This window comes from Humulus lupulus, chromosome 8, assembly GCF_963169125.1.
Source record: "Humulus lupulus chromosome 8, drHumLupu1.1, whole genome shotgun sequence".
In the NCBI taxonomy this organism is placed as follows: domain Eukaryota; kingdom Viridiplantae; phylum Streptophyta; class Magnoliopsida; order Rosales; family Cannabaceae; genus Humulus; species Humulus lupulus.
In genome coordinates, this window is record NC_084800.1 from 47,455,162 (window position 1) to 47,527,250 (window position 72,089).

Here is a 72,089-nt window from a genome sequence, read left to right on the forward strand (position 1 = left end):
ATTCACATTACATACCATATAAGTACTCTTGAGTTCATAGGTTAAAGTAATATCCGACCTTGATAAGTAACGAGGTCGGAAGCGGATAATTCGAATAAACTATGCATGAATGCATCGAATTTCGAGCCTAAATCCAAACTATACTTGTATGAATTAAATAAACATAACCGGCTCATCAATATAAAAATATGCAAAATATTTCGAGCCAAGAAATGTAAGGCATATAAAAGAATGGTAAAAGAAATTGTATCAGCCCCGTGGGCATATATTAAAATAACTACAGAAATAAGGGGACGCAGCCCCGATAACTGATCTCCCCAAGGTCAGGTTCAAGGAAGAGGAGTCTCCTTGGCCTTCTCAACATTAGTGGCACCGGACCCCCTAGGACGAATAGCATGACTATCCTCCTGAGCTCCCTCCGAAACGGTGTCCGGAGCAGCCTTCTCCTTCTCGAGCTGTTCAGCCTCTTCCATCTCGAGCCGAGCATTCCATCGTTCAAGAAGCGACGCCTCGTGGGGACCTAAGAAGCTGGTGTCCAGATCTTCATTATAAGCCCACATCCGGTACATGGTTGAGTCGACCGCCTTTTCCTTCTTTTCTTTGTACTCGGCAAGAAGGCGAGTTTTGGCATCCTCTATGATGTCGAAGGTGGCGGCCTTGTCCTCTTCGAGCTTCTTATTGGTCTCCCGAAGCTGGCTATTATCTTTCTTTTGCTCCTCAAGTTCAGCTCTCAGCTTTCCGAGCTCCTTGACCATGTCCTCACGCTCCTTAACCACTGCCTCGAGCTTAGCATTCGCCGCCTTTAAATCGTCATTCGCTCTTAGGTGGAGGTCCTTCGCCTCTTGAGCATGAGTCCTGCTCGAATGGATCTCGTTGTTCAGCTCGTAATTGAGCTGGGCAGTGAAGGCAAGAGCCTAAAAAAAGGAAGAAACCGCCATTAGCCTCAGGTCAGTATGAATGTAAGCAAAAGGAATATAGAAGGATACTTACCGCAGCAGTGTGCTCGATACTCTTTTCGTAAAGGACAGTGCGGTCTCGGGTGCCAGTTAGGCACTGCCACTGAGGAGCTTCGAAACTGCCATAGCTCTGGCCGATCCGGGACATAACATCCGAGATCAGCGTAGATCCGTGAGGTCCAGCAGCATTATCTACCACATACGAGTCCATATGGGTGGAGATTGTTAGCTTCTGAACTCGAGAAGCAGAAGGCCTTCTGGAAAGCTGAGCTGAAGACGTTTCGCCCACCACAGGAGGTTGGGACTCAATGGCAGGGGCACCAACCAGCGAAGTCGGTGCAACCGCGGTGACGATGGCCTGCGAGGATGGCATTGTCCTGGAGGCGCTAGCCTGGATAGTCGACGCAGCAATAGAGCTCGAAACCGGCGGGGCAAGGGGAGGTGTCTTTTTGGACCTCTTGGAGCCTTTGCCCGGCTGACCGGTCTTCAGTGACCCCGCCCTAGGGCGTTTGCTCCTCTTGGCGCCTGCATTGTCGATAAGGGCGTCAAGGTTGGAGTCCATCTCGCCTGCACAAGTCACAACACAGTGAGTCAGTAAAAGAGAAATGTACATCAAGTAATTTCGGTATCAGACATATAGAGTGATGATAGAAGAAACCTAACTGGAACTCTCCCCCGAGCTCGAGCTTGGGGACCATGAAATTCCCCCGTCTTCAGAGGAGGCGGGGGGAGTGCCTTCCCTATAAGTAGGTGATAACCTCAAGAGGTCCCTATAATCATTGGTCCCGTACTACACAGCTATCCCATTCCACACCTCGTCCGTGGTGTACATGGTATCATATTTCTCGAGCCCACTATCGAACCTATGGACACAGTCATCTACCCAACTCCATATGTAGAAGTGGTATCTATCCTGTGGGCACGAGACTAACCTATTGGGCCTATGTTCTAGTAGTGTGGGGCACCATATCCTCGAGGTAGGGAGGACTTTACCTTCATCTGAGTCCGAGATTGAGGCTTCATCATTGGCCTCATTCCCGGACCGCGGACTCCTTATATGAACTGGGAGTGATGGCCTCCTTTCTCTCCTCGGAGGAAGGGCGCCTGTGGGCAGTGGCACCTCCTCCCAGCGTTCATATTTTTTGCTAGACCAGTCAGAGGTTGACTAGCCCTCTCCCAACAACCCGCAAGCTCGGAGCTTGTCCTCGTGTAATAGATACGAGAGAGACCTCCTGCCATAAGGAATTGGAGCAAGGACTCTCTGTGCCTCATCATTGCTTCATTGGGGGTGGGACGCTTAAAATTAGCTGAAAAGCGAAACACATTTCGTCTAAATATGGATTTAAGAACTAAAGTCTCGAGCTCAAGAATAAAAGTAACGAGAATACTTACGAATCCGCCTGAACGAGTAATGTCGAGACGGGGACAGATCATCTGTCCAGAAGAAGGCCTTCTTGAAATCAGGCGGGTGATTAGGGAGATCCCCAAAAACCTTCGTCTCTTTGGGATAGCTCGAGAGATAGTAAAAACCATCCCCTCCCCGAGCTCGGGAGGGGTTACTTTTCAAACAAAAGAGATATAAAATCTCTTGAGGTGAAGGTCCTTCCCACCTCAGCTCGTGGTACAAGGACCTCAGGGCAGACAGCACCCTGTACGAATTGGTGTTGAGTTGGAATGGTGCTAACCCAACGAAATCAGTAAAGACTTTGAAAAAAGACTTCAAGGGCAGCAAAGCTCCTGCCCTCATGTGCTCCTGGCTCCATGCCGCGTATCTCACTGTGGCGTCGCGGCCGCCAGGAGCGAAACAGCTCCATTCATGGCTGGTCGGAACTCGACACTTAAAGGCGTCTGACGAGCTAAGGCCATGGAAGGTCAGGATTTCAGATATTTGGCTGGTTGTGGTAACCGTGCTCCAGTAGAGCTCGGCCTCGAACATCTCCTTCCTCGGCTGCGAGGATGAAGTTTCCCCCATTAATGAAAACTGGAGTTCCCCTGGATGATACACAACAGTGACTTTTAGCGCAGGGTCGAGGGGAATGGGCCTAGGTCCTGAATTGGGCTCCGGATAGAGGGCCTCCCGAAGAACTCTTCTCTTCTTTTCAATGACCTCGTCTATCTGGCAGCGATAGTGAGCTCGAATGTCTTCTTGCTCGCGTGCAAGATCGTATTCTCTTATCCGACGTTGGTTCCGGGCGAAGAGCGATTCTGGGCTCGGAGATTTCGGCTCGTAAGGGATTGCCAGCAATGACCCCCACCGTCTTTCCAGATTCTGTGACATCTAACGAGAAAGAAAAAATGATGAGGGCCATGCATGCAAGAATCACGAGCTCGATGGGTTGAGCTCGGAAATTTAGGAACGAGACTAAATACTAAGACCCTTATTGAAGAGTCAGGGGCGTGTATTCCACGAAAAAGGAAAGGAGCGTGGATGATTTTTTGAAAATCCCGAAATTCAAGGGAAAGAAGAGTGGCGGTTAACCAGGAAAGGCGTCTTTGGGTTTCGTGCATTTATCAAGACCCACGTTTTTATCCGAAAGCTTAGAGCACAAGAAACGTTGCCTAAAAATTTCAAAACCCAGAAAATGGGAACCACATTCAAACGTCAAAACTGGGTATAAACCAGAGACGAAAATCCAGAATGAAAGTCTAAAAGGCATGAAAGCCTATCGTGTTAAAACTTCCTATCATGGATGCAAACCAGTATAAACAGATACACAGCAAGAACAGTTTAAATAAAAAAAATGGCATACTTACACAGTAATGGCGATTGCAGAGAGATCGTCGATTTAAGAAGAGGTTGCAGAAAAGAGCTCACTGACTCGAACAGACCAAGATTCCTTTGCTTCTTTGGTCGAGAAAACATGCACAGAATAGGAATTTTGCAGAGAGGTCTCTGAGTTTGTTTTTCTTTTTTTGCTTATGGCGAATGAATGTAAAAGTGAAGAAGAAGATGAAGAGTGGGGTCTTGTATATATAAGTGGGGAAAAGGAATTAATCAGGAGCGTCGAGTGAAATCCTCACTAGATCGAACGGATGGGGATCAATGACAAGAAGGCGCCGAAAAGTTGTCAGACGGACGATCGTGGGTGTGTTTCCAAGGCACTCGAGTACCAAAAGTGAGCAATACCCAGCTGACGCGTGTCCATTTTCAAAGGTGTGACGATACAGTTCTCAAGGAAAGTAGTTCAAAAGTTTCCTTCTCTTAGGATTCGAACAAATACTTTTGAGGGGGCACAATGTTATACCCAGATTTCGAGCCATGTTAATTATGACCTCGAAAGTTGGATTCGCAAATAAGTGGACTCATAAGGTTGGAAGCAAGCTCCAGGATCATATGCCGAGCTTGCAGGATATGGACGATCTCGAGTATGGTGACCTCGAAGAGTTCATGATCTCGAAAGATAGCCCCGGGAACACATTCATCTTCGGAGACAACTTCGGATCAGGGTTCCCCGAGCTCGACGCGCATACGATCTTGAACAGGTTGAGTGACCTCAGAAGATGTCTCCAGCTCGAAAGGTGACAGGAAACCTGGGAGACTAAAGCCTTGGAGATATGCAATAATCACTTTGAATATTTACAAGTATTATAAATATGAGATATAATCCTCATTTATTAATATAAATCCCCTAGAATCGTGGGATATTATTTGATCAGTTATGCGTTTCCTAGTCTTCAGGGACGTTTCCTTTTATATCTGATTATAGGCATTTAAAGCCATTTATTTAATTTACACAAAAAGAGTAACTACCCAAAATATGTGGGATAGTATTCTGCATCCTTCTCTATAAATAGAGAAGCCATGCACCATTGTAAAGGACCGAAATTCTGATCCTGGAGAGAAAACTCTGAAGAATTCATGCTTAAGAATTTTCAGAGATAATCTTGAGATTAATAACAGAGACTCGTGGACTAGGCAGATTTAACTGCTGAACCACGTAAAAATCGCGTGTTTGATTTGTTTTATTGTATTTGGCCATTATTTATTATTGTTTTTGTGCTCTTCTTTCACTGTTTGACGAAAAACGACGTCAACAATAAGAATTAAACCATTGTATTTATTTATTCACAAAAAAAACAAATGTCTTTCCATGCTTTTAGGACACACTCCTAACAATCTCCCACTTGTACTTAAAGTAAGTGAGACATTTTTCTCAATCCCATATTACGTACATGACCCTCGAATTGCTTTGTTGGAAGCGTCTTCGTGAACGGGTCTGCGAGGTTGTGTTCTGATACGACTTCAGAATGGACACATCTCCTCTATGTACGATTTCTTTAACTAACTGGTATTTGCGCTCTATATGCGTTCCCCTCTTGTGGCTTCTTGGTTCTTTAGAATTGGCCACTGCTCCACTGTTGTCACAGTAAAGAACAAGTGGTTTCTCCAATTCTGGAACAACTTTCAGATCGGAGTAGAACCTTTTGAGTCATAGAGCTTCCATAGCTGCTTCACAAGCCGCTATATACTCGGCTTCCATGGTGGAGTCTGCAATGTTGGTTTGCTTAATGCTTCTCCAGACTAATGCTCCTTCTCCAACAATAAACACTGATTCAGAAGTCAATTTCTGACTATCTCTTTCTGATTGAAAATCAGAATCAGTGTAACCAGTGGGGTTCAGGTCTTCACCTGAATATACAAGCATATAATCTCTAGTATTTCTAAGATACTTGAGAATATTCTTCACTGCAATCCAATGACTCAATCCAGGATTGGATTGATAACGGCTGATTATCCCTACTGCATAACAAATGTCAGGTCTTGTACACTACATGGCGTACATTAGACTGCCTACTGCTGAGGCATAGGGATATTGTCTCATGTCTTCCTTTTCCTGAGGTGTCTTGGGACACTGCTCCTTGGAAAGGAATACTCCAGAATGGGTTGGCATATCACCATTTTTGGAGTTTTGCTTATTAAAGCGTTCTAGCACCTTATCAAAATAAGTTGCTTGAGACAGTGCCAAAGTTTTGTTCTGTTTATCTCTAAGAATCTTAATTCCCAGAACATACTTGGCTTCTCCCAAATCTTACATTTGGAATTGTTCAACTAACCAGTTCTTTACATTTGATAATGTCTCTACATCATTCCCAATGAGTAGGATATCATCAACATAAAGAACGAGGAATACTACTATACCATCTTTGATTTGTTTATTGACACAAGGATCATCAACATTTTTGTTCAACAACCAAAAGTTTTTCTTGTGTCATCAAATCTAAGATTCCAAGATCTAGAAGCTTGTTTGAGTCCATGAATGGACCCAATAAGCTTGCAAACCTTTTGCTCTTGATCTTTTAATTCAAACCCTTCTGGTTGAGACATGTAAATGGTTTTGTCAAGGCAGCCATTCAGAAAAGGTGCTTTGACATCCATTTGCCAGATCTCTTAATCCATGCACGCAGCTATGGACAAGAGTATACAAATGGATTTTAGCATGGCTAATGGAGAAAAGGTTTCTTCATAGTCAACCCCTCTTACAGGAGAAAAGGTTTCTTCATAGTCAACCCCTTCTTTCTGTGTGTAACCTTTTGGCTACAAGCCTTGCTTTGAAAGTCTCTACTTTCCCATTCGCTCCTCTTTTCTTCTTGAATATCTACTTGCAACCAATGGGTTTGATATTCTCAGGTGGATTTTCAAGAACCCAGACAGAATTGGAATACATCGATTCCATTTCTTGGTTCATGGCTTCTTGCCATTTTTCCTTGTCAGAATGATTCATTGTATTTTCAAATGCCAATGGATCGTCTTTGTTAGTGTCAAACACAAGCATTTGAACTTCGTGTTCACAGTACGTGGGTTACTTACTAACCCTCCCACTACAATGAAGTTCTCTACTATTCTAACTAGAACTAGTAGTTTCCTCTTGCCATTTTTCATTGGTTATTGCTGGTGACTTTGCGACTTTATTTGAGACCATCTCCTCCAGTACAATCTTACTGCGAGGTTTGTGGTTATTAACATAGCCATATACAAGAAAAATTGCATTTGTCAATACAAATGTTTTATTTTCTTTGGACTATAGAAAACTCCACCACTAGTCTCTTTGGAATATCCCACAAACATACACACTTCATAGCGTGTTTCCAACTTCCCGGTCTTTCCTTTAAGCACGTGTGCACGACACCCCCAAATTCTAAAATGGTGTAAACTAAGTTTACAACCATTCTATAATTCTATGGATGTCTTTTGGATAGACTTAGGTGGAACATCATTCAATGTGTTACACATTGAATTGTATAGCCCCTGAATGACAGTGGTAATGATGAGAAACTCATCATTCATCTAACCATATCTAGTAACGTTCTATTCCAACTTTCTGAAACATCATTTTACTGTGTTGTTTTAGGTGTAGTGAGTTGGAATTGAATGCCATGCTCACGTTGATTGTTCTTGAATTCACAGTTCAAGTACTCTCTTCCTCGATCAGATCGAAGTGCTTTTTAGTGATTTACCTAATTGCTTTTTAGCCTTTGCTTGAAATTCTTTGGACTTTCCAAAAGTCTCAGATTTTCTTTGCATAAGTATAGGTAACCATATCTCGAATAATCGTCAATGAAAGTGACGAAATATTCACAACCTCCTCTTGCTTGTACATTAAGTGGATTGCAAAATCTATATGTATTAGCTGAAGTGGTCCTGTGGCTCTTGAACCTTTAGCTGAGAAAGGTCTCTTGGTCATTTTGCCTTCTAGACAGGATTTATAAATAGGGAGAGATCCAATAGATGGTTCTCTTAAAGTTTATCTTTTACAAGCCTATTTATTCTGTCTAGACCAATATGGTCCAATCTCAAGTGTCACAGATATGTTTCACTATCAGAATCAGTTTAATAGATCTAGGATTAGTTGTTTTTAAATAATTCAAAATTATAAAAATTTGTCATTCATTATAAGTATGTAAACTTTGTTTATCCCAAAGCATTTGCATTACAAATAAATAGATAATTTCTTTAAATAATAACTACTTTATTAATAAAAGAAATAAATGTTATGCAAAAATATAAATAAGTCTCCAAACATTAATAATCAAAATTATTAACAATAAACTAAATTTCTAGACTGTAGTTTTCTTTGTTTAAAGAAATCTAAAATTTCTAAAACAAAATAAAGAAATTTAAATTGTTCAACTAACAATAAAATTACTAAATAAAACTACTGCTCTCCAACTTCTCCAGCTCCTTACTCGCTACCAAAATCCTCATCAGTCTCTTCCTCCTTTTCAGGGTTCTGATTCTGCAAAAGGAAAGACAAAAGAAAAATAGTTTAGTGACATATATTTTTGAATCTACTATCCAAAAATTTGAATATGATATTCATTGTATTTGAATCTATTATTCAAAGTTGAAAAATATATGTAAATCTTATTTACCTTTTTCGTTTGATATAAACGACGACTCTCAGCATAGACTTCCTCTGTCATTGCTCGCCACATCCCATGGGCTGAGTTATAGTGTATATATTTTTCCTTTGTTTCTTGATCCAGATGGTATCCGGAAAGGTGATCCAGGATAGTCGCCCAAGAGATGTATGGTCAGCTGGGATTACGGTCGGAGTGGATGCAAAGACGATCCCGGAGCCTGGTAAATGGTCCGGGCCCCTGGTAAACGAAGAGGGACCGAGGTAAACGAACCCGGGCCATGCCCTCCAGGTTGGCAGGAAAAGGGATCCGTGACCCTGAAGCCGCCCCATGACGTGTGGGGGGTTGTCACTTTTCACCTACTGACAAGTCCGCCTCGGGGTCGTGCGCCGCCATTTCAGACCTGTGCTGTCACTACTCCGACTGGTCTTGTCCTCTGGGTCTGCCTCGTAACTCGAAATGCGTAGACCGAAACCCCCAATTTGTCGAGTGATAGATAGGCTTTGGGCTGCCCCCGTGGGCTCTGGTTAATATTCGTCTTTTATGTTTTTACCCTTGGTATTGGGCTTCCTATAGAGAGGCCAATAATATTTGTATCTTTATTGGGCCCTGGTCAGCCCGACCCAAGCCCAGTGTTCCTGTGAGCCTATGAATACATGTGATAGAGCACTGTGGGGGGGGGGGATCTTTGGCTTGAACATAGTTTTTCTGCAAAAACTGTCAGAAAATTCCATTGTAAAAAGCTCTCTAAGCTCTAATACAACTGACTCGTGGACTAAGGCTCATTAACGCCCCAACCACGTAAAAATCATGTTTGCATTTTCAAAATCCTTTCTTTTTAAGCTTTCTTATATTTCATAATTATCGTTGCCGAAAAACTCGGTAAACAGTTAGAAATAATATAGTGGAGAAGAATGAAATATATATATTAATATATTTGATTGAAGAACAGAAATGCAAAAATACAATAGAAATAATAAACCAAAGTCGAGGCACGCGAAACATGCTTTCCTTAAAGCAGATTTTCCCCCTTACCTGAACGGTGCTAGATGATTCGTGAGCAACCACTTCCCAGGATACAACAGCTATCAAGCAGAACGAAAGCACAATTGTGTCTGCTTAGGCGAACTCGAAACAAACATTCCCTCTATCACTAGAAAATACTACAGAGACAGAAGAGAGAAAGAAACTAAGTCTATTGCGTGTGATACTTTGTATCTGTGTGTCCTAGAATGAGAGGAAAAGTCTCTTTCATAGGCTTCATAGAGAATTGAAAATGTGTGTGATCAAGTGCATTAATGCCAAAATATCCAACAAATATGGAATCTTAATTTATGAAAATCAATCTGAATTAATCACACTTATTCTGGTAATATCAGTAGTTACCCAAAGTGATTTTCTGAAAATCAATCATAATAATTCACACTTATTCTGGTAATATCAATTGTTACTCAAAGTGATTTTCTGACAATCAATCATAATTAATCACACAATATGTTTTGATATCTCAATTTTGACCAAAGTGATTTGCCAAAATCAATAAGAATAAATCAAACAATATTAAGATAATCTCATTTTTAATCAAAGTGATTTGCTGAATCATTACCATTTTAAGCATCAATTTCACATTCACTCAATTTTTTCAACAGTTAGTGGCTCATAGACTACTATAATCTACCTTTTTTACTTTACGCATTCATTGCTCACACATTCTCTCTAAGTTTTATTCGCAAAAATTCTTGCTACTTTAATTAATTAGTTGTTCAAAAATTGAGTCAACATATAAAAATGGTGTAATAATGATGATTAAAATAGTACTATTAGTGGGATTGGATTAAAAAATAATAATAGATAAAAATGAGTGAGTTTTTATTTTATTTTTTTAGAAAAAAAATGAGTGATTTATTATTTGTAAAATATGTTGGATATTTTGAATGAGAAAAACAATTGAGGTTTGTCCCACATTTTTTGTGAGTGGTTATGCCTTTCAAGCATAGCCTATATATAGAGATCTTAGGCCTTAGTTTTATTTACACCAAAAACTTATACTTATATATATTTGTCTTCCTTTGAAGATTGTGATATATATATTTTCAATATTGTTTTTTCATTTCTACTCTTTAGAGTTCTTAGATCTGTTCTAGTGTGATAGAGTTCGGGCATATTTGGTTCGGCGGCGAAGTAATTGAGTTACTTGTTGTTCACCTTTGTATCCTGGGAGATAGACGTCGAAACCTCGTAGAGGCGGCGAATCTGTTTTAAGGAAACTGTGTGTTACACAAGCCTCGGCTTTTAATTTTGTTCTTTATAATTATTGTGTAAATTAATTATAATTGCTATTTATGTTATATTATTTATAATTATAATATTGTTATATATATTATAAGTTATTTATATTATATTATTTATAATTATAATATTGTTATATATATATATATTATAAGTTATTTATATTATATTATTTATAATTATAATATTATATTGTTATATATATTATAAGTTATTTATATTGTATTATTTATAATTATAATATTTATGTATCTTTAATTTAGTAGATATAAATATTGTATTTATCATATTGCGTTTATTCAAGTATTATATAAGTTATGTTTTTCTTACAATCTTAAAAAAGATTATTGTTTAAATATAATATTTGAATATATCTACTAGTGATATTTCTATATCTATATATTGAAAGATATTGTTATTGCGAAAAGTTCGTTTGAACTTAAATCTCACTAGAGAAGTTCTGGGAACTGAATATTTTCAAAGAAACTAGACTGCTGAGGCAGGGGCTAGACCCTTCTTCTAGTATTCTTTGGAAATTATCTAGTAGAGATATTTGAGGCTGGATAAATACTTAATAGAAATATTCTACGAGAGGCTAGACCACGAATGGTTGGGTTTTTTACCCTTCCAGGCTAACCTAAGAATTTTCTTTAAGTTTGATCTAATAAATCTATCAGCCATGGTGTCTAAGATAAACCTAGTCAATTCCAACCCAATGGAGTGGTGAATTGATACTGGTGCCACTCGGCATGTATGCTCAGACAAGAGTCTGTTCAAAACTTTTGAACAGGTAGATAATGGCGAGAAGATTTTCATGGGAAATTCTGCCACATCTAAAATTGCGGGTCAAGGAAGTGTGATCCTAAAAATGACTTCTGGAAAGGAGCTGACTCTGAACAACGTACTGTACGTACCAGAGATCCGGAAAAACCTAGTGTCTGGTTCACTGTTGAACAGACACGGATTCCGAATTGTATTTGAGTCAGAAAAAGTTGTTCTGTCCAAAAGTGGAATGTATGTGGGAAGGGATTATGTAACTGATGGGTTGTTTAAACTCAGTGTAATGGTTGTTAAACCAATTATCATTAAAGTTAATAACTCTTCTACTTACTTGCTTGAGTCTTCCAATGTTTGGCATGGTAGACTAGGACATGTTAATTATGATACTCTACGGAGATTAATTAACTTGAATCACATACCAAAATTCCACATTTATTCAAATCATAAGTGTGAAACCTGTGTTGAGGCAAAACTAACAAGGTCTTCCTTCAAAACGATTGAAAGGAATAATGAACCCCTAAATTTAATCCATAGCGATGTATGTGATTTAAAATTTGTTCAAACAAGGGGAGGCAATAAGTATTTTATTACTTTTGTCGATGATAGCACGAAATATTGCTATGTGTATTTGCTAAAAAGCAAAGACGAGGCTATAGAGAAATTTGTTCTCTATAAGACCGAAGTTGAGAATCAACTTAACAAAAAGATTAAGGTGTTGAGAAGTGATCGAGGTGGTGAATATGAATCACCATTTCGTGAATTCTGTGCAAAAAATGGAATCATCCATGAAACCACTGCACCTTATTCACCTCAGCAAAATGGTATTGCTGAACGGAAAAATCGTACATTGAAAGAGATGATGAATGCGATGTTGATTAGTTCTGGATTGCCGCAGAACATGTGGGGAGAAGCTATCTTATCAGCTAATTATCTTTTAAATAAGATACCCAAAAATAAAGAAGATAAGACCCCTTACGAGTTATGGAAAGGAACGAAACCTTCCTTCAAATACTTAAGAGAATGGGGGTGTCTTGCCAAAGTGGCTGTACCTTTACCAAAAATGGTAAAAATAGGTCCAAAAAATATTGATTGCATTTTCATTGGTTATGCACATAATAGTAGTGCGTATCGGTTTTTGGTGTATGAGTCTAAAATATCTGACATACACAAAAACACGATAATAGAATCCAGAAATGCGTCGTTCTTTGAACACGTATTTCCTCTTAGATCAAAAGAGGATTCAAGTTCGTTGAAACGAACATATGAGACTATTGCTGAAAATAGTCAGGATCAAAGTCAAGAATGTGAGGATGAACCTAGACGTAGCAAAAGAATTAGAACAGAAAAATCTTTTGGTCCAGATTTTCTGACCTATTTGCTAGAAGGTGAACCTCAAAGCTTTGATGAAGCTGTGAACTCCACTCAAGGCTCTTTATGGAAAGATGCTATTAATAGTGAGATTGAATCCATACTTCAAAATCACACCTGGGAGTTAGTAGATCTTCCTCCAGGATGTAAGCCTTTAGGGGCCAAATGGATTTTCAAAAGGAAAATGAAATATGATGGTTCAATTGATAAGTACAAGGCACGGCTTGTAATTAAAGGTTATAAGCAGCGTGAAGGCCTTAATTACTTTGACACTTATTCTCCTGTGACGAGAATAAATTCCATTAGGATGATACTTGCTATTGCTGCGTTACGCAATCTTGAAGTACATCAAATGGATGTGAAAACTGCTTTTCTAAATGAGAATTTAAATGAAGAAATTTATATGGAACAACCCGATGGGTTTTCCTCCCCAGGTCAAGAAAGAAAAGTATGTAAATTGGTGAAATCTTTATATGGTTTAAAGCAAGCACAAAAACAATGGCATGAGAAATTTGACCAAACTATGTTGGCAAATGGCTTCAAAATCAATGAATGCGATAAATGTATTTATGTTAAAGAAACAGATAATGACTATGTCATTTTGTGTCTTTACGTAGATGACATGCTCATTGTTGGAAGCAGTGATAAGATGATCAAATCTATCAAGAGTATGTTGAACTCGAAATTTGACATGAAAGATATGGGTCTTGCAGATGTCATTTTGGGGATTCATATCTCAAGGACATCTGATAAGATCATTCTAAGTCAGTCACATTATGTGGACAAAATTCTTGAGAAATTCAACAAAGAAGATTCTGGTGTATCCAGAACCCCTATAGATTCGAGTCTACATTGCTTCATGAACAAAGGGGAGAGTGTCTCTCAGGTAGAGTACTCTAGAATTATTGGAAGTCTAATGTACTTAATGAGTTGTACAAGACCTGATATAGCCTACGCAGTTAGTAAACTGAGTAGATACACGAGTAATCCAGGGTCTGACCACTGGAAAGGAATAACAAGAGTACTTAGGTACTTACGATTTACTCGTAGCTATGGGCTGCACTATACTAAATATCCAGCAGTACTTGAAGGGTATTGTGATGCTAATTGGATATCTGATATGAAAAACTCAAAGTCTACAAGTGGATATGTGTTTACACTCGGTGGTGCAATTGTATCATGGAAATCTTCTAAACAAACGGTAATAGCTAGATCCACGATGGAATCTGAGTTTATTGCCTTAGACAAGTGTGGCAAAGAAGCTGAATGGCTTCGTCAATTTTTAGAAGATATTCCAAAATGGCCTAAACCAGTGCCAGCTATTAGCATACATTGCGATAGTCAATCTGCAATTGGTAGGGCGCATAATAATATGTATAATGGTAAGTCTAGACATATACGTCGTAGACACAATACCATTAGACAACTACTCTCAACTGGAGTTATCTCTATTGACTATGTGAAGTCAAAGGATAATATTGCGGATCCACTAACCAAAGAGTTAAATAGAGAGTTGGTTGAAAAATCATCGAGGGGAATGGGTCTAAAGCCCATGAATGAATAAGGTCAATACAGTAGACACCCCACCTAGTTGACTGGAGATCCCAAGATCTAGGTTCAAAGTGACAACTAAAACTGTAAAGACTATGTTGGATCACTGTGGTGGTTATCCTCATTGTCCATTCCTATGATGAAACAGTGATAACCGTAAGGAAAAGGTTAAGCTATGCTTTTAATGATTTCTTATGCGTCAAAATGTCGAGCAGAGTAATACGGGTTACTCTTAATTAAGAAAATCACCTATGTGAGAGAGAAGATGGGCCGCTTCTATAGGGATTGAATAAGGGCTCAATTCCTAGAATATCTCTTGCAGAACCAGGGAAATGTTCAGGGCCAAAACGAACATAATCTTGAGAACCAATATATGTTAGGAAGATTCCTGTGTGTGGTATATCATCGTTTACACAAACGGCAGAATAGTTCAAAGACATCGCGTCTACTGATCAGCCAGTAAAGTAAATATACTTACACAAGGGAAGGTTCAAAGGGTAACACCTACCTATCCTATGCGGGTTTCTAACGTTGAACTCTATCACCTAGGTCTAAACCATCTGTTGGTTTTTCTTGAGTCAGGTTTTTCATTCATGTGGGGGATTGTTGGATATTTTGAATGAGAAAAACAATTGAGGTTTGTCCCACATTTTTTGTGAGTGGTTAATGCCTCTCAAGAATAGCCTATATATAGAGATCTTATGCCTTAGTTTTATTTACACCAAAAACTTATACTTATATATATTTGTCTTCCTTTGAAGATTGTGATATATATATATTTTCAATATTGTTTTTTCATTTCTACTCTTTAGAGTTCTTAGATCTGTTCTAGTGTGATAGAGTTCGGGCATATTTGGTTCGGCGGCGAAGTAATTGAGTTACTTTTCGTTCACCGTTGTATCTTGGGAGATAAACGTCGAAACCTCGTAGAGGCGGCGAATCTGTTTTAAGGAAACTGTTTGTTACACAGGCCTCGGCTTTTAATTTTGTTCTTTATAATTATTGTGTAAATTAATTATAATTGCTATTTATATTATATTATTTATAATTATAATATTGTTATATATATTATAAGTTATTTATATTATATTATTTATAATTATAATATTTATGTATCTTTAATTTAGTAGATATAAATATTTTATTTATCATATTGCGTTTATTCAAGTATTATATAAGTTATGTTTTTCTTACAAAATAATCTTTGTATTATTACCAATTATATATATAAATTAATATTTAATAGTTATATCAATATTAATTACTTATGAATATCTAATAGTTAATTATATTAGTATTACTTATATGAATGATATTTAACATGGAGACGTAATCATGATATATATATGGATGGATTGAATATGATAATGTTATCTTAAATTTCTTAATGATATGCCGTGGTAAATTAATTAAGTAGATTGTTTGATTAATTATTTTTATAATTACATAAGTAAATGACATGACAAAATTTATTCAATCATCTTTTATTTTCCAAACATGACTAATTATATAACAACATAATTTAAAAACAAATATTTAATCCAAAAATATGGTCCCCATTACATTAATTACTTTCGTTTCCTCATTCTCTTGGATTACTATACTTTTTTTTTTTTTTTAAATAATATACTATCAAGTATATTACATTTTTCTCTTCCTTCCTTTTCTTTCCGCATTCTCTCATTTGTGAGCATTTTTCTCAATTTTCCAACTTTACTTGCTCTGTCATTTTTCTCACTTGTCACTCTCTCTTCTCCCTTATTACACTTCCTTCACTATCTTTCTATTTACTTTCTTTCTCACAAGGCCATAACTCACGTTATTTTTATCTCCTCATTCTCATTTCAATTTTTCTCCCCTATCTTCTTTCTTTAGTTATAAAGTACAAATAATTAATTCACTCCATTATTTGATTGAATTTGTTGTATCAATTTCTTGTCGTATTTGTTGTCTCATACCATAGCTAATTAATGCCTTTTTTTTTTCTTTCCCTGAATTGTTAAATGGAGTAACATCTTGAGTTAAGATATGTAGCACATATGATGGTCCATTCTCTTTAAGACCTTTTTTTTTAATGAAGATTTTGGGGCATATATAATTGGAAAGTAAATTCATTGTAACGATATCCATAAACATGCAATATTATTATATATATTCATACAAATGAGAGAAAATGCACTAATTAAGCTGCATATCAATTAGTTATATATGTGGCCCTAGCTAGCTCTTGCGTGTGGCCAACCAAAAGGTGTGCTCAATCACAATTCACAAACCTTGAGGATTACCACAACTGAACATCCAACTATTGTATGACAGATGGCTTTAGGTTCCATCAGCTTTAAATTTTCCTTTTCCTCTCACTGATTAATCATACATGTTTCAACTTCTAGAAGCAATAATATTAGCTTTAGCTACGAACTTTTACATAAACATAATCGGTATCAGTGGTGCTCAGTGTCATATTATAAGGTGTCATATTATAAGGAGTATTATAAGGAGGTGTCGTATCGATATTGATACAATTTAATATCGAGTCATCAATATCGAATTACATATATTTAAATTTAATAAGTATTTTAAGGTATTGTTAATAAATTATAAGGTATCAAATCATATAATATTGAACATCTTAAAGTATCAAATACCAACACTCTTACATATACGTTGAAATCTTTAAACTAGAAAAGTTATTTCATCCCAATAGATCCAATATTCACGGCAAGATTTCTTTTTTTTTTTAAATTATATTTTCTAATAGAGAAAAGATTTTAGTTACAATAGTGTACATGAATCATCCTCTCCAAACAAGCCACATGCATTGCCAGCTTAAAAGCCTATAAGAACTGAAACTTCTAGAACCAATTATACTATAAATACACATAGTACCACAAACAGTACTTTTTTTTCCTTAAAAAAAAGTTGTTTTGTACAAATAAAATGCATATATATATTTATACTCACCAATGGCCTACAAGAGTAGGTTATTGCCTCCAATCATTTTCACTAATAATATTGCATGAAATGGCGGAAAGGAGTGAGAAATAATAATAATAATGCAGAAGTGTCTATAATGGTTTTTCTCTTTTGTGTTTCCCCCTTTTTCAAGTCTCTGCATGCATGCGGAAACCACGTGCTATGATTTCTCTTAGTACATGGACATGTAAACATAGCACCTAACTCCCAATAACATTTCTGTATGTATATTAGTATAATTATATATTGTTTATTAGTTTATATATATACATAATAAACCCAACAATGTATCATAAAATTAATAACTCTTAAAAGAGAATAAAAATTGTTAGCGTTTATGGGGCAAGATCAGGGCGAAACAATTGAGTTTTCAGAGCAGTACTAGTACTAGACAGTACGTAATTGATTCTGCAAGAATCTTTTATTACCAGTTGCTTTGTGCTTTCTAATGATTAGGGCAAACTCCTATAGCCTTAGTTACGAAGATATTGACCCATTCTTAGAAAAAGTTTTGTTTGCTTCATACAATAATTAATAAATATTATAATTTCAGGTGGCCTTAGCTGCTAGCTAACGTTCAACTTTGACTCAAATGTTCCTTCCGGCCTTAATTAAAGCACCAATATAGTTAGCCTCATAGAGATTTTATTTATTAATTACAGCACATATATATTTATATGTACTTTATATAAGAAAAAGAAGAAAAAAATATCTACAGGTGCATAATATATATGAACACATGAATTTATTCGTATATTTATGTATATCACGGAGAAGAAAAATTTCGAATTAAATTGTAGTTAAATTAAAAAGGCTGCTATAGGGGCCGAACCACACATGGATGGTGGCTGGCTTGGCTTGTATTTATGCACTTAATCTCAATGTAACCAAAAAAAAAAAAAAAACACGAGACGTAACGTTTGGATCTTAATATCGAAGAAGAGCGGCGAGAGATGCAACTTGACCTATAGTAGACTGCCACGTGTCCATAAAGTAGGTGCTGTTATTCATTCCTGTCAACCTTGTCACGCTGGCTACGTCCACTCTCATTAATCTCTTTCTCTTTCTCTTTCTGTCCAAACCCTAGGGCTTGTGATTAAAGCATGCCTTTCGCACGGTTATAATCATAGTTTTCATACTTAGTTTGTATGGTAGTAAACTGTGTTTATAAGTACTGACCATCTCAAATCATATCATTAAATTTGCTATAAATTGTTATATATCTTTTCATTTCAATTACAACATTAAAAATTAAAAAAAAAATCTTTATTATAAAATTATTCTCTTAATAAAATATAATATTCTTTTTATTATTATATTATTTTACTAAAATCATCATATAATTATTATATCAAATTAATTATTTTAATAAAAATAAAGTTATTAATTAATTACAAGACAATAATACTATAGAGCTCAAGATAAAGACCGATCATCTCACAATTAAAGAGATTATTTTTCAAATTATTATCTTAATTTATCTCACTTCTTTCAGATTTATGTTATTGTTTTGATTTGATGTTTAGTGTGTTTGAATTTTACTTTTAATATATGTATAAGTTTCTAATTTTTTATTGTAATGTTTTAAGTTTGTAATAATGTTCTATTGTATTTTGTTAGATGTTTCTTCAATTAATTTTAATGTTAATTTTTATTTTCTTATAAGTATAAATATTAACTAAAAAGTTAAAAAATTATACAAAAATTTAATTAAATTCTAATTAAGAATCATTTAATAACACTTTTATACACAATTTAACCCACTCAAAATAAACCCACATAAAATAAACCAATTTCTAAACTTTATTAACATATAAATAATAATATATATTTAAAATTAATATAGTACTACATAAAGTTAATTTATTCCATTATAAGTTTATAGACGGATATTAATATTTAACTACCTAGTTCCAAATAGAATATGAAGTAATATTAATTACTAGATTAATTTGTTTCTTTCTTGTCCAAACAAATTAAAAAGCCTTAAAATAGATTTAAATCCGTGTTTTTTAATCATCGATCATATATGAAAACAAATTAATTAACTGGAAAAGTAAAATCACTGTCATAAATTACCACGTTTAGAATGTCCGGTATGCTTTTTTTTTTTTCCCTTCCTTGTTTATTATTATATATTTGGTAATTAATATAATATATTTTTTGAGCTTGATACTGAATAAATTAGTTTGTGCAAATAATTAAAAATTAATAACCATGAGAGAGATGAGACCTGTAGGCTTTCACTAGCAAATATTATATAATTTATAAAGAGTCAAAAGGTGGTAGAGAAGATGTTTTTCCTGGTCTCTAAAAATTTAGAGTTTGTATCCCCACCACAATAGCTTTCTGTGTCCAACTTGTATTTATTAAGAAACTTGGAAATTTCGTAGTTTTGGACTCACAAGTCAAATTGAACTCCTGTTCACCCAAGCTACAACTATTATTATTAATATTATTTTAAAATGGAAATTACTTCATAACCCAATTGTATTTATATATATATATATAAAACTGCATTATTAGCTCTCCATATATTAATTATTTTAGTATCGGGCTTAATTTAATATTATTAAGCATCAATTTCGTTTAATCAGCTAAAAGTAATTACTAATGGGTAGTAAAATAATTAAACTAATGACCCCATAGATGTTTGGTAAAAAATATTACTTATATATAATATATATATACCGATTCAAATTTGATAATTTTACTGATTTGAAAAACAAAGAGCAAAAATATATGGAAATGATTGTATGTGTATATTATTCAAACTAAGTAACAAGTAATGTTATATTGTAGTCAAGTTTGGAATGAAAATAAGATAAAATACAGTTTTGATTATGAAATTGTGTACCATCATACTAGATACAAATGTAATATGCTTTTACTTATAGAATTTATTAATTATTTTTATTAAATTTGTATCATTATCATATAAATTTTAAATAAAGAAAGAATATTATATATATATATATAAAAGAATACATTATTATAATAATAATATTTTATAACATTTAAATTTATATTAATATAATTATTTAATATTTAGTTTTGTAGTATATATTATTATAATAATATTTTATAATATTTAAATTTGAATTTATATTAATATAATTAATAAATATTTATTTTTAATTAATTTTAAAAGTATATTACGTTAAAATCAACAATTTACTTTATTTACACACTTTTAATGTAGAACAGATATAATAAAAAAAAATATTAACTGATTCTCATATTTTTTTATCATTTATAAATTATCAAATTATTATTTACATCGCTGAAAATTACACACATTCGTTATACATTTATAGTAAGCTCACCCTAATATGTTGTCGTTATTAATTAAACAACAACGTAAAAATAGTAAATAATCAAGTCTAACCTTTATATTATTGACTAATTCGACACCTCTCTATGCCCTGTTAAAGAATTTACTTTTTCTTTTTAGAATTTATACATGAAAGCAAGGAATAAAAGAATAATAATCTGACCTTAACAGGTAAGAAATCAAAATTTAAGGTTAGGAGTTGGAGCTCCAAGAATTTAGCACGGTATACGAGGGATGTAATAGTCATCGATGAGTACCTTAGTCTCTACGGCAAAAGGGCTAAATTTGGGATTTTATTAAAATATGCTAAGCTCCAAAATATCTACTTCCTCCTAATCATTGAACCCCCCAACCCCAAATAATAATTCTCTTCTATATCTATATGGAGATACATAGGGACCTTCTAGTAATTTCCAGTCTCCACCACAATGTCAATTCCACTTCCACACAAACAACACAATATTGTGATTTGTGACTATTTTAATTTTAGAAAAAGAAAATCTCATTAATTTATTCACACCATATTATACTTTATCACCACTTGCTTTCAAAACGCGCGTGGTGCTTCTATTCTATTCAAGTGTACAACTCCGTCTTCTTTATTGCTTTACTCAACTTTTTAGACAAAGATTGTAACCATGCACACGCGCTAGAGTAATGAGTCGAACAATTTCCCTTACTTAGATATATAATTGATCTTTAATCTTTAATTAATAATTAATTATTTTCTAGCCCTTTATATACCTCTCACCACCATCTCTCTTGTTCTCATCCCAATCAAAACCACTTGTAATTAGTCTCTCTCTCTCTCTCTCTAAACTACAAACAAACAAATCTTATTAAAAAGAAGAAGAAGAAATGGATCAAATAGAAGCAAGTACTTCAGTGGTGGCAAAGAAACTATGGAACATAGTAAGAGTAGTGTTTATAATGATGAGGAAAGGATTATCAAAGAGCAAGATCATGGTTGAGTTTCATATGCTCATGAAGCGAGGGAAGCTAGCCGGAAAGGCCCTAGCTCAAAACTTCGTCCTCAACCACGCCACCTTCTCCTCCTCTTCAATCTCCACCGGCGGCGGCTTTGGTTGCCGCTCAAACGACGCCGTTTCCTTCATCTCGCCAAGGGAGTATGAGTTCAGCTGCAGCAACAGCCCCGCCGCCTTTAACAACTTGTACAAAACTTTTGGTCACTTCAACAAGCGCAGTAACAAACACCATTACTTCACCAAGTCATCTGGTGCCAATAATACTAATTACGATTACGACGACGTTTCCAACACCGTTAACGCCGTCCAAAAGGTTCTGTTCGAGATGTACAACATGAACCATAACAACAACAGTAGTCATATATATCCGTCGTCCACGGTGGAGGCGTCGCCGTTAGTGACGTTGCCGGGGTTCGGAAAGAGTCCGATGGGGATGAAGCAGTTGAGAATAACGGACTCACCTTTTCCGTTGAACTACGAGGGAGGTGACACGCAGGTGGATTCTAAGGCTGACGACTTCATTAAAAGGTTCTACAGGAATCTTAAGATGCAAGGCACCCCGGCTCGATCTCAGGTCTACGGTTGATAATAATCATCGCATATATATTTATATTACTTATAATTTGATCATATACGTACGTGTACGTTACAAAGAAAAAAAACATGAGTGTGAATTAATTTGACCAATGGTGGTTTTTTGTTTTTCCCCTTCAACTTTTATCTTCTTTTTCCCAGAAGGGTGTGAACTATAATGAATTAGTTTGTTACACCTATATATCGCCACAGCTAGCGCCTCCGTCGACCTGGAGTAGTGATCGATCCATATATGGTTTGATGATGGTGATGTGCTTTTAATTTTTTGGGGTCATAGACTACATCTTTCACTATATATATAGTCACATATGGCCTTGTAAATTATCTAATTAATTACAGATATATAAATGAATGTCACTCTTATTTTAATTTACTTCATCATGTGAAATCAAGTTTTTAATTCCTTGAATTCTATATATGGTGCTGCCGACTATTTTTTGAATGCTATAAAGTCATATATATAGGAACCTAGCTAGAAATTAAATACATGCAGCGCTTAATAATCCAATTATGTTGACTAAATTAGAATCTAAGCTCGTATATAATAATTCCCGTTTGTATAAGCTTACAAAAGGCAAACTGTATATGTATGTTGTCTACATCTATTTCACTTTTTTGTTTATGTTTTTAATTCCTTAAAAATATATTGTCGCGCTTATGAAAAAAAGATCGAAAAAAGAAAAAGGGTTTGAACGTTCTCTTCTTTTAATAAAGCTGAAATAAAGCTTATTATATATATATTCTGAATAACAAGTAGAAGTATACTACGACTAATTCCATGGGTAGCTTTACAGAGAGCGTTGTGTTCGGTTCGTGTGTGGAATTTTTTTAGTGAGAGCGAGGTTGGTGGGTTAGGGGTTTGGATTTATTAGGTTTGAGAGGTTTGTCTCTATAGTGGTCTCTTTTTGAAAGTGAAATACATGGACTATTAGTGGTTCTTGTTCATTTTCTTCCTATTATTAATTAAATGTCGAAATGACCCTGCCTTAAGAACGAAAGAGCAAGATCCTTTCTTCAATAATAATACCGCGCCCTATTTACATATATATATAGTCTTCTTTCATAACTTATATATATATATATTATTATGTATATGTATATGTATATATATATATCATGATGTTTGCTAAGAAGTTGGATCTATGTATACATCAATCGCCAGCTGTTACATTAATTTGGGTATTTATTAACTTTGGCCATCATCAAGAAGGGCATTGCAGTAATTGTACCTCTAAAAAGCTTATTTATTAGTACTAAAATCACTCTCGTACAAATTTGATGTTTTGATTCATGTACAAATATTTAATCAAATTTTTGGCACTTACTATTCGAAATTAATTAGCTAATTAGTGAAAAAATGACAATTAATATATATAAACCTCGCAATGTATATACGTATACGTGATGCATTTAATGGGGATATATATATATGGAATTAGGAGGAATCGATTTTTCCCCTATCATCTATATCTTTTCTTTTAATTTTGTTGTTTTTATAGGTACTTTTCTTTTTGACAAATTTTATAGAAACCTTATTTGTTGTTACTTTATTTGTTTCAATTATATTTACAAGCGGAAGATATATGTATATTGTTATATTATAGGGTGCGCACTTGTGATGTTTTTCATAGATATATACTACTAGTGTGTATCCACCACACAAATTAAATCTACATAATCGATCTTATTACATTATGTGGTCACATTCACACATCTAATTTTTTTAACATTTTTCTCTATTTAATTTAATGCGTGTACTTTATCAAGCCTAATGCAAAGTTTTCTTATCGTAATAACTGATTACATCAATCAGCAACCCTTAATTAAAATATAATTCTTCCCCTAATAAAATGACAACATAAATATTCCCTCAAAAAATATGTATTCCAAATAAATAAAAGTATGGAGATTTGGCTTGGTAAAAGTTGTAATTATAGCTCATGAACTGGTCCATATGGACCATACCTCTCTTCCATCAATGTGAGGAGGAGAAGGGTTTGACCTTTCCTAACCCACACCCCCCTTTAAGAAAAAAGCATTGGTAATTATAATTTCTTTTTTAAGTTTTAATTAAAAATATTTTTTATTTTATGAATTCTGAAAATATATTTAAATTATTTAAAAATAAAATAAATCGCATTGAGAGGTAATCTGAGAATATTAAAAATTTAAATGCATGAGGAGTACCAAACTATATAATTTTTACAAATATAAGACACCGATTGATAATTATCAGAAACAAAGTATAGTAAATTTATATTTCGATAAAACATATGTAACAAATGAGTATTTACCCTATTAAGTATTAATTATATTGTTTTCTCTTTCATCTTGCATTTTTTTTTACCTTGCGCATTCTCATCCTAATAATAAAATAAGTAATGATATGTGTGGTAGACATGTATTGGGTCAATTTTTTTTTATACAAAATGATGATATGATCTGTTTATTTTTTATTTTTACTCAATTGAAAACATTGGGTATTTTAGAAAGACCCAAATAGAGATATAAATAGGGAACAGTTGGTTAGAAACAAATTGTGCTATATCTAATTAACGTACGAACATTAATGTAAGCAAAACAGTTGAGATTTTTGAGAATTCAATACTATTTTTAAAACAAAAAGGAATAGATTATCATTGGAAAAGATTGGGAAAATATGAATATTGTTTGGAGTATTTCAACATTGTCTATAATCTCTATTTATATATGTATATTTTTCTTAGTAATATATGTATATATATGTATATGGCAATTATTATCATTAAATAACGAAATTCCAATTATCTATAGCCGAAATCAATCAGTGGATATATATATATATTACTAAATAATTGAGCCTAAAAAACACTAAGTAAATAATATCATTTATATATAATATTAAAGATAATATTGTTGGCTGCCTAGATCTTGAAGGGGTATGAAAGGAAAAAGAAACTGAGAAGAGAAAACTAGGGTCCCTAACAAACTAATAAGAGTGGGTGAGAGATTGTGATGTATAATGTAAATGTAGAGTGTCCTCGATCTATGATTCAAGAAAAGTCTCTCTCAAGCACTAATTAATTAATAAGACACACTCTCTCTCTCTCCATCTCTCACTATGCATCATTTTAAAGAAGTTATATATACACATAGATTGGTAATTTCAATTAAATGATTATATGTCCAAAGACATTATTCATCCATATATGTGTACAAAACAATTACGCGATTCAATTCTTTCTTGTATTATTGATTGTGAATTACTTTATATGTTTCAAATTGTTAAAAGGAAGCTTGGTTGAAGATCACACATGCCTTAGCTTTGGTAATTGATATCGACCGTTTGATTTTGACAGATATTTATATTTTTATAAGCTGTCACATGATGATTTTGATTCAACTGTTGCATGAATCAATCAGGGGCTCCAATATATGATATTAACCATTTCGTTTCATTATTTGTAAATGTGCCTTCATTTCTTTATCAAAAAAGAAAATGTACCTTCATTCCTATATATCTCTTCTATATAATAAGTGTCTAGATAACGGAAATTTTTTGTTTTAACGGTTTTTTATTTCTTAATGTTAACGGTTTTTTATTTCTTAATGTTAACTTTAACGGAATATTCTTATATTTAAGATAATATTCTTATACTTAACGGTAGTTTGTAAACACTTAAACTTAAATAAAATAAAATAAATAATTAAAAAATTAAAATAATATACTTTTTGAGATATTTTACAATGATAATTATTTAAAAATAATAAATAATTAAAAAATAAAAATATGATATTTTTTAGATATTTTAAAATGATAATTATTTAAAAATAATAAATAATTAAAAAATTAAAAAAAGATATTTTTTAGATATTTTACAATGATAATTATTTAAAAATAATAAAATCATATATTTTATAATTTAAATAAAATTTAATTAAACTTAAACTCACTTATTAAAATAATATCATATTAAACATATAATATAATCTATTGTAAATTAGTAACAAATTTTTAAAAATAAAAAAAAACTAGCAAGAAACTAAAATTTAAAATCTACTTATAATATTTAATATTATATTAAACATATAATATATAATCTCTTGTTGTCACCTCCAAATTCAAAAATTAGAACAAATATAAACTTAAACTAAAATAAATAAATTATTTTATTAAAATTGGATATTTATTTGAAATTTATATGACATTAATATAAATTTAATAAAAATAATCAATAAACTATATAAATAAAACTAAACAAACGTGCATATTGCACGTTATTTGTATCTAGTATAATTTAATATATATATATAAGTGCAAATAGTAGATTCTTGAATATTCATTAATATCCAACATAAAAATTTCCCTATATGTAAGCAAACACTCGTGGATAAACAAATTATATATGTTTTGCTTTTCCACAAATATAATGTATATATAGGACAAAAAACGAAAAGGAAGAGCTCCACTACTTTTATGGTTGATGAGACTTCGACTGATTTAATGGAGCAAAAAGATTTAAGCACTTATTTCCTTTTTTTTCAAGTAAAAAAAAGCATTTGAATAATAGCAAAAATAATCCAAATGCTTTCTATATAAAAAAATATATATATAAATATAATAATCCAAATGCACTTGTTCTTAAAAGCAGACAAAATGTAGATCAAAATTTGGCATGTTAATTATCCTAGATCGATACTTTTGCTCTTCAACGTTCATGTGTGTCATATATAATACCAATTAACTTTTTGAGTAGATCTAGCCTAGTAATTGAGTATATATATGGATAAGAATTATATATGCATTAGAATTTAGAAACGTAGGAAACCTCGCTTTTTGTAGATAGATAATTGGCTCAGTATGTGGAAGAGGATTGTCTGGTTGTTCTTTATGGGACTAACCTAATTGGTGCACACGTAGTTAGATTGATTGATTGATTGGTAAATTTGTCTATTAGTTTTGACCAAATATAGTGGAGGGAGGAGCCAAGTCATTACCAAAAAAAGTTTGCAATTAAAAGTGAAGGAAAAGACAGAGTAGTTAAAAAAAAAGTAGTAGCAGAAGCAGTTATTACTTTGTATTAGGTGGGAGCAAAAAAAATGATATTGTCTATGAAATTGATGAGTTTATGACACTTCACCTATATGTGATTTGTGAACTCAATTATTGCCAGAATCATAGACCTCCAAACCCAAAAACTTGCTATGAATTTTCTCTCAAACGAATTGACATTTTTTTTTAAAAGAAAAAGCATGCATTAATTCTCAATTCGTAAAATTTCTGTATCTAACTAATTAAAATTATTATCATTGTGTTTTGAGTGTACAATGAAAGTGTGCCTAATATTATTCTTGCATATATATATATATATATATAAATATTTCTTTCTCTTCAATAAAAACAAATTAAAGGCCTTTTAACATTAAAACTCGCTGAATTCAAAATAATTGACAAGCAACTCTCTCAAGTCAATTAATTAATTAATTATAGTAAAATCTTCTAAAGTCAAATTAAGTGTTGTTTATGTTTTGTGGAGTAAAAGAATAAATTTGGCCGTTCAAATAATACTTATATTTTTATAAAATAGAAACCACTTAATCATATTTATTTGTAAAGACACTACAAAAAAAAAAAAAAAATTTAGGACTCACAGGGCGCGAGTCCTCTATTTGAGAGCCCTTAAAAACTAAGGTTTCTTAGGACTCGCAACGCGAATCCTAAAAAATCTGTTGCGAGTCCTAAAAACTTAATTATAGGCACTCAACCAGATTTTTTAGAACTCATGGGTAATTTTTTAGGACTCGCTTTGCATGCCCTTAAAAGTAATTTTTTTTAAAAAAAAATACAGCTACAATTTTAATTTTGATTTAAAAATATATATCCATTTGAGTGCCGAATATGTATCAAAAGAATTTTGAAAAGAAAATACTAAAAAAAATGGCAAAAAAAATTTACGAAATAAATTTAAAATTTCTAAACATGTATTGTAATTAGCTAGCTATAATATCATTCATTTTGCTCTAACCAATTGTAAATATGACATTGCCCATTCTTCTCTAACTTCGTCAATTTCTTGAGTAGTATATGGTTTGTCGGAGGTGAACTGAAAAAAAAAACAAAAATTTAATTATAATTATATTAGTGGTAATAAATTCAAAGCATATATAAAAATTGTACTAGATTAATACTATGTAGTTGTATATTGTTTATTACCTGTTTCGACAAGAAATGCTTGATATGAGGGGCATTAATAAGTACATTCTTCATCATCCTCATAACGTAATGACTATTGAATCCAATGAAGTTCACCTGTCATTCTAGTTACTATAGAAGAGAAATAAAGAGCTAGAATCAATCACTAACATAAAAACATGAAATACTTTATAATGATCTACATTCTAACACATGCCTAATAATATGGGGATAATTGTCAATAACACTTACTTGTAACCAAAATATGAAAAAATTACATCCCGTTTTCCAACAAAATGCTAATGCATGAAAACAGACATAGGAACCACAATGCATGCCAATACATCCCGGTTTAATACTACTAGGCATTTGGCACCTTAAATTTAGAGCATCCTTCCATCACAGAATGCCAAGAATCCATCAAATACGAAGCCCTTAAACTTAAATCCCAGCTACATCGACACGTAACACAGGAAAGATTAAAGCCACTGATTTCATTGATTTCAACAATACTAATGGTTTGTTAATAATAATGGTTTGTGTTTATATGCATTGATTTCAACAATACTAGAAAGATGAATAAATGTAAGACATAAGTTACTTTAGCTTCATCATTATTCCACTTAAACTAAACAAAGCAAACACTTAAAGAAATTTCCTTGATGTGATCAAATATAGATCCTTGATCTCTCTTGGTATATATACTAATAATGAATGATCTCATAATATTACCTAATCAAATCCAAATCCTATTTTTTTTATTATGTTTTTACCATGCAATGCATGAAATCATCAAAATTTTGTAAAAAATAGGATCCAAATCACAATGAGTGATTTGGATTTTAAGATCCAATCAATCACATATATACCAACTAGAATGTGATTACCAAATTTAATGTAATAGTAAAATAATAAAATAATTCTAAATTTTTAATAGGACAAATATATAAATTTTTGGTATCATATAATTTCACTCACATATATACTTAGTATCTTATTATCAAATTTTGTACACAACTTAAAACAATAATTAATATATAAGTATGCAAACATATGTAATCAATCCAAAAAAAATAATATATACTAAATCGACTCTTTTGAGGCTCGGATTAAGCAAATTTTGTGATTAGTAGCAAAATTGAAATTCAACTTAATTATTAATTACACGGTCAAATGTTAAATATCCGGATCACAAATTTATCATTGTGGCAGTTGTCATTTTCATATTTCCACACAAAACTAAGTACAAAAAAATCTATAGAAAATTGGGCAACATATCCCCTAATTTACTAGCCTAGCCATCTGTCACAATCAACACCAACATGTCAAACAAATCAAACAGCACACAGGTTTTCATCCATATATCACCGCAGCACACAAAATTATCAGAACCTACTTCACTAAGACATGCAAGTTCTCAATCTTCCGTTATCACCGCAGCACACAGAATTCTCAGAACCTACTTCACTACGGATGAATATCTAAGATATTCAAACTCCACTAAGTACAAAACTATTTGACAGATAGCCATAAATAAGAAGTCTTATCACAACAAGGAAACTATTTTTTTATAATTCAAACTCAGATAAGCTCTAATAAAAATCTTTAAAATTTATGAAAGTAAAACTGCAATCAATTTCTAATTACATGAAACATGTTTGGTATTAATTACCTGTTCTACACCTTGAACTGAGGACCTTTCCTTTCTGGAAGCATCACCATGTTCAACTTCAGCAGCTAAACTATCATGGACGTCCACAACATCCTATTAACAGTGGCAAACGTAAGAAGTAAAGGCAGTGAGAATATTTACAAAAGCAATTCATAGTGCTTAAAATAACAGACCAATTTCAATCAAAAAAAATATTCTAAATGTTATTGCTGCAGTGCGTGCAGGAATAAAATCCACAATAGCATGAACTACTAAAAAAGACTCCAGCAATCAAAATCATCACACAAGAAAAAGAAACTGACAATTTATTCTTCCTTATGATACTACAACAAGTAGATGTAGCTGTTTCGCATATGTATATGTAGAAAGAAAAAATTATAACACTGTACAAATTCTAGTTCTCGTGCTGCTCAAAATAATGAGTTAATGAAAACATCTAAATATAAATTAGTAAAATATAACCATGGCATGGTCCAAGATATTCCTATATTAATTATTTATAATTACACTTATTAATTTAGAGATGAGTAGTCTGTAGACCACAACAATAATTAAGGTAAATCAAATCATAAAGATTAGTTAAATATTAATTGAGTTTTGAGTATAGCTAAGCTAAGGAGGATTGAGTCCACTTAAGAAGCTATATGTGATTGTTTTACAGTAGTACAACTAGTTGTACATTTCAAGAAAAATTACATAATCCTCAACAAATTCATGTTATACAGTTACAAAGGAAGCCAAGATATGAATAACAACTAACATTTTGTGCACACAAGTTTCAAATTTTGACTAATATACAATTTAAAGAGATTACTAATATGGCATGAAAAAGATCACTCATAAAGCCTCCATAGGACATTCCTATCCTTGCCGACATAACTCACTTAAAAATAATAAAATTGTTAATAGAGATTGAGTGTACCAAACTTCAATGGCATGAAGTTTGCATTCTTAGGCTTCACTTTATTTTACCAATCCTTATTTATATTCTACATTTAGGATTGACTAATTTCTAAAATTACATTCACATGAAGACAGATATTTCAGTACCAGATGTGTAGTTGAGTTGTGCTTAATTATACCTGTTCCATTTCCATACGAAAGATCTAATACTTTGAGCTTTGCTCTCAGAATTTGCATGATCACCGCGAGTAATCCAAAATGGCCTTTCAGGTCTCCAATCTGAAAGTTTGCATTAAAATCAAATGAAGTTTGAAACTAATAAACATTAATTTGAAATCTAAGCTCAATTAATTAAACCAGATTTTGTAATCTTACAACTCAGAATTACTTTGGACACTTTAATTAATCTTTCATAAGCATTATTATTACAAGGGAGAGCCAATAATTTTGAAGAAAACTTTGATTTCATGAATATTCAATCTCTTGACAACTTAAGCCTAAATGATGATTGAAAATTAATCAAATTCTTAAGTAATTCTTGTTATTATTACCTTCATGAATTTGGGAGCTCCAAAGTATTCTTCTTGTTGAAGACGTCAATATATATACTCATTAAATAAGTTTTTAGAATAATGAAGTCAATATATATACCCATTTCCATCAAATCTGCACACAGAGCAAAGGAAACAAAATCAGTGTCCAAATCTGACACCTAATATGCAAGTTAGTTTCAAATGATCAAGATGACAACACTCAATTCAAGAAGACTTTATTTTTATATAAAATACAAGGTTGTTTATTCAGTTATTAGTCCTAGGTTTACTAATTTTAGTAAGTTTGGTTAAGTCCTATGTATAATAACCAGATCAGTTTCTTATCTGTAGACTAGCATTTTACATTATTCAAAGTAAGAAAATCATTGAGAGAGTTTTGAAAGCTCAAGACTTGTTGTTACTCTTTTCTCTTTATTATTGCTTTCAGTTAAGTTAAATCTTTTGTTTCCAACTATCAGATAACCACCTAATAATAGTTTTACATCTGAACTAGTTAATTTATTTATTTATTCTAAGAATTATTACGCTATGATTTTTCCAATAAGGAGGTTAAATGACAAAAAGAGAAATGTGACCCTTCGAAACAAAATAAACTAAGCTCAAAATCTATCAAAAAAATGGTTTTCAAGAGACCAAAACGTGATGAATAAAATTATTAAAATACCTAAAACCAAAAACAGAAGCACACTGCGAAAACAGAGCAAAACTAAACAAGCACAATTGAGAACAAAACAGTCAGACATATAGTTTATTTTCCATTTCTTTGACCTCATCCTCATCACCTAATAAAAATAGTATTACTTGAATATATAAATTCTTTATAGTTGAAAAATCGAGAGGGAAACACAATGATAGCATTTAATACAAACAAACACATTAAACAAATTAGAACCTTCTTCCTAATGTCAACAAACTTTATTTCTTTGTTATTCTATAGGTTCTGGATTCCAACTTCACCAATAGGCTCAATTAAATACAGTACCAAGACAAAGAAGCAAATTCTTTCCAGTTAACAAGGTAGAGAAACACGAATCTATTATTACTCTATTTTAGTTCTAGTTAGTAATAATATCCCAACAAACAGTAAAGAAGGATAAGAATATGGAGAATGACACAGTGTAATAGCGTTATAAGGATTACAAAAAATATAAACAACATTTGGGGTTATGGGAAAAAGCAATATTAAATGAGAAAAAAGAAAAAGACTTCAAGCAATGGCTTTGGCAGTGGCATTGCCTCCAAAACTTAAAAAATTGGTAACAACTTTTTTTCACTACCTATAATTTGATTAATACAACTTATAAAATGATCAAAAGAAAAGATGTGTAGATACCAGTGATATCTAGCTAGTGGAACAAACTTGAGACCAACTTGAAGAAACTCTCCATTTAAGCACTCCTGCATATGTATAGTATAGCATATATATACAGTATATACACACAAGTAGCTACCATGTTATATACTAAGAAAAAGCTCAATATAATAAAGAGAGGCCACGAAAGAGTTATATAATTATAAATATATATTATATTTAATCATCTAACAATAATAATAACAAAAGGCAGTAGTAATTTGAGCACACAAAAACTAGAATCACTCATAGTTTCATTAAATCATATTCTGTAGTTTCTTTGCATCAATTTCTCAAACACTTGAAGATAGGGCTGTTCATCAAACCGCCCAAACCACCCGCACCGCACCACACCGCAAACAAAATGTGGTTTGAAATTCTTCGCGGTGCGGTCGCGGTTTGAATTTTCACTAAACCGCGCGGTGCGGTTTGCGGTTTTGAATTATTAAAATGCGGTTCAAACCGTACCGCACCGCATATTATAAAAATACTAGTTTTTTATATTTATTTAAGTCTAATATGTTAAAGCCCAACCCAAAGCCCACTAATTCTATTGTTGAAAGTATTTTAGTTGTATCTTTCATATTGATGTTGGAATTTAATTAGTCTCAAGTTTGTTCTATGTTGTTTTAGGTGTGTTGCTGAAATTTTATTAAGATTATTGACTTATAGTTGTTGTTGTTGTAACTTTATTAGTCTCAAGTTTGTTGTATTTTCTTAGGTGTTTTGTTGAGCCATTATTAAGATTATTGTATTGTTGAAAGTTTTCTTATTTTTTATTTTCAAGCTTTAGGTGTTGCTGAAATATTAATATGATTATTTATGATAGTTTAATTATTTGGCGGTAGTCCATACCACCCAAACCGCACCACACCGCACCACACCGCACCATTTTTTGCAGTGCGGTTTCTGTGATTTTTTAGTTTCGCGGTGCGGGTGCAGTTTGGAAAATTAGAAAAACCGCATGCGCGGGTTGGTTTGAAAAAATGGTCAAAAAACGCACCACCCGCACCGCGTACAGCCCTACTTGAAGAGCATCAACCATTAGTTTAAGAGATCCATATGCCCTGGTTTTCTTACACTACTTTCCAGCTCAAGACAAAAAACATCCAAAAGATAATATCAGAAACTAACCAGAAAATATCCTAGAGTTACAAGAAAATTTTAAGATAAACAAGCAAAAATTTAAATCCCAAATCACACACCCACCAAGCCAACGAATTCCAAATCTCAAAATACACCAAGCCAAATAATTGGAATACATCAAAGCCTCCAAACAACTTCATACGAAACCTTACAAAACAGAATATATAGGCATTATAAATCTATTCATATATATAATATTTATACATATATTTCTCAAATCTATATACATATGGAAAAAAAAAATTGTTAAAGAAAGCATACTTAGAGCAGAGACCACCGTCGCGACCCCTGCGAGGCTACCGCTCCACCAGCTGCAACGGCATACCTCTGATTGTTCAATGCCCCCACCGTCGCGACCCCTGCGAGGCCACCGCTCCACCAGCTGGAGGCTTCTGCTCGCGGCGGAGAACGGCAACGAAGGGCTCGCAAGGCTGGAGTTTCTGCGGCGTCTAGTACTCCTGATCGGGTGTCTGCACGCCGGCGACCATCGGAGGGCAGCCGTTCGGCCCTAGCAGAGCAGAGAGAGATGGAGAAATGCAAGTATGGATCGGGTAGGGTGGGAGAGAGAAAGGGATTTTTGGCACTTATATTTTATTTATTTATTTTATAAATACAAATAAGAGTATATTATTCAGATAAAAAAATGTGATATTCCTAATATTATAAAAAAGAATTTTAAAAATCAAAACTATACAAATTCTCTTAAAACTTATAATAATTTTATGTTTTTTTACTTAACAACAATTTTAAGGACTTGCTTTGAGAGTCTTTAATATTTTTTTAGGACTCGCAAAGTGAGTCCTAAAAGAGTATTAAAGACTTCCAAAACAAGTCCTTAAAATTGTTAAGTAAAACACTCATTTTTTAGCCCAGATTTTTTTAGGACTCGCATATTTTTTTAGGACACTCATTGCGAGTCCTAAATTGTGTTTTTTCAGGACTCTCATTAAGAGTCCTAAAAACTCCATAAATATTTTTAAGGACTTGCATTTATATGCGTGTCCTAAAAAAGTGTCCCGTAAATGGTATTTTGTAGTAGTGAGAAGAATATAATTAATGAATAAGTCATAAATAATATAAATTTTATACCATTATAAATTGAATGTTGAGGTAATTACAAATTATTATATTATCCATACAACCAAAATATATATATATATATTTATATATTTTCAAGCTCTATAAGTATAAAATAACGAGCGAGATATATGTATTATATAGTGTATGTAAAATAGTATTATAGACACCATATAAAAAAAATGTAGTCTTTTGCTTCTCACTTTAAATTTTTTATGAGATCATGTTCTTTCTCTTTTTCTCTTTGTTTTACATAAACGAAAATGAAAAAAATATATATATTTAGAACCGATCATTATTATTCTTTTTTTTTTGTGGGGGGGGGGGGTGGATAAACTTTGGATTGGTTTATTGATACGAGTTAAAAATTTAGAATGGATAATAATGTTTGTATATAGTTCATAAAAAAAAAACTTTGAAATTAAAAGTATTTGGTCATGTAAATATTGTCAAATTTGCAAAATATTCGGTCAATACAACACATACGGTTAATGACACTACATTTACAAAATACACATCATGCATATTTTTTCTTATCTTAGAAACAGAAAGTGGATTGAGTAATTTCAGTAAAGCATAAGGGATATTTTTGTTATATTGTATATTATATTAATTAGTCAACCGTTAATATAAGTTTTTATATATAATATATATTATATTATATTATATTATACTATACATATCTTTTTTTATGTAGATTATTTTGAAAATTCGATCGTTGTGTCTTTATCTATTGATTATCGGATTAGTTGTTTCTTTCCTTATTATGTGAATACATGTAATAAATAAATAAAACAAGTGGTAGCTATCAATAAATATCTCAATCATTGTGTTTTCTTTCTTAGAAAAAACTAAACAGTAAATATAGAGAAATATAAGTCAGTTATTTTATATACGAAGATGATTATTATTTATTAGATAGCGGTACTCGTACATACAGTACATACGAAAATTGATTTCAACTTTTATCATACCATACCCACCATTGTTTAGAGTACCGTGAATTGATGTTCTACTCTATCTTTTAAAATATTTTTCCAAAATACATATTTTTCTATTTTACTTTTAAGTTTTACATTATATCATACATCAGTTTCTCTATATATTTATCTACATCATTTAAATATCATATCTTTAAACATATTTTATTAATTAAAGTAAAATAAAATAATTAAAAAAGAAAAAATAAATAATAAATATCTCTTCTATATAATAAGTGTGTAGAAAACGAAATTTTTTTGTTTTAACGGTTTTTTATTTTTTTAATGTTAACTTTAATGGAATATTCTTATATTTAACAGAATATTCTTATATTTAATTGTAGTTTGTAAATATCACTTAAACTTAAATAAAATAAAAAATTAAAATATGATATTTTTGAGATATTTTACAATGATAATTATTTAAAAATTATAAATAATTAAACAAATTAAAATATGATATTTTTTAGATATTTTACGATGATAATTATTTAAAAATAATAAATAATTAAATAAATTAAAATAATTTTTTTTTAGATATTTTACAGTAATAGTTATTTAAAAATAATAAAATCATACTTTTTATAACTCAAATAAAATTTAATTAAACTTAAACTCACTTATTAGAATAATACCATATTAAACATATAATATAATCTACAATCAATTAGCAACAAATTGTTTTTTTTTAAACTAGCAAGAAACTTAAATTTAAAATCCACGTATAATATTTAATATTACATTAAACATATAATATATAATCTATTGATATTACTCCCAAATTCAAAAACTAGAACAAACATAAACTTAAAAAAATTATTTAATTAAAATATGATATTTATTTCAAAATTTATATGACATTAATATAAATTTAATAAAAAAATTAAAAAATTCTATAAATAAAACTACACAAAACATGCATTGCACGTTACTTGTATCTAAAATATACTAAATGGGAGAGAGAAAGCTTATAAAAAAAATAATATTCAAATATTATATAAATGATATGTAAATGTAGATATGGATTAATTGGAGTTTGTGCATAGCTATTATAAATATATGTATAAAGGAGATAATGAAATATGTTTTTGTGAGTTTTAGCTAAATATTATAGAGAATGTGTATTACAAAATACACCACCAAAACATATTTTTTTTATAATTTACCTCAAACTTTTACATTATACCATACATCAACTTCTCTATTTTTTCTCTACATCATTTAAATATTATATTTTTTTAAAATATTTTATTCATTTTAAGAAATAAAATAATTAAATATAATAGTATCATACTCATATATATATAAAAGTTTATAAAAAAAAATAATAATATATTTATAGCTTGATGAATAGTGTTTCACTACATATAGAGAAATACTATTCATTTAGATAAATAAATATAAATTTACATCATCCATTGGAATACTATTTAACAATCTTTTATCTATATTATAAAGAATTAGACATTTTACCTCCTCCATTGGAAGTATTCTTAGAAATATAGTATGTTACAAAAAATAAAGAAAAATGATATGAATGACTTTTCACATAATCTCTTACCTATTATATAAATGGCTATCAAACGGTATTTTGTATTTGTTATAATACATTGTAATTTCATCTCAGGAGCTTTTAAAAAACAATCCGAACAATCCAAAGGTTAGTTAAATTATTATTATTCTCGGTACATTAATAAATTCCAATTTATTATTTATACATAAACTAAACTACTACATAATTCAACATCGTTTCACCAAATAAAATGAAAACCAAAGCAAACATGATTGAATACCACTTTCAAATCATTCGACTCTTTGTATTATATTTAGATTAAGAAAAAACTAAGAGTTACATCTCAACTACACTTCAAAAATATTTAATAATTGTTATTCTTTATCAAAATTGAAAATAAAATCAGAAATGAATAACCCATAGGTTCATAATCATCCAAACAACCAGTTTAAATCAAATACTTGTTTGTTGTGCTTTTTAAAGTTTGTTACTTATAAATATTTTAAAAAATAATTTTTATAAATTACTAACATTATTATTATTGAACACAATCTAACTTTGATGTTTTGGCTATTAACCAGAGTCTCCTGACTATTTAAAAAATAATGTTTAAAGACAGATAAGATAGATAGAACTTTGAGACTGTGAGATATACATGGCAATTGAGGATTGGTTTCCATATTGGAATAGTATGGTGATTGTGGATTTGATTCTTATTACTTTCATAGTTGGAGAATGTGATGAACAAATAGGGCAGAGTTGTCATGTGTGTTTGGAGGAATTTGAAGTGGGAACGAGCTAAGCACATATGCCACAATGTTTATATTTGTTTCATGTCGACTGTATTGTTAACTGACTTCGCCGAAATCCTTCTTGCCCAATTTGTTGAACTCATTTATTTCATTTAATTTGGTTTTAACCAGTTATAGGTTTAATATATTATGTTATTGAAGCAATCACTGTTTAAAAATATACCTCAAAGTACTTATTCACGTAATACGACAACAACTTTCTACTTAAATCATATTTTAATAATCATGTTATTTATTATCTAATTAATTTTTTGAATATTACATTACAAATATTTTATATCTAGTATATATATATATATATAAATTAGCTACACATGCTAATGGCGCATGGTGATTTATCATAAGCCCCATTGGTGCATCAATAAAACAAATGCTTAAGAGGAATAGAAGTAGAAGAAGAAAGATACGGATATAAAAGGCTTTTACATATAAAAATGAGTATTAATCTTTTAAAATAAATATAGTTGGTATAAATGAGATTTTAGGCCAAAATTGGGTACATTATGTAATTTTCCAAAAAAAAAAGTGAAAATTACATTTAATATGAGTTTTTTAATAAAGTTTTAAAAAATATGGCTTTTTTTTCTCTAGTATTATTTTATGGCTTTTTAAAACTTTTATTCTATTCTATGGGATTTTTTTCCTATATTTATGTATAAAATCATTATTATGCCATAGTTAAATTTTTAATTATATTTATAAATGTAGAAGGGTAATTGTGTAATTTCGTGTGTAGAAGGGTTATTATGTAATTTTGTAATTATTTATTTAAGTTTTTATATTAAGTGGAAAAAGTTATCTTTTCAGTTTTATTTTAATTTTATATAAGGTATTTTTTACTTTTTACTTTTTTACTTTTTATTTTTGTCTGATTTCATTGAAGGTTTTTCGCCCTTTCTTGTTCTGCAACTGTAGCCGAACGGTGTTGGCGATCGGTGAGAGTGGCAGACGGACGGTTGTTGTCTCAGGCGAACGGTTGCGTCTCTGGCGAACGGTTGTCTTCTCAGGTGAACGGCGGTCGTGTTTGGTGGTTTTCCATTCGTCTGTTTTTCACAATTTCTGCTTCTCAGGCGAACAGTTGTGTAAGGATTTTTTCCTTTTCGTTTGTATTTCCTTCTGGTTTTCATCATCCACACACACAGTTTCTTTCTAATATGTGATTGATTTTGATTTTATCTACATATAACTTGATTGTAAGGGAAAGGGCTCGTGATAGGTGAAGATTTTGTTTATGTGGTATTTTAGGTTTCAATATTTAGGTGTTTTCTGACTTGTGATGGAAAAAGTCATTGTTGGAAGCAGATCTATGGTTTTTATGATGAGTCTTGTTACATATATCCTTCACTTTGTATATCTCTTCCCTTATCTATGGTGCCTGTAGTAATACTCGTGTGTGTTTGTGTGTGTGTATATATATATATATTTATATCTCTTTTCTCGCTTGTGATGGAAAAAGTAATTGTGGAGGCAGTAATTGGGATGGAAGCAATTATATTTATATCCTTCAATCTGTCTCTGTGTTCTCTTCTATATGTTTCCTTGTAGCAATATGCGTGTGTGTGTGTGTGTATATATATATTTATATCTCTCTCTTTTTCTGTCATAGGGTGGGTGGACAGTGTAACAAGGCTCATAATGAACATTCCCATGTTGTGTACTGTTAATGATCAAATTAGCTATGAGATCTAAGGGTTGTCTTTGGTTGTACTTATTCTTTTCTGTTGAATATTCATGTTTGTTTATTCATGTTGTTTTATAATGCTACTTGTTAATAATATATGTTATTGAAGATTTTTCTAATGACAAGTAATGATTATCTTTATTATTAGTAAATAGAAGTTACTTTGCAGTAGGTTTTGGTTTTGTATTTTACCTCTACTATGTAGAAGTTAATCATTTTTTCGGCTATATTATATTTGTTCCTCAATCATTTATCTAAACTTTTTAATTCCTGATGGCATTTTGTGTTTTCTGTTTGTGTAGCAATGGTTCAAAAGGGAGGTGATGCTGGCTCTTCTAAGCCCTATGATTATGGAGGACCCTCATTAAAATTGCGACGTTCTCCTCGAAGTCCTAGGGGAGGATTGAAGCCCTGTTGTCCTGTGATTATCGATGAGATAAACAAGCAGGTATTTTAGTTTTGTTATTTTCCTGGTTCAATTTTGTTTTTTTTCTTAGTTGGGTGTTTAGTCATTTTATAGTGAACAATTTTTTATATGCCCAGTAACCTATTTCTATCTTCTTCTTTTTTTTGTTTATTGTGATTTATTTATATTTATTTCTGTTATAGGTAATTGGTTGGATTGAGGTTATTGATATTTTAATTATGTTGTTTATATTTTAAGGTGACCGATTTCTTTGATGCATATTTTGTTCCTTTTTTATAATGTCTGTTTTTTAGTGATTCTAAGTGATCATTTATTTGTGATTCTTTACTATTCTTGTTTCTATATTTGATATGTTTTTGGTTTGTATATGTTGTATGCTTTTTTCTTTTGTTGTGTAATTTTATAGGTAACTGGTTACTTGTAGGATGTAACTAGTTACCCTTCAAGTGTATTCATTTTTAATTGTTGTTTAATGTTTAAGGTAACTGGTTACTTGTAGGATGTATATTGTTGTTTAATGTTTAAGGTAACTGGTTACTTGTAGGATGTATATTGTTGTTTTTATGTTTAAGGTAACTGGTTACTTGTAGGATGTATATTGTTGTTTAATGTTTAAGGTAACTGGTTACTTGTAGGATGTATATTGTTGTTTAATGTTTAAGGTAACTGGTTACTTGTAGGATTCCTGTTTTCATTTTGATTTTTTTTTTAAATTGTATATGTTGTAATGTTGCTGGTTACGTTTTAAAGTAACTTGTTTCCTTAGACGTGTATGATTTTTTTAATGTTGTAGTCATTATTTATTTTAATATTCCTTTTTGTGGTATTTGTGTTATATTTTTATTCAGGCTGTGCATTATATGATCAAACCAGAGTTTCGGTTTGGAAGTAAGGTTCAGCAATGGAATAAACTAAAAGTTATAGCTGATTTGAAAAAAGTCTTCACCAAGATTTAGAAGGACTCCTTTTGGTCATTTTTTGGATTTGCCATGTACTGCATAGCAAGCGCAGCTTGTACATAGTGTTTTGATGAGGGAGGTTCATCAGGAAAAAGAAGAATTTGAGTTTTGGTTTAAGCTTGGTGATAAGGTAGTGAGGTTTTCTATTAGTGAGTATGGATTAATTACTAGGCTAGACTGTGTTGGTAGTGTTGATTTAAGTATGTTTTCTGGTGGTAAAAAAGGTATTAGGACAGATTTTTTTCCCTGGTGTTAAAGCAAATGACAAAGTTAGCAAAAATGAAGTTAGTAGCCTTTTTAATTCAGACAATTTTAATGCTATGGGGGATGAGCTTGTTGTGAAGTTGGGTATTGTCCACTTTTTGGCTAGTTTTTTGTTTGGGACCTAGAATGAGACAAGGGTAGACAATAAGTTTTTTGGTTTGGTTGATTGTGAGCTTTCCCTGTTGAAAAAGTTTGCATTTGGCAAACTTTTGTGGCAAAGAACTAGGTGTTATATGCGCTCTGCTTTAAAGGAGAGGAATGCTCTTTATATGAAGATTCCTAGAAAAGCAGATGGGTCTCTTGATAATTGGAGTTACAAGTGTTTTGGTTTTCCTCTTGCATTCCTTATATGGATTTATGAGACCCTTCCAAGTTGTTCATCGTTTTTATGTCGGAGGATTGGTTCTTCATTTCCAAGGATATTGAATTGGCATAGCAAGGATAGTGTGAGTTATCAAGAAGTTCTTGAGAAAGTTTTTATAGATGAGCAAGTAGTTTGTTTCCTCTCTTTGTTTTGTGTTGTATTTTTATATCTGTTATATTTGTAAGTAACTGGTTACTTCTCATTTTTATAACTTTTTGTTGTTATTCATGTTATTTTTATTTGATTCAATTTTTTTTAAATTTAATGCAGTTTGATGTCAATATTGTCGTTCCTAATGCGGAAGAAAAGAAGTTGGGTATATTGAAAAATTTATTATTTGAAAGTGTATTTTGTCCAACACCACCACCTATAGGTGATGACATTCCCCTATCGGAGATGCCTTTGTTGAGGCCTGGACTCTTTCTTCCAAAGAAGCGTTCGGAGGTTTGTTTTTTTTTCCTTTTTTATTTTTTTTAAACCCTGTTTATATGTCATTATGTTTTAATGTTTTTTTTATCTTGTTAAATTGTATGTAGGGTCAATATAACAAGGGGCTTCAAGATCAAATCAAGGAGTTACATGTTAAGCTGACTGAAGTTCAAGCGTCGCAAAAGTTGATTATTGGTGAACTTGGTTGCCTGAAGAAAATTTTTAAAGCTGATTTTGCTACAACTATTGGTTTGCTTGTAGACATTAAGTCTGTTATGTCTGTGAAAACTTATGGTGGAGATTTAGATTCTGAAAATCAAATGGACTTTGACCATGTTTATCATGTAAATAGTTTATTGCGTAATTCTCTTTTCTTATATTATTTTGTTTGTATATCTTGATTAAATATTTCATTGCTTTTCTACAGGATTATGTTGATGATGTTTGTGTAGGGGGTACCAAGATGTTCAAGTTGGTGAAAAGTTGGGGGCCGATTTGGAGCATTCTGTGAAGATTGCTTCAGATTTTGCTACTCCTGTTAAGGTATGCTGCTTTAATAACATTTTGCCTAAGGAAGTAGTTTTTTTTTATATTTGTTATAAATTTTAATTTTTTCCTTTTTGTTTTTGCAGAGTCAATCTAATGAAGCCTCATTGCTATGCTCGACTCCTTCAACTTCTACATTTCATGTGTCAAATGAAATGTGGAAGATGATAAATGAGTCTAGTAAGAGACCATCAAAAGATAGTAGTAATATGGAGGGTAAGAGCGATTGGACAATTATTGTCTATGATTCTTCAAGGTTGTCTAATCCTGTGGCTATTTTGTAATGCCCCGGATTCCCTATTATGGTTAACGGCCGGGTTTGTAGGCCGGGAGGGCCATAATTGCTTAATTACGCCATTAAATGTGTTTATGCATGTTTATGAGAATTATATTATAATATAATGTTACTTGTATGCATATCGATGTTATGTGTTGAGACCACATTATGATGTGGGTTTGCTCGAGCTATTCAACATGAGACGATCGTAGATTATTGATTAGCGGTTTAGTCACAACGGGATTAAGCGTCGGGACTTGGGTTGAGTCTCGGGGTGGTTTTGATGATTAGAGCGTTACCGGGAGATAAAGGGTAACGGGATGTGAATTATTGGTGTTTGAGATTATTGAGAATAGCGGGAATTGGAGAGCGTTAATTATGATTAACGAGTTAGGAGGAAAGTACCAAAAATGCCCTTGGGAGCCTTTAGAAAGTATTAATTGACCTAGGGGTAAAATGGTCATTTCACCCCTAGGATAGATATAACCTTTGATAACTGAGAAAATGAGGGAAAAACAGAGTACACTTTAGAGTTCTCCCGTACCTTCTTCTCCTCACTGTTCTTTGTGGTTTTTGAACCAATTTTGAGGATTCAAGCTTAGGAAGCAAGCCTTGGGAGTTTGGGAGTGTGTTCCATCATTGAAGTCCATCATAAGCCAAGCTTTGGGTAAGTTTCTAACCATGGTTTCTCTGGTTTGCTCTGTTTTGGTTTTGTTTTGCAACTGAGTTTTCTAGGATGAATTCATGGTTTTTGTTGGGAGTTTTGGCTAGGGTTCCCATGCTTGTGATGTTTGGGGTGTGTTAGGGTGGTTTTTGGGTTTATTTGGCATCAAGAATAGGCTTTGGAAGCTTGGAAATCGAGTTAGAATAAAAGGAGATGAAGAAGGTCGGTTCAGGGGTGTTTGGGCCTGGAGGTAGCGCTACAGCGCCCACCCTAGGGCGCTATAGCGCTCCTCAGGAGGCTTTCTGGCGCTTGGGAGGTTCTGTGTAGAGCGCTGTGGCGCTAGGGGTTGAGCGTTGTAGCGCTACCCTGTTCCTTCTAAGTCCCGTTTTGAGTGTTTTTAAGGGTTTTTGACTTGGGGTTTCAATCCTTAAGGCCCGGGATCGAATCTACTCACCGTGTGGGCATGTTTCGGGCTCCCGAGGGTGGTGCTTAGGTTAAGACCCTATTATTGTGGATTCTCATTAATGGAGGTTATAATTGGTTGTGATTCAGTAACCGCTAAGGAACTAAAAGGTCGATCGTTCTCAAGGGTCGTCTTTATCATATTTCTCGCTCGAACTTGAGGTAAGAAAACAATGTATGAATACAGTTGCATCCTGTACAGGTATATGACATGCATGGTTTGATATTGAGGCGTGTTGGTTGATATATATGAACGTGGATTTCATATTAAATGCTAATGAATGCTGATTACCTGTTTAAGACACTGACTAGTCAGGGACCGACTCTAAAGTCGATGATCACGCATTGAATGGCCCTATGGCATTAATGCGGGACCGACCCTAAGGTCGAAGAACTTATAAGCGCTTGCCTGGTCTACAACCAGATGTCTATAGCCAAGGTATACGACCTTGGTGACCGTTAGCCACGCGGCTAAGGGACGTTGTCCATAGTTACGACTCCAGAGTCGTGAGGAAGGTTATGCTGGTGACTAATCACCATACACCTATCCTGATCAATTTATGAGAGGATCACTTATCAGTTAAGCCCTGGTGACCCTATCGTCACATGGCTAGAGGGAGCGCTGCTCGTTATTGTGACTGTTGGCAATTTTAGCGAGCCGCGGCTCTCTTTTCTATATAGAGAATAACTTAACAATGCTCACACAATATAAAATGAGTTTGATCAAGTAAACAGTTTTATAACATAAACCAATATTTTAGATCAACACGCATATAATTATAAAAATAGCTTATTTGATAACAATTTATAGATTGAGGTTTAAATTTGATGTCATTTAGTGTTGGGGTTCAATATTTGATTAGATTTGGATTGTAGTTTAAATTTTTAGAAAAGTTGTTCAAATTTAAAGCTTAGGGGTTTACATTAAAAACATTGTTGGATAAAGAGACTTGGATTATAAATAGAACTTAATGAATAAAAATTTATAAATTTTGGTTTAAATTTGATGTCAATTAGCTTTGGGGATCAAAATTTGTGATGCCATTTAGCATTGGGGATCAAAATTTGATGCCATTTATATTGTGGTTTAAAATTTTAAGCAAGTGGTTTAAATTTAAAGCTTAGGGGTTTAAATTTAATGCTTAGGGGTTTAAATTTAAAATAGTGTGGTTTAAAGAGACTTGGATTATAAATATAGCTGAATGGATAAAAATTCATAAATTTTGGTTCAAAAGTTTATGTCATTTATGTATGTGGTTGAAAATTTGATGTCATTTAGCCTAGGGGTTCAAAATTTTATTTCATTTGGTTTGTGGATTAAATTCTTAGGCAAGTGGCTTCAATTTAAAGATTAACGGTTTAAATTTAATACTTAGTGGTTTAAAGAGACTTGGATTATAAATAGAACTTAATGGATAAAAATTTATAAATTTTGGTTTAAATTTGATGCCAATTAGCCTTGTGGATCAAAATTTGTGATGCCATTTAGCATTGGGGATCAAAATTTGATGCCATTTATATTGTGCTTTAAAATTTTAAGCAAGTGATTTAAATTTAAATCTTAGTGGTTTAAATTTAAAATATTGTGGTTTAAAGATACTTGGATTATAAATAGAGCTGAATGGATAAAAATCCATAAATTTTGGTTCAAAATTTTATGTCATTTAGCTATGTGGTTGAAAATTTGATGTCATTTAGCCTATGGGTTCAAAATTTTATTCCATTTGGTTTGTGGATTAAATTCTTAGGCAAGTGGCTTCAATTTAAAGATTAACGGTTTAAATTTAATACTTAGTGGTTTAAAGAGACTTGGATTATAAATAGAACTTAATGGATAAAAATTTATAAATTTTGGTTTAAATTTGATGCCAATTAGCCTTGTGGATCAAAATTTGTGATTCCATTTAGCATTGGGGATCAAAATTTGATGCCATTTATATTGTGGTTTAAAATTTTAAGCAAGTGGTTTAAATTTAAAGCTTAGGGGTTTAAATTTAAAACTTAGTGGTTTAAATTTAAAATATTGTCGTTTAAAGAGACTAGGATTATAAATAGAGCTGAATGGATAAAAATTCATAATTTTTGGATCAAAATTTTATGTCATTTAGCTATGTGGTTGAAAATTTGATGTCATTTAGCCTAGGGGTTCAAAATTTTATTCCATTTGGTTTGTGGCTTAAATTCTTAAGCAAGTGGCTTCAATTTAAAGATTAACGGTTTAAGTTTAATACTTAGGGGTTTAAAGACTTGGATTATAAATAGAGCTTAATGGATAAAATTTATAAATTATGGTACAAAATTTGATGCCATGTAGTCTTGGGGTTTAAATTTTTAGGCAACCAGTTTAAATTTAAAGCTTAGGGGTTTACATTTAAAACATTGTGGTTTAAATTTAAATTTTTAGGCAACCGGTTGGCGCCACGGCGCACAGACACTATGAAACAGAAGCGCCGCGGCGCCCAGGGAAAAAGGACATATTGGATTTTGTTTTCTCTGCGCGCCGCGGCACTATTTATTAGGGCCACGGCGCACAGAGCATATATTTTTATTAATATAATTTTTTTTTTCATTGCCAATCAGAACATGAGCTCTAAATTTTTGACAAATAAAGAAACTTGGATTAAAATTTAAGCCTATTTACTTAAATTTAAAGGCTAAGGATTTAAACTTTGAATGAAACTGTTAATTAGATTATTATTATTATGATTTAAGCCTAAAGGATTAAAACTTAAACCTTGTGGATTAAATTTTAATTGCTATTTAAGATTAATGGTTCATAGTTTAAGTCATTTAAGGCTTGCGGTTTAAATATTTAGGCAAGTGGTTTAAATTTAAAGCTTAGGGGTTTCAATTTAAAGCTTAATGGTTTAAATTTAAGACATTGTGGTTTAAAATAGACTTGAATTATAATTAGAGCTTAATGGAATTTTTTTTTTATAAATTATGGTTCAAAATTTGAAGCCATTTAGCCTTGTGTTTCAACATTTTTAGGCAAAGGGGTTTAAACTTAAAGCTTAGGGGTTAAATGAAAAACATTGGGGTTAAAAGATACTTGGATTATAAAAGGAGCTTAATTGATAAAAAATTATAAATCTTTGATTAAATTTGATGTCATTTAGCCTTGTGGTTTAACATTTAAAGCTTAATGGTTTAAATTTCAAACATTATACTTTAATTATAATAGATAATTATATTTTTTCAAAAACAATTATTATACAGCAATTATACTTTTCAATCTAAGATAAATAGACAAAAATTTCCATTGAATTACTATAAGAATTTTTTGTTTTGTTTATTTACAATTTGTAATTACAAAGCTCTAAGTTTTAGCAAAATGAAAAACTCTAAAATCTATAATCTTTGAAATTAAAACCAATGGTGCATTTCTATAATTAATGTATGCATACATCTTTAGTGGGAGTTTCATATCCTTCATTCATGTGCTTGACGTTACCATGAACCCACAATTCTATTGCCATTTTCTTCCGCATAGAAAATGCATTATCTGGTCCAATTTCAAAAACTGATTTCCCCGCCATCAGTAATTCAACGAACTTTATGAGATAAATCCCACAATCAGTCCTACAAACATGAAAAATAAAATCATATCAGAAGATTTTTAATAATAAATAAAAACCACAATTAATAAAAGTAATTTATAATTTAAAACTTACATATTAACTTGAAATGGACATTGTACCCATGAATACTCGAACTCCTCACAACCTGAAGTATATCCTTTTCTTTTTTCATGGAAACGTAAGAAGTCGAAAATATACGGAAGAAGTTTTCAATATTTCTTTACATGATTTCTTACGCTTTCATCATCATCTTGGTAGTAAGAATCATAAATACAGATTTTTCTTTTATCAATCTCAAGAACACCTAAGCACCAATGATTGAGGTGAGTTCCACCTAAAATAAAAAATGGCAGATATACAAAATCGACTTCTAACCATGACTTCCCACACGGCATTGATTTGCCAAATATTCTATCTATTATAATCACTTCCTTATTCCAATTATAATTTTCTATTTCAGCTTCACTAACTGTTACTTGCCTAAAAATGCATCAAAAATATAGTCCGATGTAGTACAGTTTTGAAATGAAGGCAAGCAAGTATGACAAATAGCCTTCCTTCTTAAATAATAAAGTGATATTGAAATATGCTGCAATAAGAAAAAGCAAAGGACAAGAAAAATCATAAAAAGTATAAAAAAGAATACAAATTTTCATAAAGTATAAAACAGGATAAAAAAAAAAAATTAATCTTACACTATCATCAAGGAGGCCATTCTTGTCATATAGATCATAGAACCACTTCTTATAATTAATGTATTGATCTCCATATACAAACCCAGGCATTGTTGCATAAAATGGATAGAAGGGTTCTTTTTTAGACCTAAAAAAAAACAAAACAAAAACAAATGGTATTAATATATAAAACAATATAATTAACGTAAATACTCAATAAGTAAACCAATTTACCTATACTTCTTAAGGCCAAGCTTATACCATGACATGAATCTTTCTTCCAACTCCGTTGAAGGCATATCATCAAATTCGCTCTCAAAAGGAAATCGTCCAATGAAATGTTCTTTTTTTTTTTTCGTTCATTGGACAAACCAAAAACAATTGTTGACAAATTATGAGTATATGGAGAAGAAACAAATTTACTTGGTTTCCTTTCCCTTTTCTTTCTTGAGTATATTTTCTTAACCTCATGATTGTCATTTGATGATTGGGATAAAATATTGAAAGTTGGAGTGGTCTCAAAATCTTTGTCATGGCCAATATCAAATTTATTTGTTGAAAATTCTTCAAGATCATTTTGTATTGGTTCGACATTGGAAACCTAAAAATAAGAATTAGACAGACAACTTAAGAAAAATAAACAAATATTTTGTAAAAAGATCAAACACAAAATAATAAAAGGTTTTTCAATTCAAAGATAGATTAAAAATCATACCGGGATAATTGCTAAAGGAGCAACACATTCTACAGTGTTGAAGTCATTCATACTTCGATGCAAATCATCTTCAAATAAGAATTTCTCCTCTTGAGAAGAAGACTTCTGATCTTTGTTCTTCACCTTCTCCTCTTCTCCTTCTCCTGGCCCTTCACCAGGAACTTCCTTGTTTGCATCATGTTTCTTCATAAAAACCTCCATAAAATCAAAGAAACGTTTCATTCCCTCCTCAATGTCATTCACCTTTGTTTTCATATCAGCAATATCTTTTTTCATTACAATATGATCTTCTTTGATTTCCTGAAAAAAAATTAGAAGGGCAAAAATATATAATGAACAAGACATAAAAAACTAAAATATATAAGGAATTGTAAAGAACATATTTTCAAAATGAAAACTATACAAAAAACAAAAACAAAGACATAAACTGTAAACAGTAAAAAACGAACCTTCAACAAACAAATATTTTCTTTTTTCATTTCCTGAAAAAAATTAGAAGGGCAAAAATATATAATGAACAACACAGGAAAAACTAAAATATATAAGGAATTGTAAATAACATATTTTGAAAATACAAACTATACAAAAAAACAAAAACAAAGACATAAGCTGGAAACAGTATAAAACAAACCTTCAACAAAGAAATATTTTCTTCTTTCATTTCCTGAAAAAAATTAGAAGGGCAAAAATATATAATGAACAACACAGGAAAAACTAAAATATATAAGAAATTGTAAACAACATATTTTCAAAAAGCAAACAATACAAAAAACAAAAACAAAAGACATAAGCTGGAAACAATAAAAAACGAACCTTCAACAAATAAATATTTTCTTCTTTCATTTCCTGAAAAAAATTAGAAGGGCAAAAATATATAATGAACAACACAGGAAAAACTAAAATATATAAGAAATTGTAAACAACATATTTTCAAAATGCAAACTAGACAAAAAACAAAAACAAGGACATGAGTTGGAAACAATAAAAAACGAACCTTAAACATAGAAATATTATCTTCTTTCATTTCCTGAGAAGGGTAAAAATATATAATAAATAACACAGAAAAAACTAAAATACATAAGAAATTGCAAACAACATAGTTTCAAAATGCAAACTAGACAAAAAAAAAACGAACCTTCAACAAAGAAATAATTTCTTCATTAGAACTACTTGAACTATAACTTTTTGTCTTTTTGGTTTTCGAATTATGATTATCTTCTTCTCTACCTCTTTTAGAAGTTGAAGAGACACAAAGCATAGCATGATGAAATGAATTTCTTTCATCATTAGAAAAGTTTAAAGGAGCATAAACCTATACATAAAACAAAATAAAAAAATTAATACAACAATTCTAAAAAATAAGAGAGAAAGTTAAAAACAATAAGAAATAAAAACAAATTTTTTACCTTTGATTTTTTAAAAACTTTATTCCAAATTGTCTTTAAATGACAACTCTTCTTCCCTGTCTTCCAGTTCAAAATTCTGGGGAACTTTGAACCAACATGAATTGCAAATGATGAGGCCAACAAAGGAATAACCTCAAAACCCCAAACTTGGAAGGCTATAGGGAAGCCACATAGCTCATATCCTGTCTTTGATGAATCTAGGGCGCTTGTGAGATATTTTATAGTTTCGTTAAAAGATCAGCAACCCCAAGGATATGCCTCAAACTTTTGATCATCATCAACTAAACTCATGACAAAATTGTCTACTAACCTATCTCCTCTTTTACTACCTAATATATTTTCCACAATATATACTTTCACTAATTTCACAGCATCCTCAGCATCAATATCTATTTTTCTAGATTTAACAAAACCTTTCAACTCATTTCTAGATATTGATAATTTTCCACTGAAATATTTAACAAGTAATCGATTATTATCATTGCTAACCCCCATGTCAACATGAATTTCATTTCAATTTAAACTTGTTATAATTCCGAATTCTTCAATGCCAAATTTTGTTTTGTTACCTCCAAAATTTAGATGAAGCTTATTCCCATTAGAGCTGCCATCCTCATGTAGAAGAAGAGAATGCAATATCATATGCGATGGTTCAAGCAATGCATCCAAATCTAGAATGAACCCAAGGTAAGATTGTTTTAGCAGTTGTACTTCTTCATTACTGAGAAAACTTTGTATGCATCCAATATCACTCCAATAGCATTGAGCTCGAATATTGGAATGCACAAAAAGTAATTTATCTTCGTTTAAATACTGCACAAATAAATGAAAATGAAAAAACATATGTTAATTATAGAAAGAAGTATTAATAGCAACAAAAAATTTTAAAAAAATAAATAAATTTACAGATGATAAAAATTTTAAATACGTAAAAAACCAAAATAAATACTTGAAACATTTCGTTTGATTTTGGATGAACAATTGATAATGATTTCTTATCTGTGTTAATTGAAGATTTGGAAGACATTTCTGAAATATGCATAAACAAAAAGAAACAATTAATAAAAAAATAACAATAATAATAAAAATGTATCTAACATTACTGAAAAAATAATGCTCAATCAAAACAGATGCCATGAAACATAAACAATAATAAAAAATTTGTTAGTAGAAAAATATCAAAACTAAAGAACATATAGAAGGACATACAATGATTTGAGCTACTCAATTATTCTTTATTTTGCATAATAAAAGTACTTGAACAAATTAACAGAAAGAAACAAGTATTCATAGACAAGATGTTCATATTTTTCAAGACCTCAACTTGACCATTCAATCTCGAAAGGTAATAAAAAAAACAACACTTATGGTCAAAGACTTAGAATTAATTTTAGTGTGTATTCAAAAGCAAATAATAGAGTTCAAAAGAAAATGTGTATCCAATACAAATATTGGAATAACAAAACATCCAAAATGAAGTCTCTATCTTGTCGTGGAGATTAACCACCAAATCATGAGCATGATCACTAACAACTGAACAATCAATTTAAGTACAGTATTAATATTTGTTCTAATAACTTAATATATGCCTCTCCCTTTTCATTTTCTTCTTCTTATTCTGTTGGTTTCATTCAAGTATGGCTCCATCTATTAGACAGTATTGAGGGAAGGGTTTTTAGGGATTTTATTTTATTTTTCATGAGATTGGGAGAGTTTTTTTTTACACTGGAAAAACAAGAAGCAGAAGGAGATTGAATGTGTGGCTAGGTCTAGATTCCATTCCATAGAGTCATTAACAGTCAAACATGGATGACAATAAAGGTCCACTTCTGACATGAACAAAACAAGGACTGAATAAAATGAGGAGTTGAAAGTCACATCAGCCATTTTATTATGTTTGTTTCCCACCTAAAGTTGAAAATAGAAGTTGGAAAATGACTTGTGTAATCTCCACCTTCATTTGTCCAATACCTACTAATCTAGTCTAAAAAGCCTCACCCCAAACCCCTCCATCACTACCAAAAAAAAATTACTAATCTACTAATCTTTGCAAAGTTTTAAGGAACCAACAGACAAATTGTTGGTGGGACAAAACTCTGAGTCAAAATCTTCTACTAGAGAGTTGAAAGTAGCATCTGAGGTTGTTAAAGAAGTTAAAAGGCTCAAAAAGAAGCTCGGGCAATATATGAAGAACTGAAGTTCATGTTCTCTACTAAACTGCAGCTGCAAGAGTGATAGGGCAAGCAGTAGAAGCAGTGCAAGCAACAGAAATGGATATGTGCACTCAATAGCTTATGGCAGGAACCATAATTATAAAACTGTCCTATGTGTATACCAGAGGAGAACAGAAAAAATTAGGAAAGAATTAAGAACTATTGAATTTAGTTTAATATGATATGTTTTGTATTTTAAACCTTGTATCTAGTTGGCTATATTCTTTATTTTGATTGGCTGAGCTATTTTATTCTTTATTCTGCCAATTATGAAGAAGAAAGGATGATCATTCCTTGCTTTTGACCTCACTTCTTCCTCTTTAGAACTTGTTTGTTGAACGCATCATCTCTTGAGACTTGCATTGCTAAAACAAGCACCTGTAATCACTTAACTAGGTACTTGGTACCTATTGGCCACTTTTGGCCACATTTGTTTTGTTTTTTTATTAGTTTCAATGCTTCGAACCTTAGAAATCAAAGAAGCAATGTTTTATTTGGTTTAAAGGATATATTCATGTAAAATATTTTTAATTTATCAGTGAAAGAGATTCTATAGCAACCTCAAATAATACTCACAGTCTCATATCATATATGTTGTTTTATACGATTGTAGAGTCCAAGAACTTTACTTAGCTAGTTAGATAGTAGTATTATAGTATTTCTAATATTATCTTTGTAACTGTGGATTTTTGGTTCAGACCGGGAATTATTTGGACACTCATAGTAGTACTTATAGATTTTCTAAGTTTAACCTATAGTTTAAGAATATTAATTTTAACCTAAGGTTTGATTATATGACTGATATTAAGGACAATATTTATTATACTATAAGGTTTAGATAAGAACCAATAGGATTTTAAGCACATGTTATGAATGGGTGATTAAGGATTAAGTATTTTGAGGATTAAATTTAATAAGGGGTAAAGTTTGAATGCTATAGGGTCAGTCAGCAGCTTTGAATACGTTGAGGGCTTAGTCAAGGCTGTTTACTCCATTCAAACTTAGCTAAAAATGTGTAATTTCGTGTTTAATTAATCAGCGTGTGCCGATATATCGCAGCTATAGGGGGCGATATATCGCAACACGTAGATACGAAAAACACGAGACAATGCACGACAGCCTCGGGCATACTGGCCCAGGCGATATATCGCCTACAGGGGGCGATATATCGCCTCCTTCAGCATATTTCAAAAGTTTTTGAATTCTTTTTCCTTTCAGCCATTCAACCTCTTGATAAGTCCAGCATCTTTTTGAACGAGTCTTCAGCCTCTGCTGAACGATTATTCAAATTATTTTCACCTAAAAAGCTATTATTTTTATTCAAGTAAAATTTAGATCTTTTCATTCCTAAACTCTATAAATAGGACCTAGTACCCAGCCATTTTTCATCTTTTGCTCTAAGTTCAGAGGCTGCAAGTGCTAAGTGAGTGTGAGAGTGTAAACACCTGGGTTGGGGAATCATAAGCTTGATCATCATAAGCTTATCAAACACTTTGGGAAGTAAGGTTCTATAGTATTTCGGTTCGAGGTTTAGATTGTTCTACAAGTCTTCAAGGTATTTCTATACCCTAGTTCATTGGTATTATGTTATTTTCTTTCTCAAAGTCTTCTACTCAGTCTTCTAACCTTATTCTTATTTTGGTTAGGAAATCTAAGAACTTACACATAAGTTTTTGGTAAGTATATTTCTCAAAGGTTTAGTCATTCCATTCCTTCTATTCTTTTCATTTTCTTCAATCTTCTCACCCTGTTATATATGGTTTTAGGAGTGTTCCAAAAGTCCCAACGCTGTCTTCCTATCCCGGTAACTTTGGTAAGGAAAATAGGATAGAAATGCATATGTTATATGTTCTATATGTTATCTTATGTTTCTTATGTTATGATAAGTGTTATGATATGTATGTTTGTAGGCTTGGGCATATGACCCATATGACTAACAAGACCCCAAATAGATTATGGCCATATGACCTACTTAGCTAGTAGGACCCCACTAATCTCATGGGCATATGACTTGTTTAGTCTATGGGACTCCAAGTAATAATGGCCATTATAGTATGTGTATGTAATAAGTGTTATGTTATGTCTTTATGTTTATTATGAAATTTATGTACATGATGTATGTGTTAGATTTTCCTTGCTGGGCATTAGGCTCATTCCTTTTTGTTTTATATGCAGGAAAATAGCTATAGTGGCGGTAAGATTCGTGGATGCTTGGGAGAATGTGTATCGGTGATGAATGGATTCAAGGAGTCGAGAGTTCAATTTCGAGGATGTAGTCATTTATTTATGGTTTATGTGTAATTTTTCCGCACTTATTATGTAATCCTTTTTATTTTAAATTATGTTATGTTTTGTTTTTAAAACAATGGGATCCCATATCCTGCCTTGAGTAATGTAAGTTTTAACATTGGTTTTTACAAGTTTTTAATAAAGTTATGGTATTTTCGAAAAATGTGAGTTTTACTAAGGATTTGTATGTATAGTTTCGTTAATGGTCCAAAAGTCTAGAGTAGTGGGTCATTACAACGATTCAATCAAACAATTTTTTTAATTTTTTTTTTCTTTGGTTTAAATAATCTAGAAAACTCAAATGTCTTCTTCTCATTCAATACATGTTTGTCTCTTTTCGTTTCCTTATGCCACAACGTTGCATTTTAAACCTTTTCTATCTAGGCCAAAAATAATTACGAGACCAAAAAATAATGAAATTATGACATAGAACCTCATTGAGTCAATTTCACAAACACTTGGTGAGCACACTAATAAAACAACCTTCAATACTTGATTTCCAACAATGTAATGCCCAAAAACTTAAACATAAAATGCAGTAATCAACAAAAACTAAGAAACAAACAACAATTTAAACAAATATAAAAGTTCCTCTACTAACAATAAAACACCCCTAAAATAACTAACATCATAACATAAATTTTTTCTAAACAAAGAATCCTCTTCATACAAGATTTAATATAAGAATTATAATACATATACTTACTTGAAAATCTTCTTCCAAGATGGCACACAAAAGTTGTAAACCCGGAATATAAGATGATTGAACCCTAAAAGGGAATATGATGTTTTGAAATAATGAATAAATGAGATCTGGAAAAGTATATAAAAAGTAGAGGGCTCGGGGTCGCGCCGTGGCACTCTATTATCGAGCCGCGGCGCGCAGACAATTAAAGTTATTGCAAATGTAGTGCCGCGGCTCCCAGCGAGGGTAAACTTTTATTGCAATTTAGCGCCGCAGCGCTCAACGACAACAAACTAATTGTAATTTTAGCGAGCCGCGGCTCTCTTTTCTATATAGAGAATGACTTAACAATGCTCACACAATATAAAATGAGTTTGATCAAGTAAACAGTTTTATAACATAAACCAATATTTTAGATCAACACCCTTATAATTATAAAAATAGCTTATTTGATAACAATTTATAGATTGAGGTTTAAATTTGATGTCATTTAGTGTTGGGGTTCAATATTTGATTCGATTTGGATTGTAGTTTAAATTTTTAGAAAAGTTGTTCAAATTTAAAGCTTAGGGGTTTACATTAAAAACATTGTTGGAAAAAGAGACTTGGATTATAAATAGAACTTAATGAATAAAAATTTATAAATTTTGGTTTAAATTTGATGTCAATTAGCTTTGTGGATCAAAATGTGTGATGCCATTTAGCATTGGGGATCAAAATTTGATGCCATTTATATTGAGGTTTAAAATTTTAAGCAAGTGGTTTAAATTTAAATCTTAGGGGTTTAAATTTAAATCTTAGTGGTTTAAATTTAAAATATTGTGGTTTAAAGATACTTGGATTATAAATAGAGCTAAATGGATAAAAAGTCATAAATTTTGGTTCAAAATTTGATGTCATTTAGCTATGGGGTTGAAAATTTGATGTCATTTAGCCTAGGGGTTCAAAATTTTATTCCATTTGGTTTGTGGATTAAATTCTTAGGCAAGTGGCTTCAATTTAAAGATTAACGGTTTAAATTTAATACTTAGTGGTTTAAAGAGACTTGGATTATAAATAGATCTTAATGGATAAAAATTTATAAATTTTGGTTTAAATTTGATGCCAATTAGCCTTGTGGATCAAAATTTGTGATGCCATTTAGCATTGGGGATCAAAATTTGATGCCATTTATATTGTGGTTTAAAATTTTAAGCAAGTGGTTTAAATTTAAATCTTAGTGGTTTAAATTTAAAATATTGTGGTTTAAAGATACTTGGATTATAAATAGAGCTGAATGGATAAAAATTCATAAATTTTGGTTCAAAATTTTATGTCATTTAGCTATGTGGTTTAAAATTTTATGTCATTTAGCTATGTGGTTTAAAATTTTATGTCATTTAGCCTATGGGTTCAAAATTTTATTCCATTTGGTTTGTGGATTAAATTCTTAGGCAAGTGGCTTCAATTTAAAAATTAACGGTTTAAATTTAATACTTAGTGGTTTAAAGAGACTTGGATTATAAAAAGAACTTAATGGATAAAAATTTATAAATTTTGGTTTAAATTTGATGCCAATTAGCCTTGGGGATCAAAATTCGTGATGCCATTTAGCATTAGGGATCAAAATTTGATGCCATTTATATTGTGGTTTAAAATTTTAAGCAAGTGGTTTAAATTTAAAGCTTAGGGGTTTAAATTTAATGCTTAGGGGTTTAAATTTAAAAAATTGTGGTTTAAAGAGACTTGGATTATAAATAGATCTGAATGGATAAAAATTCATAAATTTTGGTTCAAAAGTTTATGTCATTTATGTATGTGGTTGAAAATTTGATGTCATTTAGCCTAGGGGTTCAAAATTTTATTCCATTTGGTTTGTGGCTTAAATTCTTAAGCAAGTGGCTTCAATTTAAAGATTAACAGTTTAAGTTTAATACTTAGGGGTTTAAAGAGAATTGCATTATAAATAGGGCTTAATGGATAAAATTTATAAATTATGGCTCAAAATTTGTTGCCATGAAGCCTTGGGGTTTAAATTTTTAGGCAACCCATTATTTTCTAAGTGTTAAAGATATGTTGTCTACTTGGCTGCAGGTTGTTGCTGGAGAACTTGAGTTAAACCACAAGTGCAATTCAATGAATTGGTCACCTGAGGACTTTGAATCTAAGTTGCAGGTGATATTCTATTGACAAGCTATGGAGCTTTTCAACTAAACATGATTAAACAGCAAAAATCATCCTTGGAGTGTGTCTGTCAGATTTGAACTTGAACTGGTTTATATGTTTTAAGATTTCTGATCCCATTTGTTTGGCAATCTCCAGGAAGCAATGAAACAGACTTACCAGAGAGCACTCAAAGTTTAATAGTTGAAGATTCTTCATTGGGTCCCAAACTTGCAATTAAGTTTATTGTTTTTGACTCTTATGACTAAATTCACAACTAGCTGAGCCTGAGTTATGACAACAGTCACCTCCAATCAAACACTCACATACAAACAAATTCATTGATCAAAATCATACATAAGCCAAATTCAACAAACACAAGTCCAAAGAAGGTACCAAATCAATAACTTGGATAACCATGGACTATGACATGCAAAGCAAAATTTCTCAGTGGGATGTCCGATCTAGACTATTATCTCAAAACTGTCACTGTGTGATTAACCTAAAAGTGTTTGGAACAACTAACATAGTAGGAATGTAGTGATACTCATCCTCATCTACATGGCTTTTGGTTTTGCCCATTATTTTCTGAGTGTTAAAGATATTACAAGGCACACCGTAATGGTCCCAGGAGTTGGGGCGTTACATTAGGTGACCAGTTCATTGAATTGCACTCGTGGTTTAACTCAAGTTCTCCAGCAACAACCTGCAGCCAAGTAACGGTGCTAAACTCGCTAATCGAGTCATTTGGCCAAAATCGTGCAACTAAGTATGATTAGCGGTTTAGGGATTAAACATTTTGGTTAGGGTGTAACGTTTCACTAGAACGTTTAATATATACATTGGGATCCCGAAAATATAAATTTCAGAGTTCATTACAGAAAATATTTACAACAGGCCGTTCTAAGCGGCAAAACAGGGTTCAACCCTAGTTCCACTTTAAACCTCGGCCGTGGCGGTCGAGCAGCTGCATATGTACACATCATCACCTAAGCCCTCCAACTCAAGGATGGTCTAGCTTCCTCTTGCCTTTACCTGCACCACATAGCACCCGTGAGCCGAAGCCCAGCAAGAAAACATAACACTATACATAAGCATTATCAAATGATTATCATTATAATCACACGGAGCATAAAGCTTCCAAACCAATGAGTGAACATCACATGATTCAAGAGGGAGAGTGGCTGCTAGGTAAGCCGCTAGCCTCCAAGTGCTTATTTCATTCATCGACCCTCGAGGTCGGTCTTGCATTAATGCTCTTTGAGCCATTCAATGCTGATGGTCGATTAGATCTAATCTCCGTTGGCTTGCGTGAACCACGCTAAGACCGTTCTAACTAATAAATCAGCGCTATGTGACCAGTGTCCAGTATCACTGCCGAACTTGACTAGTAAGTCACAGCTTCACAGCTGATACTAACACATTTCCCAATTCTGACTGACAAGTCAGTGCAACGTGACCAGTGCCCAGTACCACTGCCGAACCTGACTCATAAGTCACTGCTTCACAGTTGATACTAGCCCCTTTGCCAAATCCGACTAATTAGTCAGTACCATGCACAAGTAAGCAATGCTATCAATATGTATCATATGCCAGTTATCCAAGAATAGGGCATTCAGCATGCTTACTAAACAGTTGCCAGCATAATCATGATCATGCACGAACTCAGAGACTCAGCTCTGGCCAATCTCATATTCATCACTCATGGCATGCCCTAATCACATGTTTCTCGTGCATCACATGCATCACACTTAATCATCCAGCATGCCTCAATAATAATCATATGCAAATGGGCAAGATTGCCAGGCATTCATTATGCTATCAATGTTTACATTTAAACATCCAACATACGTCAAGAATAGCCATGCATGCCATACTCAATAGCCAACCAACATGCATCATACTAGCCATGCATGTCATGCTCAATAATCAACCAACATGCATCCATAGTAGCCATGCATGTCACATATACACGGGGTGCAGTTTTCTTACCTTGGGTTCGAGCGAGAATTAATAAAAGAAACGACATTTGAGAACGATCAGCTTTTAGTCCTTTAGCAGTCACCTAGTCATAACCAAATATAAGGTATCATCAATAAAAATGATCACTGAGGGTTCCCAAACCAAATCCCAGCCCCCGAGACATCAAATACTACTCAACCAGGTACTAGGTCCAACCCCGAGGCCTATGGTTTGAATCCCCAAGCTAAAAACCACATTTTAGCAAAATTGGCCTTAAGGGCCGCGGCCCTCCCCTGCTGCGCCGCGGCGCGCCTTCAGACAGAAAGGCTCCCCCCTGCCAGGCGCCAAGGGCCGCGGCGCACCCCTACTGCGCCGCGGCGCCCAGCCTAGACCAGCCAAAACGCCCTTAACGAACCAGTTTTTCCCCTGTGCGATTTCCTCTCAAACCAGTCCTTCAAACCTTCTCTAAACCTCCTCCAAACATATAATTAAACCCCCAAATAACACCCTTAGCTTACCCTCATCAAACCCCAATCAAAACAACACAAGAACCTCCTTTGATTCACACTTTCCACATCAAAGTTCTAAGGCTGAAACTAACAACCAAAGCAGAGCATATATAAAAACCAGTGGCTAAAAGCTTACCTTAAGTTCAGGTTATGGTGCTCTTCAACAGTGGAACACTCTCCCAAAGTATCAAGGCTTAGCTCCCAAGCTCAAATCCTCAACAAGCTCACAAAATCACACAAGGAAGATGAGGGAAAGAGAAGGTACAGGAAGAAGAAGGGGATTGCCTCTATTTTACTCTGTTTAATCTACAGCCTTCCAAGCTTAACATATATCCCAGCCAAAAGACTAAAATACCCCTAGGTCTTCTAAAGCTTCTAAAGCCACCTCAAGGGTAATTTTGGCACATTCCACTAATCCCGTTAATCATGAATAACGCTTCCCAATTCCTGCTAATCTCAATATTCTCAAATACCAATAAATCACATCCCATTACCCTTTAATTCCCGGTAATGCTCTAATCACATATATCATCTCGAGACTCACCCTGAGCCCCGAACATAATCCCGTTATGACTAGACCCAAAACTTGATTCTCATGATCGTCTCATATGGAAAAGCTCGAACCAATCCACCTTATAATGTGGCTATATTAATTAATCTCAACCATGCACCCAAAATATACATTTACGCTCACTGTGGCCAAATTACCAAAATGCCCTTGCATTTAAAATATAAGCCCATATGCATGCATTCACCATCATATAATAATATAATTCACATAAACATGCATATACTCATTAAATATCATAGTAAATCAATTATGGCCCTCCCGGCCTCCTAATCAAGGTCCTAAACCTTATTAGGAAATTTGGGGCATTACAACTATCCCCTCCTTACAGAAATTTCGTCCTCGAAATTTATCTGAACAGCCCGAAATAAGAATTCTGCACAACCGATTCCAGTTTCCCAGGTCATTCTCTCGACCTCACTGTTTCTGCAACATACCTTAAATCAAGGTATACTTTGTTCCTCGGAACCTTATAACTCAACTCATGAGTTCTTTCAACCCATGTCCACTGCATGGAAATGTATAAAACAATGTACAACCATCAGAACCCAAACTATGGTCTAACAAAAGATAATCTGATCAGTCCTATCCAGGACTCAAACTTCCATACCAATCTAGGCTCAACTTGCCTTTACTCACTACCCCTTTCCATGGTGATTCTTTAGGAAGACACAACTTCCTACCTGGAACTCCATGTTCCTGCTTTTCAGTTTAGTATCACTTTCCATTTAATCTGAGAAATGAGCATCCCTGCTCCAACCTCTAATAACCTCTATGGTCCCCTGAACCATCTCATGATCCAGATGTAACATCTCACCCATCACATCCAATGTTCTACCATACCTTATCTCATAAGGTACCCTTTCAACACTAAACAGTGTTCCCTCTTATTATGATCAACCCGAGAACAATGGTCTGTACCAAAATTCCATCTATATATTCATCGCCTTCTCTCACCCTTCCATAACCTGGAAGTAACATTAAGGTCTTCATCTGATAAGATAGACCTTGAGTTCACGAAGGCTCTCTACTCTTCTCACAAGGAGACTCAAACATAGATCAGTTGTACTATTCACCTGTCCTTACTGATATAATAAACTCTCTTGGACTACCATTCCACAATGACTTAATATCCGTTTCATACCGATCCATCAACCTGGGAACCCCACCGCGAAACTCATCGCGATGCTCACTTTTCCCACTATGAAACACCCAAAGGCTGTAATGGCCTTGCTGTTTCCTAATACACTGTCTCGACCTGCTAACAGGTAAGAGCTTTACACATGCCTCGATATACGCCTCTTCGTCTCAGGCCATCACTATAAAATTTCCATGTCATGTTCCCCTTCACAATACCTGAATGAAATGAATTAAGGAATAGCATGAGATTCATCCAGAATCTCTCAGTTAATCTCGATGTCCATCGGATCCCAAGTCCGATCTCTATATCACCATAAAATCATGTCTGTCACTATACAACCTTTAGCTAATCCAGCTAAAGCTTTCCATTCAACCTTGCCCGTCTGTGGCTCACTTAACCATCTTTCCTTTTATCTTTCTTGAGATAATAATCTCAAACAATAAACTGGCCACTTGGCCCGCCAGAAACTCTACCCAGTCCTGGTCAGATTCTTTAATCAACATGTTGCATAGGCAATCATTTTTCTCTATCACTAGGATGTCATAACAATCCTCAAACTAATCCTGGTCTATAAAGACCCAGCACTTTCCTTCCCAAGGCACCTGAAATATCTTTACTATCCATGGACACTCCTGTCCCTAAGGCACCCTTCACTCTTGGCAATTCTCCGCAGAGAAAACACCACTATACCATCGTTCAAGACTATCACAAATCCCATTCAAGTCTACCCTTGAATGCACCATTCATCTGGTTCACAAACACTTAGCATCAAACCAATTCTCAAGTTATACTCAGCACTCACAGTGCTCTAACCTGATACTGACTCAATCCTTTACATAATTTTCTCACTCTGATCTCTAACTGGTCTTAACCAGATCCAAGATCCACCCTAAAGGGTTCCATCTTACTCAGCAACTAACTCTTTAATTCTTATAACCCCACTGAGCCACTTGAAACAGTGTTTACATCTGATTTCATCTCTGGTACTAAACCAATCACCATTCTAATCTCTTGTTATAATAAGAAGTCCTGACAAACCTTCTGGTATCCCATACTTAGAACCCACAGACTAATCCAGTCTGTCCTGATCTTACTAACACAATCTAGGTGGTATCCACCACACTAGCTAAGAGTTCCATGCATCCCCCTGCACAAACTCTAGCTCTCACACCCAGTATCAAAAGCATATCAATCCATGCACAGTGCCAATTGTCACAAGACTTTCTGCTCACAAGCTCAAGAATTACTACACCTTCCTTGCCATTCAAGACTGTTCTTTAATTACTTAACCGATCCACACCCTGGATCAACCATAGTTAGTCATAACTAACTCATGAAACCAACGATGAGTTCTTTCCATAACCCAACTTATCTCTTAAGTTGCCAATACCATATTACTTTTCCCATCACTATGTAACCATGTGATCCCCATATACCATCCATATACCTTTCTCCATATACATACCAACAAAAGAATAACATGGCGCCAAAGCCAAACAACATAATTCATAACTCAGAACCAGAAGACTGACCTGTCATCCCCGAGGAGCTAGTCTCGGTCGCAGACTCCGATTGCCCTGGGATAAACACTCGAGTTGGAATCGAGCTATCTATCCCCTTTTGCTCATTCTTCTTCCTCATTGGAAACTCTTCTTACGATGTCCAAACATCCTGCATAAGAAACATGCCCTTGCTCGGCATACCCCAAGGTGATGCCTCTTGCACCGAGTACATATCGGATATGTCTTCCGACCTTCCTTGTTACTTGTTCCAATAAGTGGAGGTACCACTATCTGAGCTCCATGCTCTCCAGCACTCTACTGCCCAACTACTATACTCTCAACAACAAAAGCCTTCTCTACCATCTGAGCATAGGTAGAAACTTCATACACTGGGGCAACTCTAATGCCCTGAACTATTCCAGGATTCAATCCCTGAATAAACCTCTCCTTCCGAGCTATATCTGTGGGTACCATGTCCAAGGCAAACTTGGCCAACTCATCAAATTTAGTAACATACTTGATTACTGATGCATTACCCTGAACAAGATTCTGAAACTCATTCATCTTGGCAGTCTTAGCTACATCACAATAATACTTCTCATTAAACAGCTGCCTAAATTCTTTCCAATCCATCACAGCTGTATCTCGTGTCTGGGATACTACCTCCCACCACGTCCGGGCATCATCCCGCAGTACCCATGTAGCACAGATCACCCTATCTTGACCCACCAGTCCCATACTATCAAGAATGGAGCTGATCATGCCTATCCATTGCTCAGCTCTGAGTGGATCTAGGCCTCCCTCAAAGATTGGAGGATAAAACTTCAGGAATCTTCCACAGAGAAATTCCCATCTATTCTCAACCCTAGGCTGAGCTGAAACAGTTAGGCCGGTAATGCCACGGATTCCCTATTATGGTTAATGGCTGGATTAGTAGGCCGGGAGGGCCATAACTGTTTAATTATGCCATTAAATGTGTTTATGCATGTTTATGAGAATTATATTATAATATGATGTTAAATGCATGCATGTGAGTCCACATTTGTTTACAGGGGTATTCTGGTAATTTGGCCTGTTGAGGGTATAATTGAATATTTGTTTGTATGATAATGATATATTGTGAGACCACATTATAATGTGGATTGGTTCGAGTATTCCGACATGAGACGATCGTTGAACGGGATTTATCGGTTTGGTCATAACAGGTTTGAGCTTGGGGCTCGGGGTGAGTCTCGGGGTGATATTAATGATAATAGCGTTACCAGGGATTTTAGGGTAACGGGATATGAATTATTGGTGTTTGAGGATTTTGAGATTAGCGGGAATTGGGAAGCGTTAATTATAATTAACGGGATAGGCGGAAAGTACCAATTTTACCCCTAGAGTAGCTTGAAAGGCTTAGGATGACACAAGGGTATTTTGGTCATTTTAGGGGTGGATATATGAGACTTAAGTGGCTGTAGAAGGTGGTGGAATAAACAGAACAAAAACAGGGGTTTGCCTCCTCCATTCCCGTACATCATCTTCTTCACTTCTCCTTTGAGGGTTTTGAGTTCTTGGTGGAGATTCAAGCTAGGGAAACTTAAGGGCTGGATTGGAGACTTGTTTTAGCTTGTGAGGGAGGTCCAAAACCGGTTCCAAGGTGAGCTTTAGCCACTGGTTTTTATACATTCTCTGTTTTGATTGTTAGTTTCAGCCTTAGAGTTTTGATGTGGGAAGTGTGAATCAAATGGGGTTTTAGTGTTAGATTGATTGGGGTTTGATGAGAGTGAGCTAAGGGTGTTGTTTGGGGGTTTAATTATATGTTTGGGAGAGGTTCTATGAAGGTTTGAAGGACTGGTTTGAGAGGGAATCGCACAGGGGAAAATTGGTTCGTGCGTGGGCGTTCTTGCTGTTCTGGGCTGGGCCCCGCGACGCAGCAGGGGTGCGCCGCGGCCCTTGGCGTTTGGCAGGCAGGGAGCCCTCTCTGTTTGAGGGCGCACCGCGGCGCAGCAAGGGAGGGCCGCGGCCCTTAAGGCCAATTTTGTTAAAATGTGGTTTTTAGCTTGGGGATTCAAACCATAGGCCTCGGCGTTGGACCTAGTACCCGGTTGGGTAGTATTTGATGTCTCGGGGGTTGGGATTTGGTTTGGGAACCCTCAGTTATCATTTTTATTGATGAATTCTATAATTTGGTTATGACCAGGTGACCGTCAAGGATTTGAAAGGTTGATCGTTCTCAGGGGTCGTTCATATTGTAATTCTCACTCGAACCAGAGGTAAGAAAACAGTGTATGAATACAGTTGCACCCTGTATAGGTATATGACATGCATGGTTTGATATTGGGGCATGTTGGTTGGTATATGTGGACGTGGATTGTATATTAAATGTTGATGTACGCTGATTACCTGTTTAAGACACTGACTAGTCAGGGACCGACTCTAAAGTCGAGAATCACGCATTGAATGGCTCTATGGCATTAATGCTAGACCGACCCTAGGGTCGAAGAACTTATAAGCGCTTGCCTGGTCTATGACCAGATGACTATAGCCAAGGTATATGACCCCGGTGACTGCTTGTCACGTGGCTAAGGGACATTGTCCATAGCTTCAACTCTAGAGTCGTGAGGAAGGTTATGTTGGTGACCAATCACCATGCACCTGTCCTTAACAAGCTTATGAAATAATCACCTATCAGTTAAGCCCTTGTGACCCTATCGTCACATGGCTAGAGGGAGCGATGCTCACTATTGTGACTTTTGGCTATTGTCACCTATTTGTGGGACTGATAGTCCTGAATGGTTATTATGATCGTCGTTGATATTATATCATGTTTTATTATGTTTTCTTGTTGGGCCTTGGCTCATGGGTGCTATGTGGTGCAGGTAAAGGGAAGGAAAAGCTTAACCAACCCTGAGTGGAGAGCTTGGGCGATGTGGTGTACATACAGGGCCGCTTGACTGCCACGGTCAAAGAGTTCTCAGAGGGACTAGGGGTTTACCCTACTTTTGCCGCTTAGGCCGGCGGGGATTGTAAATTTGAAACTGTAGCGACTCTTTTGTATTATGGACATCTTGTAAACATTTTGAAAGGCTCATGAGCAGTTTATTTACTTAATGAAATGTACCCTTTCCTTTTTATTGATTTTTCACCTTAACTTGTTAATAGTACCTAGATCACGTTTTCAACCAAAGGACTCGGGTAGCGAGTCAAATTTCCTATTCACTGTTCACCGTAACTGTTCTGGGGTAACCAGGGCGTTACAACTTGGTATCAGAGCAATGCCAAGGTTAGGGTTCCTATAGACTGGCTGGGTATGTACACACATCACCGAAGACAAGCTCGACTCATGGTTTGGTAACTATCTATGGGATAACATGTATAATTGTTTAAATGTGATATATATGCTTTACCTGCATGCATGAGATACTGTGTTGAGCCTGTGCCCTGAAATATCATATCTTCAGCAAATGTGTACTGATTAGTACTGAGATTGCTGGCACCTGCTTATTAGTATGGTTGTTTATGAGTTATTATGTGATACATGCTGAGTGCTGAATGCCATGAACATGTATCTGATTGTGAATATTGAATGACTGTGGAATGTGATTATTATCTGTTTGTTCTTGGACCGTAAGGCGGCAAGAGGTTTAGTTATTACTACCTGACTGGCAGTGTTGATTGTTGTTTCAGTAAGTTATCAGTGACAGAATGAACCCAGAATAGACAGGCACCTCAGCTGGCCAGAGTGGTCAGGGTCAGAATAATGACAATAGTCAGGGTCAAGTGAATGACCAATCTCAGGTTCCACAGCCAGCACCTGCAAACTGGCAGCAGATGTTTAATGATTTGCAGGCTATAGTGATAAAACATGGAGAGGAGCTTCGTCTCCTAAGACAGCAGCTAGTGCCTGTGGTAGCCAGTGTTGCAGAGGCACCTTCTATGTCAGTGCCAGTTATTGGGCAACTACCTGGGGTTGAAAATAGATTGGAACCTCTTTATGAGCGGTTCAGGAAACAGCAACCTCCTATGTTTGAAGGCAGTGCTGATCCCACCAAAGCTGAACAATGGATGAGTATGATTACCACTGTTCTTGACTTTATGAAGGTAGTTGGTACTGAGAGGGTGGCATGTGCTGCCTATATGTTTCGGGAAGATGCCCGGATTTGGTGGGAAGTGGTTGGCCAGACCAAGGATGTTAATCTCTTGAGCTGGAAGGAATTTCAAACCTTACTCAATGAAAAGTATTACTATGACGCTATTAGAGCGGCGAATGCTGATGAATTTATGAGGCTACTTCAGGGAAGCTTATCAGTAACCGAGTATGCCCTAAAGTTTTACCGTTTGGCAAAGTTTGCCAAGGAGTTGGTGCCCACTGATGGGACCAGGAGAGAGCGTTTCTTACAGGGGCTACAGCCCAGGTTAGCCCGAGATGTGCGCATCACCACTGTGGCAGGGATGACTACTTATGCACAGGTGGTGGAGAAGGCACTTACAGCTGAAACTGCAGAGATTAAGATCTGGCGTGACAATGCAGCCAGAAGGGATTTCAGGAGGCCAGGTCCTCCATTTATGGGTTCTGGTAGGGGTGTTGGCCCCAGTGATCAGAAGAGGAAGGTTCCTGATACCTTCCCAGTTCCAGGTCCTGACAGGAGACCTCGTGGTATTACAATAGGTCGTCCTGGGGGCAGTGAAGCCTGGAAGTCCTATCCCGAGTGTCCTAGATGCAAGAGGCATCACTTGGGAGAGTGTAAAGCAAGGGCCTGCTTCTCTTGTGGAGCAGTGGGTCATCTAAAAAAGGATTGCCCTAAGGCAAGAAAGGAAGAGCCCAGGAAGGCAGACAGCTCGGCCCCAGCGCGAGTGTTTGCATTGACTCAGGCAGAGGCTGAGGCTTCCCCCTTAGTTGTTACAGGTCAGCTTCTTAGTGCAGGAACTGCTTATAATGTATTGATTGACTCTGGTGCTACACATTCCTTTGTTGCTAGTAGTGTTATTGATAGATTGTGTAGACCTTGTGATTTCTATGCTGTGGGGTTTGATACTTTGTTACCCACTGGAGAGCTGGTTGTATCCAGGAGGTGGGTCAGATCTTTGCCAGTGATAGTGGAGGGCAAAGAGTTTTCAATGGATCTTATAGATTTGGTTATGACTGACTTCGATATGATACTGGGTATGGACTGGTTAGCCAAGTATGGGGCAACCATTGACTGCAGAAGGAAGATGGTCACCTTTGAGCCTGAAGGTGAGGATCCTTTTGTATTTTTTGGTGTTGTGCATGGACCCCGTATTCCTATGATCTCTGTATTGAGGGCTAGGGATTTATTGCAAGGGGGTTGCATTGGATTCTTAGCCAGTGTGGTCGATACCACTCAGGTCGTGCCAGTGAGACCAGAGGATACTAGACTTGTATGTGAGTTTCTGGATGTGTTTCTAGAAGATCTGCCAGGGTTGCCACCACACAGAGAGATTGAGTTCGTTATAAAACTGGCCCCAGGGACGGAGCCAGTGTCTAGAGCACCATATAGAATGGCCCGAGCTGAGTTGAAAGAATTAAAGGTACAGCTGCAAGAGCTGTTGGATTTGGGTTTTATTAGACCTAGCTTTTCACCTTGGGGTGCGCCAGTTCTGTTTGTGAAGAAGAAAGATGGTTCTCTGAGGATGTGTATAGATTATAGAGAACTGAATAAGCTGACAATTAAGAACCGGTATCTTTTGCCAAGGATAGACGATCTGTTTGATCAATTGCAGGGTAAGACAGTATTCTCTAAGATCGACCTTCGTTCTGGTTATCATCAGTTGAGGGTCAAGGAGGGAGACATACCGAAGACCGCTTTTTGCACTAGGTATGGGCATTATGAGTTTTTAGTTATGTCATTTGGGTTGACTAATGCCCCTGCCGCTTTCATGGATATGATGAATAGGGTGTTCAAGGATTATTTAGACCAGTTTGTGATCGTCTTTATCGATGATATTCTGGTATATTCTCAGACTGAGTCAGAGCATGAGCATCTTCTGAGGTTGGTTCTGCAAAGATTGAGAGAACACAGATTGTTTGCAAAGTTCAAGAAGTGTGAATTCTGGTTGTCTCAGGTTTCCTTCCTTGGGCACATTGTCAGTAAGGAGGGGATTAAAGTGGATCCATCAAAGATTGAAGCGGTCAGAGATTGGCCAAGGCCAAAGAATGCTTCTAAGGTTAGGAGTTTCCTTGGATTGGCAGGGTATTACAGGCGTTTTGTGGAGGGGTTCTCAAAGATTACTACTTCGTTGACTGAGCTGACACGCAAGGGTCAGAAGTTTGTGTGGTCAGACAAATGTGAGAACAGCTTCCAAGAGTTGAAACAGAGGTTGATTACAGCTCCAGTTCTGAGTCTTCCTACAGACCAAGAGAAGTTTGTGATATACTACGATGCTTCTCATCAGGGTTTGGGCTGTGTTTTGATGCAATCAGAGAGAGTTATAGCTTATGCTTCTCGTCAGCTGAAGGAGTATGAGAAGAGGTATCCTACTCATGACTTAGAGTTGGCAGCGGTGGTTTTCGCTTTAAAGATATGGAGGCACTATCTCTATGGAGAGAAGTGTGAGATTTATACAGACCACAAGAGCCTGAAGTACTTCTTCACCAAAAAGGACTTGAACATGAGACAAAGGCGTTGGCTAGAATTAGTGAAAGATTATGATTGTGAGATTCTGTATCACCCAGGGAAAGCCAACGTGGTAGCAGATGCTTTAAGCCGGAAGGGTCCGGGACAAATTCATGGTATTAGGCTGATAGCCAGAGAGTTAGCTGATGATATGACCAGAGCTGGTATAGAGTTACTGGTGGGCCAGTTGGCCAATATTACGCTACAGTCTACGCTGTTAGAGAGGATGTCTTGGCTGGAGCGTCCAGGGATTATACAGTGTCTGATTTGGGGTTGTTGAGATACAAGGGGCGGATATGTGTTCCGTTAGACACTGCATTGAGGCGGGAGATTCTGGATGAATCTCATACTACACCTTACTCTTTGCATCCAGGCACCACGAAGATGTACCAGGATGTGAGATCGTTGTACTGGTGGCCAGGGATGAAGAGAGATGTAGTAGAATATGTGGCCAAGTGCTTGACATATTAGCAGGTTAAGGCTGAGCATCAGAGGCCGCTTTGCAAAAAAAATTCTTTTAAAAATTGGTATTCATCCTTATGATTTTCTAGAGAATGCTCGCTTTTTTCCCCCTCAGACTATGCCTTATTGAAATGCTAACAAACATTTAAAATGTTTATACATTCAACTTTACTCAACTAGGCCTTGCCTACATAAATCTATTTACAGGTAATAGGGTCCTTAAAAAATTTCAGAAACAAATTTTTTAATATAACTTGAAAAATACCTACTTGTAGGATACTTAATCAAACTTAGCTACTAATTCTATTTAGTTCAATATTACGCAGGTTATTAGTCACATTTCTCATTCTACCAATAAAAACACTACTTAGGAGTTTAGTGTAAAAAAAACTCTTCACTTTAAATCAATTTCTAAACCCAGCTGCATCGGATATGTCATTCTTTACAACTCACTCAAAAAAGCATTCTTAATTCCTTTTATGGATATGTCATGAGTAAGTGAGTTTTTGCGATTTTCTTTGTTTCCCAACTATAAAATATATATACTTTTTGCTAGTGATTTTCTTGGTCTTATAGAAGTGCAATATGGTACTATATGGAAATGGCTGGAGTGGTTACATAAACTAGGGAGAAAATTATTCAGAATGCTCGCTATATTGGTTGAAAAGATTGGAAAGACACTTGAGTTAGATGGTACAGATGGTATCTGGGGTGCATTTCCTGGAACTTTTCCAGATAATTTTACTTTCAAAACTAAGAGTGTATAACTCTTAGTATCATGTTAGTAGTACAAAGGCCATGAGTTTGAGCAATTTTTGGGGTGCATTACCTACATTGTCTTTAAGTTGACGATATACTGGTCTTGTTTATCTAAAGATGCTGACTACTCTATGGGAAACAAAATACCAATACAAACTGGGCACACAATCTAACACTGGTGAATTCTTACACTAGTGACAGTTGTCATCACTGGGAGTGAGGAAGCAAGCTCTGAACAGTGAAAAATATGAAGCTGTGTAGATATGGTAGGAAGTCAGGTAACTCTCCATTGAGTCTCCGACAACTGCCTATAGTAAGTGATGTTAGATTTGGGTAAACTTCAACAATGAGTAGTGCGACTCCTATACATTCCCATACACTACAAAATACAAAACCAAGAGACAAATTTAAAGAAAAA

The 72,089-nt window shown here is 33.8% G+C and overlaps 1 protein-coding gene and 2 long non-coding RNA genes across 3 annotated transcripts; 1 reads left to right on the top strand and 2 right to left on the bottom strand.

Moving 5' to 3' along the window:
• Positions 1 to 21,369: 21,369 nt before the first annotated feature.
• LOC133797098 (uncharacterized) lies at positions 21,370 to 22,563 on the top strand. The gene has a single exon (XM_062234894.1). The coding sequence runs from the start codon at positions 21,469 to 21,471 to the stop codon at positions 22,180 to 22,182; it is 714 nt and encodes a 237-aa protein (XP_062090878.1). The 5' UTR covers positions 21,370 to 21,468; the 3' UTR covers positions 22,183 to 22,563.
• A 5,533-nt stretch (positions 22,564 to 28,096) lies between these two features.
• LOC133797099 (uncharacterized) lies at positions 28,097 to 31,596 on the bottom strand. The gene is made up of 4 exons (XR_009875600.1): positions 31,489 to 31,596; positions 30,035 to 30,127; positions 28,384 to 28,494; positions 28,097 to 28,273 (listed from the first exon to the last, which is right to left on the bottom strand). It is a non-coding gene; the product is annotated as an uncharacterized LOC133797099 (long non-coding RNA).
• A 2,358-nt stretch (positions 31,597 to 33,954) lies between these two features.
• Positions 33,955 to 34,552, bottom strand: LOC133793771 (uncharacterized). The gene is made up of 2 exons (XR_009874942.1): positions 34,250 to 34,552; positions 33,955 to 34,135 (listed from the first exon to the last, which is right to left on the bottom strand). It is a non-coding gene; the product is annotated as an uncharacterized LOC133793771 (long non-coding RNA).
• Between the last annotated feature and the right edge of the window lie 37,537 nt (positions 34,553 to 72,089).

Excerpts from the sequence above, each read along its gene's own strand:
- LOC133797098 (XM_062234894.1), top strand. The coding sequence starts at position 21,469 with ATGGATCAAATAGAAGCAAGTACTTCAGTGGTGGCAAAGAAACTATGG.